Genomic DNA, 72,089 nt, shown 5'->3' on the forward strand with positions numbered 1-72,089 from the left:
ATTACATTTCATCACTTATTTATTTTATTTTACATTATTATTATTTTACATTTCATCACTTATTATTTATTTTATTTTACATTATTATTATATTATTTTACATTTCATCTCTTATTATTTATTTTATTCAAATTGAGAAACCCCATTAAAAACCCACAAGGAAAATCTCAAAGAAACCAGCAGTAAATTAGTATTCTGGGTTCTGCCACTGTCAAGAACTTTAGCAGGCTTCAAGTAAAACCCAGGACAGAAGGTCAGTGAATTATTATATTTGAATTTAGTAAATTTACATGAAACATCTCTTTATGTTTACAAATATTGTTATAGCCAATTAGAGTTCACAAAGTCTTATTTGTCTCATTATTTTTTTTTTTTTTTAATTAATTTGTGAATATTGTAAGGCGTGGGGTTTAACTGTTCATGGGTTGATTTCAATAAAGACGATGGACTTGAAATATTAACGGCTAATAACTTTTATTGAGCAGAGTGTTAGAACTGGGCAAAAACAACACCTCACTTCGTGCCCGAACACTCACTCTTGCCCCTCCTCTTCACATTACATCATCCTCCTCGAGGACTCTACATCAAAATAAAAGTCCTTGATAGAAAATAATGTAAAACAAAAAAACAGATAGAATACAATGAACGTTACACAAGCAACCTCACATTAGTTACCCCATGTGAAAAGAAACGTCCACGTTTTCAACATACAGAAAATAACAATGTCATGAATAAACCACACAAAGCAATGTGCAGATTGTTGGTGCAACACAACCACGATTTTCAATTAACAATATGGTCTGTATTCCACATAAGACATTTAAGGACCACAAAAATAAAATAAAAATAATAAAAATAAAGCAAAGGTATTCTTTTTTATTTTTTCACTTCACAACATAGTCTTTGAACCTTGCAGGCATTCTGACAGGCCTGCGACCTAATGGTCTAGAGTCTAGAACAGCATGTGGAGCCATAGAGGTAAGACGGTCCACTTTTGAGCTTGCAGTGTCACCAGACTGTGGGACATTAAACTGTCCAGTGTTTTGAGTTAAGTTCAGTGGGGGCTGTCCCAAAAGCAAAGACCTTGCCAAACTCTGATTGGGGACTCCTCCAGTAAAAACGACAGAAGGCAAGTTCTCTTGGGCAGCAAGTGTATCAGAATTAGAAGTACTAGAGGGTACTTCCTTTTCTACAGGCTGTGCAATGGGAGACGATGCATCTGATACTGTTCGCCCCAGCTGACATGTGGGAGCCAGGTAGGGTTTAAGACGGTTATGATGTACCACTTGTGGTGTCTTTTCAGGAAAACCTTTTGGCTGAATAGCATACAGTACAGAGTAACCACTGGCAGGCTGAACAGTTCGTGTTACAATGTAGGGTCCTTTCCAGCATGGGGCCAGTTTACATCGGGAATGAGCAGGATCATTCAGCCAAACCAAGTCTCCCACACTGTATGTGTATTTGGCCTTTTTATCATATTGTGCTTTTTGTTGTACATGAGCATGTTCCTGATTCTCCTTACGGAACTGGAATGCAAAATTTAATTTCCTGTAGACAGATGTAGCATACTCTGCTGGGGTGCCTGCAGAGGCACTGGAAGATTCAGCAGGACTAGGAAAGAGTAAATGAACAGGCAGTCTGGCTTCACGTCCATGAATAAGGAAGAAAGGGGTGTATCCAGTACTGCTGTGCACACTGGTATTGTAAGAGAACTGGATTGACCTCAACATGGTATCCCATGGTTCTGTTTGCTGATACAGGCTTTTACTCAACTGATCTTTCTGGGTGCGATTAAATCTTTCGATTAAACCATCTCCCTCAGGATGATAAGGAGAAGTCCTAGTTTTGGTGACACCCAACTTGGAACACAACTCCTTGATTAAATCTGCCTCAAACTGACGGCCTTGATCTGTATGAAGGCATTCAGGAACACCATGCTCTGTAACATACTGCTCAAAAATACAGTGTGCGACCGTTACAGCCCTTTGGTCCTTCATAGGGTACAAATTCACATACTTGGTGAAATAGTCTTGAAGAACGAGGACATATTTATGGCCTGATGGTGTCACAGGAAGCTCTGTAATGTCAGCTGCCACCTTCTCGAAAGGACGATTGGCATGAATAGTCTGTAAAGGAGCTACCCGATGTGGAACTGGCATAGATCTAGACTGGCAGGAAACACACTGTTGGCAGTAGTTCTCTATGTCTCTCGCCATGTATGGCCAATAGAAATGCTCCCTGGCCCTTGCAAGTGTCTTTTTTATGACCAAGGTGACCTACGGTGGAATGTCCATGTAAAAACTGTAACACCTGGGGGACAGCTTTGCTGGGAATGACTACATGAAGAGTGGGTGATTCTTTTGGTTTGTTACAGGCAAAACGGTAGATTTTCTCATCCTGCAAATGCAGTCAATCAAACTGTCGCCAATATAGTTTGAGCTCTGCCGAACCTTTCTTTAGAACCCACGATGGAGGTCTCCTTCCCTCCTTTAACCACTCAAGCACTGTCCTCAGTGTGACATCATCTTTTTGACACTGTGCAATATCAACTGACAAAGACTGGGAAAGGTCTATGACAGCATGAGCAGTAAGAGGGGCTGTGATTAAAGAAGGTTCTGGCTTGCCTGTCATTGAGAGATCAGAAGTAGGCTGAGGAATGGCATTGCTTTGACTTGGGCGTCTAGACAGTGAGTCTGCATTTGTGTGCTTTATGCCAGTCCTGTGCTTAATGACCCAATTGTACACATCAAGCTCTAATGCCCAACGGGCCCTGCGTCCTGTTGGATCTCGATCGATAGACATTTTCTTTAAACCTAACAAGGGACGATGATCTGTAACAATCACAAAGGGGCACCCTTGCAAGTAGTGTGAGAAATGTCTAACGGACCAAACAATAGCCCACCATTCTCTGTCAAAGGTGGACCAGTTGCGCTCTGTCGCACTTAGCACATGACTGGCATAGGCTACTACCTTTTCAACACCCTGCTGTTGTTGTGCAAGAACGGAGCCAATAGCGTGGTGAGATGCATCCGTATATAGAATAAAAGACTTGCTGAAATCAGGGTAAGTGAGGATAGGAGGGGAAGATAGAGCATTCTGAAAATACTGAAAAGTGTCTTCACATTCTTCACTCCAAATGAATTTGGCATGTTTCCTTGTCAGACTGTGTAAGGGAGCTGCTTTTTCTGCAAAATCTTTGATAAAACGGCGATAGTATGAACAGAGGCCTATGAAAGCCCTAACCTCAGTAGGTGTAGTTGGACGAGGCCAGTTCAGCACTTTCTCAGTCACCTTGGGGTCTGGCTGAATGCCATCCTTTGAAACCACATGTCCTAGAAAGAGTACAGATCGCTTGAAAAACTGACATTTTTGAGGATGGAGTTTGAGACCAGCTTGCCGTAATCTACCAAACACTTCAGAGAGATCGTGGATGTGGTCTTGAAAGGTCTTACTGAAGACTATTATGTCATCAAGATATACCAAAGTCTTAGACCAATGGAGGCCACGAAGAACAAGCTCCATCAATCGCTGAAATGTCGGAGGGGCATTAGTAAGGCCCATTGGCATGACCTTAAAATGATACAGGGAATCACCCATAGTAAAGGCCGTTTTTTCCTTACTAGCATCATCCATTTGAATCTGCCAATAGCCACTTGACAAATCTAGCGTACTAAAGAGGGTGGCTCCAGATAGGGCATCCAAACTGTCATCCACACGTGGGAGTGGGTGTGCATCTTTGATTGTAATCGAGTTTAAACGTCTGTAATCTATACAAAATCTGTAAGATCCATCCTTCTTACGAACAAGTATCACTGGGGAGGCCCATGGACTATGGCTAGGCTCAATTAAGTCAGCATCAAGAAGTTTCTGTACTTGTTTGTGGATTTCCTCTCGTAGGACAGGACATGTACGATATGCCCTCTGACGTGCAGGGGACGTAGAGGATGTGTGTATACTATGCTTAATCAAATCAGTTCGACCTAGATCAGTAGAGGAAGTACTGAAGACATCACAGTTCTCTTGTAGGAGGGAGTGAACTACTTTCACCTCATTGGGAGTAAGAGTGTCTGTACCCATGTGAACATCAGGTATTTTGCACGAAGGGCTTGGCAGGCTAACCTGAGCTACAAGAGTGTCCACAGGCTTATAGAAATCAGAAGGCATGTTACGCACAGAGTAGAACTGACCTAAATGGGCCTGTTTGGGCAGCTCAATGTCTTGGTGTGTAGGATTAAGTAGATGAACAACAGTGAGCCCGTTTTCAACATTAGAGAAGCTACGAGCAACAGCTAAATCTTTGTCAAATGACACATTTGGTTCTAGGATACCTTGAAAACCATGGAGCTGACTACCTGTTTCAGATACACATGCTACTGAGGCAGGAACAACAATCTCTGTCAAGGGTGGGACTGAGACCTGTGAAAGCAAGAACACATTACAACAAAAAGGCAATGCTTGGGAGGAACTGAGAAGAGAAATTTTTTCATTCTTGAACATGAAAGCACCAGAGGCTGTGTCAATTGAGGCACCATGTGTTTTGAAAAAGTCCCACCCAAGAAGGGCGTCCTGTCTAGAGTCTCTTACAACATACATGTCCATACTGAAAATGTGTGACCCAAGGCGTAATGTGACAGTTAATGAACCTAAAATGTCTAATTGATGTCCTGTCAGTGTGTGTGCCACCTGGAAACTTTTCAGTAAGGGCCGATGTTTCAGTGCAGGCATGCGTTGACGCAAAGCCTCACTAATGAGTGACAAACCAGCACCCGTGTCAAGGAAAACACTGACTTCTTGGTCCTCGATGAGTCCTTTTATGTATGGGGTCCAAACTGTGGAATCCTCAGGTGTGACTGTGTTGTCGCTATGGGCCACTGACATTTGAACTGAAGATTGGCCCCCATCTCCAGCTACTATTCGTTTCCCGAACGGTGATGTTCAGTGAAATGTACATGCCGTGAATGGGGTCGTTGTGGACTTGGAGAGCGATGTCTGTAATACTGCTCACCTCTCCGTCGATCTCGGTTGCCCCCTGGGCTGCTGTCATCCTTCGAATGATGCCCATAGCTGGGTTGAAGTGTCACTGAGTCCTCATATGCAGCATATCTTCGCTGAGGGCTAAAGCGGGTATCTCTACTCTCATAGAATATGGGTCTGTCATACCCTTGCTGCTGATGATAACTTGACCTGGGGCTCCCTTGTGGTCTGCGGTGGCTGATACTGGAACGTACAGGAGATCGTCCTCTGAAGTATGGCTCATCAGATGCAGTGAAATGCTGATAGCGAGACGATGGCATGTAGTGATCGTCTTTAGCTCTCTCAAATGAAGGTGATCTCCTACGATGGGCGAAGTGGTGTTCAGGTGATGAGACAGCACTGCTGTGATGAGGCTTAGGCTGTGTCAGCATAGAAACTACGGACTGAAGTTTGTCTACTTTCAGATGGAGGTCATTGAGCTGTGCTGCAAGCATATTGGCAGACTCAGTTGTGAGGCTGTGTACCACGGCAGGCTGAGGTGCAGAGGATGTCGGCAGAGGAAAAGGCTCAGTGGCTGTGGAACATGCCCTCTCACACCTACCAGCTACTTTAATTGCATCTTCAATTGTAGCAACACCAAACTCGTACAGCTTAGTTTGCAATGCAGGTTCCAGTCCAGCTATAAAACGTCGCAAAATTTCCCCTTTAATGGCAGATTGTCCATAATTGTCCAGAAGGAAGTACTTTGGCCAGCTGAGGTTTGTCCATACCTGAGGTCTCGCAGCATACTTGAAAACGACGAGCCCATTGAGAAAAGCTTTCATTGCCATCCCCAGTGAAGTCTGGAGAACAGCTCTGAAGTGCACTTGTGGAGTCACTACATTGTCTTCTGCCATGTTTGAAAAAGTGTTGCCAATGCAGCGTTGTACCAGTTCAGTCCAGTCTTTTATTAATAAAGATTATTTGCCAGTTAGGCTTATAATGTGACTTTTGTAGGATGCAAATAATGTAGATGAACACATCAAAGAAGTCTATTTTATAAGTCTCAGTGCTTTCTCCTTTTGTTTTTGGGCTATGTGCAGTTACCGAAGTGCGCCACAGGAGGGCGCAACGCGCACACGGTTCAGAAAATGTGAGCGCCGTCAAATCCTGGCAAAGAGTCAACTTCGAATCGTCGAGAAGCAGGCATTTTTACTCTTTTTCACCAAAATAAAACAAAATAATCAAATAACTAAACATGAAAATAAAACTCACACGATGGTGAAAACAATAAAGCTGCTCTAAAGTTATAAATGTAGTCCGTCAGAATACAGTCCATGTAATTGAAAACGCTTCACGTTAAGCAAAAAGCGTTTCAGTGTGAAATAACCCGTACAACAACTGATCCAGCATATATAAAGAATAGACAGCGATTATCATATATTTTCGTCTTTGTCACCATACCAGTCCAACAGCAACTTCTCCAAAGATGCAGAAAACCACCACCGCTGCCACCAATAAATATGTAAGGCGTGGGGTTTAACTGTTCATGGGTTGATTTCAATAAAGACGATGGACTTGAAATATTAACGGCTAATAACTTTTATTGAGCAGATTGTTAGAACTGGGCAAGAACAACACCTCACTTCGTGCCCGAACACTCACTCTTGCCCCTCCTCTTCACATTACATCATCCTCCTCGAGGACTCTACATCAAAATAAAAGTCCTTGATAGAAAATAATGTAAAACAAAAAAACAGATAGAATACAATGAACATTACACAAGCAACCTCACAATATCTGTCACGATCACGTCTGTTCCTGTCACATCCCGGACTACATTTCCCATGATCCTCCATTGCTCATCACCTGCACTCACTTCACAATCACTCCACACTAATCACCACACCCAGCTGCCACACATTACCTGGACTATAAAAGACTCATACACACACCACCTCACCGCGAAGTCTTGTTTCCTCAGTGTACAATTCCAAGCGTTATTTCCCTGTTTACCTGTTTGTTACTGTTCCTGCCTGATTCCTGTTTTATGACCCATTGCTGCCTGCCTCGATCCTTGCCTGTACCCTGACTACGACTCTGCCTGTTCCTTATTGCTCCTGTTTGTTCCTGTTTGACCCTGCCTGTACGACCACGCTCACTGTAAATAAAAGCTTGCATATGGATCCCTGCCTGAGTCTCCATTCGTTACAGAAGACTTCGCCACACCAAGATCCAGCAGCTACCGTGAGTGTTTCCGTCACATTCAGCATCAGCATGGACCCAGCTATATGTCTCATCCACCTTCGTCAAGGTAATAGTACCCTGGAGGACCATATTCAGAAGTTTCTGGATATTGCCCATTATGCAGACTGGCCTGACTGTGCTCTTATTGACTTTTTTTGTGATGGCATCAACCAACCTCTCCAGAGTAGATTAAGACGAGAGGGACCGCGTTCATCACTCTGCGGTTTTATGGACTATGCTCTGTTGTCAGTTGGTTCTCCATTTACTGTGGGAGTCGCGGAGGAACACGACACCGCAGTGAATCACGTAATGGCCGCCGCACCAGTGGACCCTCACAAAATGGCGGCTACCATTACAACATCACATCACGCCTTCGCTGATCGCCCAGAGCAACGTCACGCCTTCGCTGATCGCCCAGAGCAACGTCACGCCTTCGCTGATCGCCCAGAGCAACGTCACGTCTTCGCTGATCGCCCAGAGCAACGCTACGTCTCCGCTGATCGCCCAGAGCAACGTCACGTCGCCGCTGATCGCCCAGAGCAACGTCACGTCGCCGCTGATCGCCCAGAGCAAAGTCACGTCGCCGCTGATCACCCAGAGTCACGTCACGTCTCTAGATCAGTCCGGGAGCGGAGAGGGTTGCGTTCCAGTGTGGCTGATCCTCCACTGACTACGGTCCGAGCAGCTGGCATCCCCAAGTCCTCGCCGGCCGCTTCGCTCTCAAACCAGTCGGCCGCTTCGCTCTCAAGCCCGGTGGCCGCTTCGCTCTCAAGTCCGCCGGCCGCTTCGCTCTCAAGCCAACCGGTTGCAACGCTCTCAAGTACTCCGGTTGCAACGCTCTCAAGTTCGCCTGTGTCTACGGACAAGATGGCGGCATCGCCTGTGTCTACGGACAAGATGGCGGCATCGCCTGTGTCTACGAACAAGATGGCCGCATCGCCTCATCCTCGGAAGAGGAGGAGGAGGAAGGCTTCTTCCGTTCTTCCCCCTCTTACGCCCAAGCTGCTTGCTCGGCCGGCGCCACCTGCGCTTCTTGCCCTGCCAGCGCCACCTGCGCTTCTTGCCCTGCCGGCGTCACCTGCGCTTCTCGCTCTGCCGGCGCCACCTGAACTCCCTGCCTTGCCAGCACCACCTGAACTCCTTGCCCTGCCAGCACCACCCGAGCTCCTGGCCCTGCCGGCGCCATCCAAGCTCCTAGCCCTGCCAACGCCGCCCAAACTCCTTGCTCTGTCAGCGCCACCCAGGCGTCTCGCCCTGCCGGCACCACCCGAACGCCTGGCCCTGCCGGAACCACCTGAACTCCTTGCCCACGAGGCCGCAACAGACCCCGTTGAAATCCCCAAGAACTTTTTGGGGGGGGGCAGTATACCTGAGGGCGGGGAGCTTATGGGTGGGCACTCTGCCTGGCCACTGCCGTCATTGGCCTTTGAACTATTATGGCCGTTTATGGACCCTAACCTGCCGTGGTTACCCAAACCACCTGACCTACCGTGGTTACCCAAACCACCTGACCTACCGTGGTTACCCAAACCACCTGACCTACCGTGGTTACCCAGACCACCTGACCTGCTGTGGCTGCCCAAGCCACCTGACCCGCCTGACCTGCCGTGGTTGCTCAAGTCACCTGACCTGCCGAGGTTACCCAAGCCACCTGATCCCCCATGGCCTTCTGACACTCCGGACTCACCATGGCTGCCCGTGGCACCTGACCCGCCATGGCTGCCCATGGCACCTGACCCGCCATGGCTGCCCGTGGCACCTGACCCGCCATGGCTGCCCGTGGCACCTGACCCGCCATGGCTGCCCGTAGCACCTGACCCGCCATGGCGGCCCGGGAACCTGCATTGGAGACTCCTTTCCTGTCCGCCACTAGAGCTCCAATGCACCCCCCCCCCCCCCCCCCCCCCCATTGGTGTCATCTACGCCGCGAGGACGCGCCTTCCGGGAGGGGGCGTTATGTCACGATCACGTCTGTTCCTGTCACATCCCGGACTACATTTCCCATGATCCTCCATTGCTCATCACCTGCACTCACTTCACAATCACTCCACACTAATCACCACACCCAGCTGCCACACATTACCTGGACTATAAAAGACTCATACACACACCACCTCACCGCGAAGTCTTGTTTCCTCAGTGTACAATTCCAAGCGTTATTTCCCTGTTTACCTGTTTGTTACTGTTCCTGCCTGATTCCTGTTTTATGACCCATTGCTGCCTGCCTCGATCCTTGCCTGTACCCTGACTACGACTCTGCCTGTTCCTTATTGCTCCTGTTTGTTCCTGTTTGACCCTGCCTGTACGACCACGCTCACTGTAAATAAAAGCTTGCATATGGATCCCTGCCTGAGTCTCCATTCGTTACAATATCATTATTCAGTGCATTTATAATGCCATAAATTATGTTTTTTAGTTATGTAACATCTGGTTATTTTTGTTCTCACTTGTTTCTCTCATCTTAAAGTCAACAAATATATATATATTATTATTTTTATTTTATTTTTTTCTGTGACAGTAAATTACCATTAGCGTACATTACTATAAACATTTACTTATATTTCCATGAACTGAGAACAATAAAGCACATTTTAAATTGGGGAGAAAAAAAAAAGAACACCACACAAAACCGTGCATGTGTATGCGCACGTGTGCGCCAATGAAAGCAGCGCATTAATTCAAATTAAACTGCCGGGAACTATAACCGTTTGCCAGATACACATCAGATACACATGCCAGCCAATCAAAATCAGTTGGATAAATTGGTATAATCGAGCAGAGAAAGGAGAGAAAAGACTTCATTTACCAGGCTTTCTGCTGCAAAAAGGGGTAAGGTAATGATAAATTAAAGCAATGTAAATTAAATTAATGCATGCAGTGTTTCATTAGTATTTAGGCCGGGCTTGCTTTGTTTAACGTTTTAATGTTATCAGTGTCCTTCGGTATTATCAATTATCTGATGACAGAATGTTAGCCCAGGAAAAGGTCATTTTATCTGTTATATTGACTAAATTGTACACAGTGATGACTGAGTGTGTATTCATTTTGATTAGAGACAGGACAAGTAGTTTTGGGGATGTGTTTTACCTTGTACAAAACGAAGGGAAAAAAAGGTCTAACGTTAATTGTTGTAAGAGTTGTATGGCTTTTGGAAATTTTACGACACCTTTATCTAAGACATGATAAAGAAAAATAAAATAAAGAGCTGAATTCACGCTGCATGTTTTAAGTTCACCATTCATTATAAATTCAAAAACTGGCGCCTAAACACACATCGCAACACCGTTTCCCGCCAATTTTCATTTCGATTTTTACAGTTTTGCAGTTAATAAATTTTCATGATTATATTACTCTTCTGTATATATATATATATACACTTTATATCATATATAAAGTAAATATGTTTTTTAACAAATAACAATGACGCTGGTGTTTTGTGTCACATTTTTTCAGGAATGTCTATTAATGTTGTATTATAGTTATGTCATTACCATCAATTATTCACTTCACATGAATATTTGCTTATACAGTCATTTGTTTGTGTTCTTTCTTTACAGTGAAAGCAGCATGGATGCAACACTGTGCTCGGTATGATTTTTTAATCAACCTTTTTGCTGTGTTACTCTTTGCATATATAATTATAGGCTAATAAGGCTAGTTGCGATGTCGGATAGAAAGTACTCTTCCCTTTGGAAAAGAGCAAAAAGATTAGAAGAAAAATGTGCAAGGGCTCAAACGAATGCATCAGAGTTTTTGCCAACAAATGTCTCTCCTCCTGGTCCTTCACTGTTTAACCAAGAAACTACAAAAGAGGAAGGTTTGGTCAAACAGAATAATGCAGATGACAGAGATGTTGATGATTTTCTGTCCCAAAGCAGCAATAGGGAGCCTAACCTACCACTTAGACATGTCAATGCACAGTGGACAAATTAATTTCATATAAAACATAATGCAGTGGAATCCTTGCTTAAAATTCTGATAGAAAATGGACACCCAGAGCTGCCAAGGACAGCAAAAACATTGCTTGCCACCAATGAAAGTGTTGAGTTTGAGATGAAGTCAGGAATGCAGTATGTCTACCTTGGCTGCAAAGACCAGTTCCTCAAGCATTTGAAAATGTATCCTTCACAGGATATTTCTGAATTAGATTTTTCCATCAATATTGATGGCTTGCCACTCTTTAAAAGTACCAAACAGACACTGTGGCCGGTATTGTGCCAATTGAATTTAACTCCTCCCTCTGTATTTCCATTGGCTTTGTGTCTTGGTTCATCAAAGCCAACTGATCTTGAGTTTCTTAATGATGTTGTCGGTGACCTTTGCAGTATTTTAGAAAATGGACTAGAGACAGAAAGTGGTTTGATCAAGATGAAGCTGCGTTGTGTTACATGTGATGCCCCAGCCAAGGCTCTTGTGAAGTCAATAAAACTCTGTTCAGGATACTACGGATGTGACAAATGCACACAAAAAGGAGTGTGGGATGGCCATCGGGTGATTTATCCTGAAATAACCAACCTGACATTGAGAACGGATAAAGCATTTCGAGATCAGTCTCAGGAGGAGCACCACCTGCCTTCAGTTGTGTCACCATTTTGCCAGCTCCCAATAAATATGATCGAACAGTTCCCTGGTGACTATATGCACCAATGTTGTCTTGGGGTTATGCGCAAATTGATCCTCGTGTGGCTGAGGGGACCTCTGGGAATCAGATTGTCCTCTGGGCATGTTCAGCAGGTCAATTTACAGCTCCTGAACCTTAAACCATGCATTCCAAATGTGTTTGCAAGAAAACCAAGAGGCTTGGAAGAAATTGACCGATGGAAGGCCACAGAGCTGAGACAATTTGCCCTCTATACAGGGAAAATTGTGCTTAAAGGCATTATTTCTGACCAGCTGTATGAGCACTTCCTGGTTTTTAGTGTGGCATTATCCATTCTTGTTTGCCCAAGACTGGCGAAACAGTACAGTCACTATGCAGAGGAGTTGTTAGCGTACTTTGTTGCACAGGGAAGACATTTGTATGGGGATGAGTTTCTCGTTTACAATGTCCACAGTCTAGTACACCTGGCATCAGATGCAAACCTTTACAGCAGTCTTGATGAGTGCAGTGCATTTTCTTTTGAAAATTACTTGCATCAGCTGAAAAGATTGGTTCGTTCTGGGCGAAACCCTCTCTCACAGATTGTGAGGCGGCTTGGGGAAAGAGACAAACTGAGAACGATACATCATAAACCAAAAAAGACAGTGGAGATCAAACAACCCAACAATGTCTTCATTCTTAGTGATCTAGAGAGCTGTGAAGTTGTTGCAGTGTCTGGTGAGACAGAGCATGGGGAGAAGATCTTGCTCTGTCGTGTCTATGATCGGCTTGAGCCATTCTTTATGCAACCCTGTGACTCAAGGTTGATTGGAGTCTACACAGCCAGAGACAGTCACACTCGGATAAAAACATTATCTGAGAGGCATTTGAGCAGGCAGGCATTTATGACCAAGGCAGACAGTGGTTTGAGAATTGTAGTTACATTGCTTCATTCATTCTAAGGAGTTCACAAACTTCCCAGCTAACAGAATTTTGTTATAAGAACGTTCTCTAAATATTCAGTGTTGGTTTTGGGAACATTAAAAACATCCAGTTTTCTTGATGTTACAGGAATATTTTTATAAGGTATAATGTTACATTCAACATAATGTTATAATTCAACATTCTAGGAAAGCTGATTTGTAACATTCCAAGAACATGAAAATGTTCAGTTTCCTTAATGTTAGTATAATGTTATTTGAAGGTTAGTATGATGTTCCTGAAACATTCTTTCAATCATTCAAACACCTGCTGTGAACAAACACTGAAAGAAAGAGAAATAAGAACACAAACTACAACTTTCTTCAGCCACAGCCTTAGATGAACTGAAGATAAAAGACATTCAAGATCTTATTAAACAACTCCACAAACAGCATTACCAGTTTCACTTATTACTAACCAGACTGACTTTATTTCTGTCACACGTCTACAGAAGTTTAGATGTTGATAGCTTATTGAAAATGTTTCATTTGAGATCACCATCATGGAGATCAGCGTTTGCTTTAGTTGAGCTCTTGACCTTTGACTTTTGTTGAGTTGCTTCTTTATCAGCAATTGCATGTTCTCAGGAAACATTTCTCTACTGATAAATTAGATCAATGTGTCTTAATAACAGACAAACAACTGCGTTAAAGTGGTTTAAACATCTGCCTTTTTTTGTAGTTTTCTTTACTTTTGGTATTGAAGTGTTACATGAAAAGGAAATAATAAACTCAAAAATGTGCTAGAAATCATTTTTAACACTGAACTGATTTATATTGGAATGTCCAATACTATTTAGAAGTTAAAAATGACACACTTAGACATCAGCACTCTTCATACAAACTTCAACAATGGTGACAAAAAAAAAATTTAGCTGTGTAATTTATTTATGCCGCAATGCATGCTGGGAACCATGAATGTGTTTTGTATGCTGGCGTGAAGCATGTCACCATTGTTGTGTTTCATATGATGAATGTTGATGTCTCTGAGTGTATAAATGACACAAAACAATGTTTTAAAGAAAACGTTAACAATGACAGTGTTGCAAATGATATTTTTCACATTAGTTGAGTTTGATACAACAACTTTTTAAGTTAGCAATTACAGAAATAAAACAGTCATTTGTCTGTTACTAAAACAAACACGTTGATCTAATTTATCAGTAGAGAAATGTTTCCTGAAAACATGCAATTGCTGATGAAGAAACAACTCTACAAAAGTCAAGGGTCAAGAGCTCAACTAAAGCAACCACCAACCTCCATGATGGTGACCTCAAACAAAACCTCTGTTAATTCTCAGTAAGATCTTCTGTAGACGTGTGACAGAAACAAAGTCAGTCTGGTTAGTAATAATTGAAGCTGGTAATGCTGTTTGTGGAGTTGTTTAATCAGATCTTCAGAGATTTAATGTCTTTTATCTTCAGTTTATCTAAGGCTATGGCTGAAGAAAGTTGTAGTTCTTATTTGTAGTTGTTTTATTTCTCTTTCTTTCAGTGTTTGTTCACAGCAGGTGTCTGAATGATTGAAAGAATGTTTCAGGAACATCATACTAACCTTTAAATAACATTATACTAACATTAAGAAAACTGAACATTTTCATGTTCTTGGAATGTTACAAATCAACTTTCCTAGAATGTTGAATTTTAGATCAACATTTGAGGAACATTATACCTTTTAAAAACGTTCCTGTAATGTTTTTTAGAGAATGTTCTTATAACTAAATTATGTTAGCTGGGTTCATACACTGTTACATAGTTATTTATTTATTTTGGGAGCAATGGTACTCTAATTAATACTGCACACAGAAGACACATTTTGCTGTGTGGCCTTTTTTTTTTTTTTTTTTTGGCAAGCCACTCAAGATATTCATTTAAGAATTTCTTATTTCTTCAAAAATACTTTCTGCCTCTGTTTCCATTTCTGGAAATACAACACTTTAAGATTCCATACATCCAAGTGGTATGTACTTCTATCTGTATATGAATTTAAATCAGGGATTTGATTGAAAGATCAGTGTGACAACATTTATTTTATTTTATTTTATTTTCAGAGCACCGTCAAAATGTTTGCTGTTGTCAAATTCCTGAATACCAACACAGTGGATGCTGTGCCAACTAACTGGCTAGAGACAACTGAAAAGGTATTTCCTAACTTATGTATGCAATATATAATCATGTAAGCTTGTACTGACTTTAAAAAAGTGATTCTCATTAGCAATGTGCTAACGAAACTCATCCAGACAATTTCAAAACATCACAAAAAGCATGTGAATTTGGATCATGAACATTTTGTATCAATCTATCTTTGAGAATCAGCTGTGCATGTGTTCAAAGCATACAGTCTGGTGTTAAATGACATACTGGTATATGAATTGACCTGTTTTCTTGGACACATTCAGTTCTTAAATAAGATTACACCACAGAGGTGATCGCACATCTTCTATGACCAACAGTTTTACAAGCGAGGAAAAGACTCTGAAGGTGTTCTGTGCTCGTCTGTGCATCCAACAACAGATCAGTTAGCATGCTTTGCTCGAACTTTTGCAATGGTGTTACAACTGGCCCTCTTACATCAGTTTTCTACTTGCTTGCAGAAAAAACCTACCAAAAACAAAGTTTTTGGGTTGTCCTTTGTCACGTTATGATGTTTTATTAACAAAGTTCGGTAGGAGCAGGTTCAGATAATTAACCTAACTAGGACAGGTGAAGAGCATTCAGTTAATCAACTCAACTAGTGATATACTTTGACAACATACTTAACGTTGCAGACACATAACATTGTCATACATAATTGTGTGTTCTGTCATTTATTTCCTCTGTTATGCATTCCTTGTTTGTGGACACATTAGTTATTTTCTGTTTTATTTCATGCTTTGTAGTTTTTTGTAGTTTGTTGATTAGGTTCCCCAGGTGTTACCATTTACAACGCCCCCTTGTTATCTTGTTTAGATAGTCTCCTAGTCTCCTAGTTCGCTAGTCTCCTCTGTGTATATATAGTACTTGTGTTTCATTTGTGTGCTGTTAGTCGTTGAAGGTGTTATGTGTTGTTTCCTTGCGTGTCGTTGTTCATAGTGTTTCTATGCGTTCCTGTGTTTAGATCTGCTGTTTTGCCTATACATTAGGTCCAGTGTAATGTGTATTATTTATCATTATTATATTGTTATTAATTTGATTGCAGCGTTATATTGTCCTCAAGTATATTTCTATTTCCGTGTACCACTTGCATTAACACTGCATCCGTAGGGGCTGCCATTGTACTTCTACAGGCTATGTGATGTCAGAGCGCAAAACTGGGAGTACATCGATCTAATATGAGTTTAGTATGAGGAAAGTCACGGGTTTGACTGCCATTCCAGTGGACTTTCACAGGTAGAACGTTAGAAAAGCATGGGTTACGAGTTGCCTGGAATGCGGCATTACCTCTGTTCATCTGAGTGTTTATCAGGATCCATCCTCCACCCCCATCTACCTTTTTCTAGTTCTATATATTTTTATCATATTCATGGTATGTCCCCTTTAACACAGATGCAGTTTAGTTCTCTGACTGTAAGATGTAATAGTCTCAAGCTTCAGGCTGGCAATTTTTGAGAGTCCTGTTCTGGGAAATTGCAAGTATGACTATACTTTTAGCAAATAACGGTGATCTGTGGTAAGTTAGCCTCTTTCGCAGCAGCATTATACTGGAATATACATACTTCAGCACCTACTGAGTGCCCAAAATGCACCATATGACAGTTTGATTTTGTCTCTGACTTGACACCTAGAAACTTGCTTTGGACTGTGGTATGGTCACATCTTTGAGCTATTGTTTACTGTACAAAGATAAACATATTGTTTTTATATTTTCTGTAGACTGTATTTTGCTACTGGCCACAGAAGAATGTTACGGCCAAAGTCAAAAGGAGAGAGATACCAGATAAAACACGTTGGGTCAAATGTAAAGTCTCTGTTTTAACATACACAGGTATTTTATTTTTCCTTACTATTTTATCTTGATAACTATGCAAACAGACACCTTCTAAAAAGATCTTTCAAATTATTACATTGTCACACAAGTTAAAGAGATAGTTTACACAAATTGTAATAATAATTTAAACAATAAATGTAATAACCCTGTAACCATGTAGGTTGCCCATTTAAATCCAGTTTTTCTTTATACTCACACACACACACACACACACAAAACTGAAAAAAAATTGATTTTTCTTTTGTATCTCATATCATCTTTTGTGTTAAACAGAAGAAAGAAATCCATAGAGGTTCGGAGTAATTGGATGCATTTTTGGTTAAACTATCCCTTTAAGTATTTCATATAAATATGAAAATGGGACACTAGTAAATACACAACTGTTGCACACATTTTAATATTGTCTGTCTCTCTGCTCTGATCTGTACCTACATTTTGTAGACACCTTACAACAAGGCCAGAGAAAAGGTCAACCAAGCAACAGTAACCTCTAATTTGGAGAGTGACCAGGAAGAACAAACAGGCAGGAAGATCGTTACTCCTGCTCGGTACCTTGACTCGGGTAAAAGAGTGTTTGATACCTCTTTGTTTTTTGTGGCTTTCCCCCATTTTCAAAATAATATAAAATGGTACATGGTACATGCTTACTCGACAGATATTTGCAAATGTTTCTCCATTAGATACAGATATAGATGAGCCCTTAGCCAAGAGAATGAAGAAAAAAACTGACACATTTGACACAATGGATCAGACTCCAAAGTTGCCACCAATGCCTGCGTGTAAGTAAATTGTATTAAAGGTGCTAAAGAGGATGTTTTGTTTTATACATTTTTGCAATATTACTTGAAACTGTCTTTACTAACTGATAAAAGACTATTTATTAGGTGCACTGAAAGTAATAATATTAATATACATCATCTGTGCACGAGGTAGGGCTTTAAAAACATCAGCCAATCAAAACATTGGCCCTCTGGCTTGTCAATCACTGCCGTGACGTTCCTTGTGCGAGACGTGCGCAGCTGCACGCTCCAGTAACTTTCCACACTCTACAGGCGCCGCATGCAATGTTTTTGTCAGGAGACAGGAATAACAACTGCAGATTATGAGTTACCTGCGGTGAGTCCGACATAATGAATCCACTAACACGACACAGCGAATGCCGGTGGTAAACACTCGTGTTCCTATACTCGTGCACGAGTTTTGGGAAGCGTTCCTTTGAAATGAGCTGTGAAGGAGGGGGGCTGTTCTTACGCATGCGCTCATTTCAAAAACTTTGGATTCTCAGTCGACAAAAAAATCCTCTCTATCACCTTTAAGTAGCCACAAAGTGTCTGATGTCTGTGTATAATCTTGGTTTCTTGTGTTCCTCAGAAATTTGCAAATAGATTTCAGTGAAGTGCACCAACCTTCCATACTTAATATGACCTTGTTTTTGTTTTTTTAGTCACTCCTTCAATGGATTTATTTTCAGGCAGACACCACCAGGAGTAAGTGTTAGTGTCCATTTTTAGCATAATATTGTTTTTACCCTGTCTGTCCAGCTGTACATGCAGGCACTGTCCCACAAATTTGGTTTGAAAATCATTAAAAGTAATGTGGACTTGTGTTGTATAGTGCAAGGCATGTAGAAAAGATGATAGCTGATCCATGTACTGATAAGGGCAGACATCTCTGTTCAGCGTGCAGTTTGCATGTTTATTTTTGCATTGTGTTGTGCACTGACTGCTAGTGTTTTATTAACAAGACTAGTCAATATTTGGATCAATGCTTACTAATTAGGATTGACAGCCATGTTAAATTTTAAGTTCCTGAAACTGTACATATTCTTAATTTCATTGCATTTTACGGTTTCCTTTTTTTTTTTTTTTTTTTTCTGGAAAAGGGTTTGTAGTTCCCTTATAACGCAAAACTCTGTTGTTGTTTTTTTTTCCTTTTTTTTGCAGGTTTGCTTACAAATTTGGATGAAACCTTAAACAGGACCATGTTACAGAGCAGTGGCAAAGGTTTGTCTGTCATCACTAGAAAACTTACTATCAAATTGTACACTCTAACTTTGCACAACTTTACATGCCTCCATCAATGCTCTTAATTCAAAGTAAGCATTCAAAGTAAGTTGGATTCTTGATATTTGCCATGTTCAGCTACCAGTGGTACTATGGTACACAAATTAATATATTTTTAAATTAAATCCACATGAATTAAGTGATTTAATCCAAGTCTTGAAGAAACGCAATGGCTTTACACCTATATGATGAACAGATTTTATTTAGGCATTCATGTACATATAACATTGATCAGCGAACAACGTTTACAGCATTTACATTAGGTCCAGATGAGGAATAAGTCTTATCTAGAGAAACCATTGGCCGTAAAAAAAAAAAAAAAAACTAGCTCTCTTCTTCTTCTCTATTAGAATTACGGTAGTGTAGATGCTGCTAAGTGTATTGCTGCCCTCAAAAAGTCGATCTAAATGGTCATATACAATATGCTTGTGCAAGTATATAACAATTAGATCAAACTTTGACCTGTGGAGGGCAGTAATACACTTAGCAGTGTCGGAATTCTAATAAAGAAGAGAGCTAGTTCAAGATGAGCATTTATGGTTAAAATGTATAAATAAAAAAATAAATAAAAAAGACAGTTCAGTCAGGACCACTTAACTCAAAAATTACAAGAGACAAGATTTTGTCAATTTTTATTGGCATATTTTGCTAAAGTTACAATTTGGCGGTATGACTCTGTTCTAAATTCCCTGTCCTTTTCATGAGCTCAATGAAAGCCAAGACTGGGAACAGCAGCAGCTTCTGGGGACAACCTCCCATTTTTTAACTGGGAGAGCAGCACAAAATTGAGAACAGAGCATTCATCAATGACAGCAGAATGACACTGATTAAGTTTAAGGAGGAGCTGGGGAGGAGGTGGGTTGCAAGCAGTGTGCAGTGGAAGCAGCCGAGCAAGCAGAGAGACGGAAGCTGCGTTTAAGTAATGCGCCTTATTTTAGAGTTGCCAATGGAGTCCATAGAAACTGGATCAGCTGATATGGGTGTGGTTGAAATTTGTGAATCAGCTGATAGCGGAGCTTGACTACGAGGCCTGCCTGAACTAATGCTGATGCTTAATATCATTTCTCTAGATGAGACTCTTATTCCTCGTTTGGTATCGTTTAAAGCTCTTTGAAGCTGCACTGAAACTGTAATTTTGACCTTGAAGTACAGAACCCTTATAACTCTGATTACATTTGTATACTTTTCTTTTGTTAATTTTTTTCTTTCTTTCTTTCTTTCTTTCTTTATTTATTTCTTGGAAGATTTGGACACACATTTGGATGTAACCCCAACTGCTACTGCTACATTGTCACATAGTAGGAGCAAAGGTATGTTTGTCACCACTTGACAACTTGCTTTTGGTGACAATGTAATTGTACACAGTCTTAACATGTTATTTTGCAATTTAGGTTCCTCCATTACCAGTACCAGTACGATTCCGAATGCAACTCCAAGTTCTCAAAGTAAGTTGGATTCCTGGTCATTGCCATGCAAGGATTTTAAAAGAAAAGTAGACAGATTTACTGCAATTAGATGCATATAAAGAGAACTATTCAACTATTCACTGTTTGACAACATACTCACGTGTCAGAACATTGTGTGAATAAAATGTTTTACTACCAAAGCTTTAAAATGCAGACAAAAATAAACTGTAATGTCACCTGAGCAATACTAAATGTGAATGGTCATGTTAGAATGTGCCTTAGCGCAATACTACGATATTCTTTTAAAAGTATCTTTTGTATTCAGACATTTTAAAGTGCCCCTATTATGGATTTTTGAAAATTACCTTTTATGTACTGTGTAACAGCACTAAGTGAATAAAAACATTTGACAAAGTTTTAAATCTGAAGGTGCACCGTATAATAAATATGGTAAAATATGGATCAGTGACTAGTTTATGTGGACCAGGTTGCTCCTCTGAATCTCAACCTGATTAATAATTGATGTTTATATTTTATAGCGATCGTTCAAAATTGGTTTGTTATATTGTGCAAGTACTCTGTCTCCTGCTAACCGGCTAACTCACGTCAGTTCTGCTTTTCAGATGTGGGTCCAATATTGTCTAAAAATGTGTCGATTAGCTGTAAACAGTAAACACCATTGTAATGTTAAAGGTGCCCTAGAATCAAAAATTTAATTTATCTTGGCATAGTTGAATAACAAGAGTTCAGTACATGGAAATGACATACAGTGAGTCTCAAACTCCATTGTTTCCTCCTTCTTATATAAATCTCATTTGTTTAAAAGACCTCATAAGAACAGGCGAATCTCAACATAACACCGACTGTTACGTAACAGTCAGGATCATTAATATGTACGCCCACAATATTTGCATATACCAGCCCATGTTCAAGGCATTACACAAGAGCAGCCAGTATTAACGTCTGGATCTGTGCACAGCTGAATCATCAGACTAGGTAAGCAAGCAAGAACAACAGCGAAAAATGGCAGATGGAGCAATAATAACTGACATGATCCGTGATATCATGATATTTTTAGTGATATTTGTAAATTGTCTTTCTAAATGTTTCATTAGCATGTTGCTAATGTACTGTTAAATGTGGTTAAAGTTACCATCGTTTCTAAAGGCTGATTTATACTTCAGCGTTGGACCTACGCCAGAGCCTCTGCGCCGTAGGCTATGCGTCTGTTTTCATTTATACTTCTGCATCATTGTCCGCGTCGACGTGCATGCAGACCACTAGGAGGCGGTGTCCGCGGTCATGTTGAGTATCAAAACAAAAGCCGAAGAAGAAGCAACTTGTCATGTACGTGATGTACGTTGTCAGAGAAGCTTACAAACAGAAACGGCAGAGAAGCGGCAAATAGGTAATGACTTTTGTTGCAGTTTGACTTCATGTGTCCTCTGAAACAGAGTGTTTTTTCATTCATAGTGAAGTTGAAAGTGCTCGCTCTTCTCCGAGTGCTCCGCGCCAGTTTTTTGACCCGAGGGAGGGGTTCTAGCAGACCAATCAGAGCATTTGCGGTCCGTGTAGAATTGACGCGTTGTTACATTTTTGAAGAGGTGCACGTCAGGCTACGTCATAGGCTACGTCATAGGCTACGTCATAGGCTACGTCATAGGCTACGTCGTAGGCTACGCATGCTACGCTTGACGCAGAAGTATAAATCACGCTTTACTGTATTCACGGAGACAAGAGTCGTCGCTATTTTCATTATTAAACACTTGCAGTCTGTATAATTCATAAACACAACTTCATTCTTTATAATAAAAATGTGTAATGTTAGCTTTAGCCACAGAGCACTATCAAACTCATTCAGAATCAAATATAAATGCCCTAAAAATGCCCTAAAATAGGCAGTTAAAAAAATTTATAAAAAAAAAATCTATGGGGTATTTTGAGCTGAAACTTCACAGACACATTCAGGGGACACCTTAGACTTATATTACATCTTGTGAAAGAACGTTCTAGGGCACCTTTAAACAATAATAAAGTCTGTGTACACATCTGGCCTAAATGTTTATCTTATGTTAGAGGTTTTCAGCTTCTTTGGCATTCTGATACAGTTCCCAAAGGTGCACCTACATAAAGTAAAACAGTGATGCTGCTATTGCGTCCTTTAAATAACTCTTACCATATAAAATGTCATACTCCAGTCATGATCAGTTTCTGGTTGATCGACTACTTCAGACGTTTCATCGTAACGTCTGGCTCGAATTGTTACGGTAAAATTGATGCTATCTTTTCTGTCCATACATTCTATATACAGTGTCTTGTGATGTGATAGCTGTCATTCAGTTATTCCTATGGGCACAATGAACTGAGGTGAAATTAAATGTATATTATGAGAAAACAAAACTGTGTTTTGACCTTGCATGCATGTAAACCTGTTATAGGAGACTCACAAAACAATATTAGGAACATTTAAGTAGCCATAATAGGGGCACTTTAATATTCCACTTTATAAAATTGTGACATCACACACCACTACCTGAACCTCATTGTAATGTCTTGTGGTTAAAAAGGACCATATGACAGTAAGATGTATTTTTATATTTCAGATGATTCTTACATACCACCGTATGTAAGGGCCATTTTCATGAAACTGGATATGATTGAACTGTCTGTCAATAACATTCAGTCAATTCTAACCAAAAAAATAAGTTCTGTTGATGTGGAATTGGAACCGCTAAGCAGGCAACTAAAGACACCTAAAGAACTTGAAGAAGCTTCAGAAAAATTGAAGGATTCATCGCACAAAGGGAAAGTGGTATGTGAAAATAGGTCATTGCTGTGTATTCCCTTCTAACTATTTTTCTAAGAATGTTTTTCAATCATTCTGTTTCTGTTATGGAAATGTTCATTTTTTTTTTCTTTATGTTAGAGGAGTGTTTTTGAACGGTTGGTATGTAGTTCATGACATTTTCTTCAAAACATTTGAACACCTACTGTTAAGAATCTAAATCAGTGAAGAATCAAGACAAAAACAATAGCAACTACATCTGACTTCCAGCCACAGCCTTAGATAAAATCATGAAGGACATGAAATCACTCAATATTTCAGCAGATAATTAAACAACTCCACAAACAATTACTAATAAGTCTGACTTTATTTCTGTCATTTATGTATACAAGTTCTCATTAAAATGAACAGGGGTTTAGATGTTTATGCTTGGTTGGAAATTTGAGGTCACCCTTCATGATGGTCAGTGTTTGCTTTTGTTGTGCTCTTGTTGGCTTTTGTTTATGTATTTTTTTAGCAATTGCAGGTGTTTTATGACAACATTTCTGCTTTGATAAAGCAGATCAACGTTTGCTTTAATAATAACTGTTTTAGTTGTATTTCTGTTGGTAAATTACTTATGGAATTTAAGCATTAATGAAGTTTTATTTAACAAAATTCGGGAGACGCACGTTCAGATAATCAGTGCAAGAGGAAGCCGTCTCTCACATCTATCCCGCAACAAGTTTCACAGCATTCCTTCACAACACCTATCACCTCACTCTTGAGTGGTTTCTATCCCAGTTAAGGAGGGGGAGTAATCTGGGTTCAGGCTCAATTCCGAGCTCAGAGCCCTCCCCCGGACAGCATGCCAAATACGCATAAATTACTATACGAATTTCTGAAAAAAAATGAATAATAAACAAACTTGGCACCATTGTCACTATTAACAGTTAACAGTCGTATGTCAATCTGTCTCAAATTCTTTTGAGAATTCATTTCGGAATGCACTAATACAGCAGTCAGAGAAAAGCTACCAAACATGAGTCAAGAGCCCTACTACAGGAAACACTGATCACCACAATGGTGAATTAATGGTGTTTGCTTCTCTTTTTAGTGATTTTACTCATCATCTCCAGGTGTCATTTCTAATGCTCACATTGTTTTACAAAGGAACTTTCTCAGTATGCCTTATGCGCATTATGCAATCTTAATTCATCTGCGGTAAAATAAAAGCATAAAAAATATCTAAATATGTACAGAAACCTTTTAAAGGGGTGGTTCAGTGTTTTTTTTTTGTCTAGGCTTGATTGTGTTTTTGGGACACAGTTTAACATGTCTTAATGCTTCGTCTTTTTGAAAATGCTGTATTTTTCATATATTTTACCTTTATTCTACACCTCTATTTCCACTGTCATATGAACGACACGTTTGACTTCCTGCTTCTATGAAGCCGCACCCTCCAAAATACACAATGCGCTCAGTTTGGTTAGCAGGCCCAGTGTATCGTGATTTGCTGAAGTGTCCGGAAACGCCACGCCCCTTACCATTCGTTGTGACGTGCTTCAGTGGAAATGTAAATAATGGCGTCTAGGGTTGGGCGATGTCCCCTAAATTGGCAGTTGACGATGTTTACAGTAAAACATTGTGATGGACGATGATATCGTCGGAGGTGGGGGGGGGGTACTTTAATTTTTCGTTATTATATAATTATTATTCATTATTTTACTTTATTACTTTATTTATCCCTTTGACGCGTACGATCACACCGGTGTGATTAGAACGTTCAGTGCAGTGCATCACGTGATCAATTGCCAAATTCAAATGTGCGTGTGCGCTTTGGCTGGCGCTAAACCAGAGATGGACGCGCGCAGCACTTTTCATATATCACAAATATGCAGTTTTTTCAACCACATAATGTTTATTTTAGGTTTCGGATGTTTAAATACATGTAAGATGTTGTGAATCCAACAGAACCTGCGGGACAAACTATGGGCGACGCCCATAACGTGTATAGCTCAACTAACGCAATCATTATAAAGTTGTTTAAACAGCAAAACACATCCACTTTCACATATTTGACAATCGGAATATCAAATATTTCATGTTATAGTCAACAAATTAGTGAATATTTTGAATAAAAAAGGAAAACTGAAATAAAAGCAGATCATCAGTCATACAGCGCTGCGGTGTGTGACATGACAAGCAATGACGCGTCACCATGGAAACCATAAAGCGATACGTTCTAAATACGTTCTAAATAAAGCCAGAATATTTTAAACTTACGTGCGAAAGGGTTATTTTATTTCCCAACTAATGACTCATCCAGGCTTTCCAATAGGTTGCACGTGAGGGGAATAAAAGGGGCGGGGCGGGGGCGTGGCATCACGATGGCGTCTCTCCATCATGATGTCGGTCAGCCATCACGATGGACGATGATATTGTCCATCAGCACAACCCTAATGGCGTCTATATTGCTGTATAAGCTCGAATCAGACCCAGATGAAGAGGGTCAAGGCAGAACCTCTGCAATCACGGCTTTTAAAGGATGTTTATGAATGGTATTTCATTTAGTATTTGTGTCAAATATTTAGATATGCTGTCACTGCTGTTTGTTAGCTTTCAATATACAGTTTTATCCTGATTAAAGCTTTACTGCCGAATACATGACTGAGTAGTAGCATTTTTGTAAATGTAACATTTAATTTACAGCATGAACAACTGTTTGTCTATGAACATAGAAGTTTGTTGGTGTTTGTTGGCGTTTGTTAAAGTATGCAATAGAATTTAGCTAACTGGCAAAAACGCTTTGGTCTTTGTTTACATTCTTGATGAAACCAAAAAATAGCAACAGAACTATACGTTTAAAAGACATGTACAAACAAAGTACTTACAGTTTGAAGCCAATAAACAGCAGCTTCTACTTTTAAAGTGGGAACTGCTTCATCTTTCAGTAAAAGCCTTTGTGCAAATCCAGCATTAAACTTGTAGATTCTGGAAACTTCTTCAGTGCCGCATCCAGTGTAGAAAATATCACAGATTATAATGGGTTCTATTATCTTTTGATGTGTCGGGCCGCTCGCGTCCGATGTACACAACTCTTCCGCATCCATATGCTGCACCACATGGCCCACTTGTTGCATGTTCCCGGGGATGTGTTTGTTCCCAGGGTTCCCTTTCGATACTTCACTCGTACTGCGTATGGGGGAAAGGTCTCCCTTTTTCCCCGCTGCTGAAGCCTTTTTCAATAACGCAGTGTAACTGCATCGTCATTGGTTCACTCATAGACAAGTTGTTGAACCAATGACGGCGCGGCATAGCTGCGCGACCTATGGCGACAAAGCGCGCGAATATTCCCGCCGAAATGGGCGGGGTTAGAGGCTATATAAGCAGGCGTTTCGCCATAGGATTTCAGTGTTTTCTCCTTCAGCGACGACCTCTACTTCTCTTTGCTGATCTCCGCCTGAAGCCGAAGAAGCTCGCCGCCTTCCTGACAGCTCTCGCCGCCGTCTGAAGAGGCTCCCGCAGCGGACTCGCCTGGACTCGCTGGTTGAGGACAGCGCCGGCGCCCTCACTGACTGCAGCTTCTGCGCCGTCGTCGAGCCGCCGCCTCCCGCTTCCCGCTCCCGGCCGCTTCCTGTGCGTCCCCTGCCGCCATCCGGCGCGCCGCCTGAGAGCTTCACCCGCGGCTTAACGCCGCTCTAAAAGAGCGATTTCAGCGGTTTTCACCGCTTCTAAGAGCTTCCGCGGCCCTCGCCGCTCTACAAAGAGCCACCCAACTGCCGTTTTCACGGCACTGGCGTCTCACGATGCCCCGTCACTCATGTGCTACGTGCAGGGCCCCCCTGCACGATAGCGACGGTCACAGCGAGTGTGTCGCCTGCCTGGGCAAGCCCCATGCGGACGGCGCGCTTGCTGGAGACTCATGCCCGCACTGCGAGTGCATGAGTCTCAGTTCCCTGCGCTCGCGGGTCGCCTTCTTCACGGAGGGCGATCTCGCCGCTCGCGCCCTCCCGTCTCCTTCCTCCCGCGAACCGGCCAGGAAGAGACAGCGGGGTAGAGCGACTCAGCGCCCGGAGTTAGGCGAGCTCACGCCGGCCCAGCCCCCGCGTGCCTCGCCTTCTCCTCCGAGGGAACTCTCTCCCATCCTGTTCTCTCGCCCTGAGCAGCGTCCCTCTGCTGAAGCAAGTGACCTCGTCTCATTCGGAGGAACAGACGACGAGCAGGATGACTCCATGTCACTTGCGGCTTCCGAAGCGGAAGGATGGGCTGGCGAGCCGGATGACCCCGCTCCCCCGCCTCCCTTGGAGCCCATTGAGCACGGCCAGGGCATGGATGCCGAGCTTTTCCGCATCCTGTCCAGAGCCGTGGAAGAGCTGGACCTCGAGTGGGCCCCTCCAGAGGAGCCATCTCGCGGCCGCCTGGACGAGTGGTTCCTGCCAGGCCGCCGCCAAGCACCTCGCCAGCGCTCAGCGCCCTTTTTTCCTGAGGTCCACGAGGAGCTCACGAAGTCGTGGCGCGCTCCGTATTCCGCCCGCCTTCACACAACACACCGCTCCGCCCTCACCGCCGTCGACGGCGCCGAAGAGAAGGGATACGAGCACCTGCCACCCCTAGATGAAGCGGTGGCTGCTCACCTCTGCCCTCCCGCGGCTGTGGGATGGAAGACCAAGAGGGCCCTTCCTTCCAAGCCCTGTCGGACCACCTCTACTTTGGCTGGATGGGCTTACACCTCGGCGGGCCAGGCTGCCTCCGCGCTCCATACAATGGCCATATTTCAGGTCTTCCAGGCCAAACTCCTCCGCTCGCTGGACGAGTCTGGAATTGACGCGCCGGCTTTCAAGGACCTTCGCAGCGCCACCGACCTTGCCCTGCGAGCCACGAAGGCTACGACCCAGGCCATCGGGCGTTCCATGGCCAGCCTGGTAGTGTTGGAGCGCCACCTGTGGCTCAACCTAACGGAGATCAAGGACCTGGATAAGACGGCCTTCTTAGACGCCCCGGTCTCTCCCTCTGGTCTCTTCGGGCCTGCAGTGGACGGCTTCACCGAGCGCTTTACTGCTGCGCAGAAATCGTCTCAGGCTATGAGGCATTTCTTGCCGAAGCGCTCCAGCTCTGCTTCTGCGTCCAGCCGCCCCAGGACTGCGCCGGCTCAGCAGAACAAGCCAGCTCCACTCGCAACACAGGCAGCGCCACCCAAGGAGCATCGCCAGCGCTCGCGCCCTGCGAAGCGCCCTCCCTTCCCGAGACGCCAGGGACCCCGGCCCAAGATTGTGCTGGACCCGGTGCCTCCGAAGTCGTCCTGATTCGTCAGGAAGGAAGAGGATGGGGGATCGTCCCGTTGCGACCGGACAGCCCCCAAAGCTCCCACGAGTAATTTCCCCTCCGCCTCGTTTAATTCCGGGCGTGGGAAACATGCTCCAAGTGATAGCTGGGCCCACACCTGTTGCGCCCACTCCAAACGCCGTTTTCACGGCGAACAATATTTCACCTCATCTAAAAAAGAGCAAATTTCCTCTTCCACCCCTCTCGGTGTACGACCCCCTCAACGGCGGTCTGTCACCCGATATCATTCAACCCCTTGCCACTCGGGCCGAGGCCTGGCAGGCCATCCCCGATGTGTCAGAATGGGTTATGGGGATCGTAACCCAGGGCTACTCGCTCCAGTTTGCACGACGGCCCCCTCGCTTCGGCGGGGTGCTTCAAACCGCGGTCAATCCGGACGACGCTCATGTCCTCCGACCCGAAGTTATGACGTTGCTAAGAAAGGGAGCTGTGGAAATAGTTTCCCCGACAGAGAGCGAGTCAGGCTTTTACAGCCGCTACTTTCTGGTCCCCAAGAAGGATGGTGGTCTCAGACCCATTCTAGACCTCAGACTTTTGAATCACTCCCTCATGAGACGGAAGTTCAAAATGCTGACGCTGAAACAGATCCTCGCGCACATTTGCCCCGAGGACTGGTTCTGCTCGCTGGACCTGAAGGATGCGTATTTTCACATCCAGATAGCCCCCCGTCACAGACGATTCTTGAGATTCGCATACGAGGGAGTGGCGTACCAATATACGGTCCTGCCCTTCGGGCTGTCTCTGGCTCCTCGCACTTTCACCAAGTGCATGGACGCGGCGCTTTCCCCTCTGAGGCAAATGGGAATCCGGGTCCTGAATTATCTCGACGACTGGCTCATTCTAGCCCGTTCGCGAGCCGAGCTGGAACACCACAGATCCGTGCTCCTCAGCCATTTACAATGTCTGGGTCTCAGGGTCAACTTAGCCAAGAGCTCGCTGTGCCCCACCCAGCGAATCTCGTTTCTAGGGGCAGTTTTCGACTCAGTCCGCATGACGGCAGTAGTCTCACCGGAGCGTGCTCTAACGATTCAGCAGCTCACGGCCTCGATCAAGAACAAAGCCTGTCTCCCTCTGAAGTTTTTCCAGAGGCTACTAGGGCTGATGGCTTCCGCCTCCCCGGTGCTGCAGCTCGGCCTTCTTCAGATGCGGCCTCTTCAGTACTGGTTGAAGTTCCGGGTTCCTCCCAGCGCCTGGCGGCACGGCCGCTTATGTCTCAAAGTCAATCAGGCCTGTCTTCTAGCCCTGAAACCTTGGATGGACCCTATGTGGTTCAAGCGCGGAGTACCCTTACAGGCGGTCTCACGAAGGACGGTGCTCTCAACGGTCGCTTCCAACTCGGGTTGGGGCGCTGTGTGCGAGGGCAGACCGGCCTTCGGCTCGTGGAGTCACGAGGAAAGCCGTCTACACATCAACTGTCTAGAGATGCTAGCAGTGATGAAGGCCCTTCAGTCTTTTCAGGCTCACTTGACAGGACGTCATGTTCTAGTCCGATCGGACAGTATGACAGTGGTGTCGTATTTAAACCACCAGGGCGGTCTCTCGTCCAGCCGCTTATGCGCTCTGGCGAAACGTCTTCTGGAATGGGCTCTTCCGAGGCTTCAGTCGCTCAGAGCGACTCATGTTCCTGGCAGGAACAATCTGGGCGCAGACATGTTGTCACGGAGCAACATCCCCTCCGACGAGTGGATGCTCCACCCCCAAGTGGTCCTCAAGATTTGGGAGTTCTTCGGGAGGGCAGAGATAGACCTCTTCGCCTCAGAAGACAACTCTCATTGCCCAACATTTTTCTCGAAGGAAGTCGATGCTCTGGCCCATACATGGCCCAGCACGCTCCTTTACGCCTTCCCTCCGATCGCACTGATCCCTCAGGTCATCAGGCGCATCAGAGAAGACCAACACAGAGTCCTTCTGGTGGCCCCGCTCTGGAGGAACCAAGTTTGGTCCTCGGAGCTGTTCAAGCTCTCCCTGAGAGCCCCGTGGCCGATTCCCCTGAGACGGGACCTCCTCTCTCAGGCAAACAGAACGATCTGGCACCCACAGCCGGAGCTTTGGGCTCTGCACCTCTGGTCCCTCGATGGGAGCCGACCAGCCTCCCCGGGGACGTCCTAAATACCATTTCTCAGGCTAGAGCCCCGTCCACGAGACGCCTCTATGACCAGAAATGGTCGGTCTTTGTTGATTGGTGTTCCTCACGCAACATAGACCTTTCCTATGTTGCGTGTCTTTCCTCCATACTGTCTTTCCTCCAAGAACGCTTGGAAATGGGGCGCACCCCTTCTACTCTTAAGGTTTACGTAGCAGCCATTGCGGCGTTCCATGCTCCCATTGCTGGCCAATCAGTGGGACGTAACGGCCTTATAATCCGTTTCCTGAGGGGTGCTAGGCGATTGAATCCTCCTCGCCCCCTCACCGTTCCCACTTGGGACCTCTCGTTGGTCCTCAGGGCCTTAAAGGGAGCCCCCTTTGAGCCAATGGGTTCAGCCGATCTCAGGCCCCTAACGCTAAAAACCGCTCTGCTGTTAGCACTGGCATCGGTTAAGCGCGTTGGCGATTTGCAGGCCCTCTCTGTGAGCCCTGCATGCCTTGAATTTGGGCCTGGAGACTCGAAGGTCGTTCTGAAACCTAGGCATGGCTACGTTCCTAAGGTGCTCTCAACCCCGTTTAGAGCTCAGGTCATCTCGCTTTCTGCTCTTCCTCCCTCGGCGGATGAACGAGAGCTAGAGCTACTCTGCCCAGTCAGGGCATTGAGGACCTATGTGGAGCGATCGCAGCCTTTCAGGCAGTCGGATCAGCTCTTTGTTTGTTTTGGTGGCCGCACCAAAGGGTCTCCGGTCTCAAAACAGCGCCTTTCCCGTTGGATAGTGGACGCTATTAACCTGTGCTACTCCTCACTGGGTGCAGACTGCCCCATAGGAGTCAGGGCCCACTCCACTAGAGGAATGGCTTCCTCGTGGGCTTGGTCCAACGGAGTTTCCATTCAAGACATCTGTGAGGCGGCCGGCTGGTCTTCGCCGTCCACTTTTGTCAGATTCTATCATCTCGATGTCCCGACCTTGCAAGCTCGGGTTCTTTCAGTGTGATTAAGCGGCCTCTGGTGAGTTCCGCCTCACACAACCCCAGGAATTATTTCCTTAAGTGTAACTAGGGTTCGATTAAGGCTTTGCCTTCTCGCTTGTCTTTTGGACCCACTCCCATGTGTCCAATATCAGGCTGTATCGTTCCCAGCCGTGGCACGGCGTGGTTGAATTCGTTCCCCATACGCAGTACGAGTGAAGTATCGAAAGGGAACGTACTCGGTTACTAACGTAACCTCGGTTCCCTGAGATACGGAACGAGTACTGCGTCACTTGCCGTGCCACGAGGCTGCGGCTTCAGGGTCGTCGCTTCAGTCGATTACACTGAAATCCTATGGCGAAACGCCTGCTTATATAGCCCCTAACCCCGCCCATTTCGGCGGGAATATTCGCGCGCTTTGTCGCCATAGGTCGCGCAGCTATGCCGCGCCGTCATTGGTTCAACAACTTGTCTATGAGTGAACCAATGACGATGCAGTTACACTGCGTTATTGAAAAAGGCTTCAGCAGCGGGGAAAAAGGGAGACCTTTCCCCCATACGCAGTACTCGTTCCGTATCTCAGGGAACCGAGGTTACGTTAGTAACCGAGTACGTTTGTGATTTCACCAACCTGGGAAGAAGCTCGTTGTAGTCCAAACCGGTCATTTTTGTAGGCATTAAACTGCCATAACTTTAAAAGACAATATCTCCGTTTGCATTGAACTTTCAGCGCTGTAACTTTGCAGATACTGTTTATGCTCAAGCAGCAACATTACACACTAACTAAAGTTACAAAAGTGAAATTGCAATGAACAACCCCTTTAATAGGTTATAATGTTTGTGATGTTATGTTTTATTTATTGTGCATTGCTTTTGTCACCTCAAATGTGCTCAAACTACAACAGGACAACTGTGGTACAAGTATATCTCAATTCTTGTAAATCGTGTCCTCCTGAGTTCATTCTTTCAAGGTAGCCAAAAAGAAAAAGTCTCTAAAAGAATGTTCTTTGCATTCTTGGAATTGAGAAACTACCTTTTGTTGTGTAGTGTCTAAACCATTATTTAAGCCAAAAAGTGCTAAAACATTTCAACGATATTTGAAGAATTATGTAAAAATACTGTTTTCTGACAACATTATGAGAACAAGTGACATTCAAAGGTTTGTGTAGATTTAACATTGGTGTACCTAAATACATCTGTGGTTATTTGACAGATGCCAGATCTTCTTATTGTGATCTTTGGGTAAATCGGTTTCTTCAAACAAATTTTCACTTTTTATTAAAATTAAACATATTAAGTTGTCAGATATTACTATGTGCATTTGGGATTTTATTGGAAAGGACAGATATACTGTATTGACACTCAAAACCATGATCAGAGTCGGTATCAAGTAATGTTATATCAAGAAATACTGATAGATATTCTGATGCATCCGAGCTTTATAATGGCATTGATGGGTATCAATGAGTATGAGCTGAAGAAAGTGTCTCTATCCACATCCATCCATCATAAACATATTCCACACGGCTCCAGGGGGTTAATAAAGGCCTTCTGAAGCTTCCGATAGACCGCCTTCTGTATTAAATTTATGAAGAAAGTGTAAAACTGCCATCCCGCCAGTTAAGCTTTTTTTCCATAAGTTATTAGGGAAGGCGTAGGATGTAGTACAAGGTTTTTGAACTGTATGAGTTTTACACTTTCTTCACATGTTGAATACAGAAGGCGGTCTGGTGGAAGCTAGATATTTTACTTCATAACTTGTTTAAATATGGATATATTTTTACACAAATGCTTTACTTCAGTAGGCCTTAACCCTTCTGAGCCTTGTTAAGTACAAACCTGATTCCAAAAAAGCTGGGACACTGTACAAATTGTGAATAAAAAAGGAAAGCAATAATTTACAAATCTCATAAACTTATATTTTTTTCACAATAGAAAATAGATAACATATCAAATGTTGAAAGCGAGACATTTTGAAATGTCATGCCAAATATTGGCTCATTTTGGATTTCATGAGAGCTACACATTCCAAAAAAGTTGGGACAGGTAGCAATAAGAGGCCGGAAAAGTTAAATGTACATATAAGGAACAGCTGGAGGACCAATTTGCAACTTATTAGGTCAATTGGCAACATGATTGGGTTTAAAAAGAGCCTCTCAGAGTGGCAGTGTCTCTCAGAAGTCAAGATGGGCAGAGGATCACCAATTCCCCCAATGCTGCGGCAAAAAATAGTGGAGCGATATCAGAAAGGAGTTTCTCAAAGAAAAATTGCAAAGAGTTTGAAGTTATCATCATCTACAGTGAATAATATAATCCAAAGATTCAGAAAATCTGGAACAATCTCTGTGCGTAAGGGTCAAGGCCAGAAAACCATACTGGATGCCCGTGATCTTCGGGCCCTTAGACGGCACTGCATCACATACAGGAATGCTACTGTAATGGAAATCACAACATGGGCTCAGGAATACTTCCAAAATTTAAATTTAAAATCAACTTATTTTTCCCTTAAAATTATAAATTTTTGATATGTCAACATTTGATATGTCATCTATGTTGTATTCTGAATAAAATATTGGCATTTGAAACTCCCACATCATTGCATTCTGTTTTTATTCACAATTTGTACAGTGTCCCAACTTTTTTGGAATCGGGTTTGTATGTTTATGATGGATGGATGCAGTTTCTTCACCTCAGACTTGTTTGGTATGCATTATTGCCATTATAGAGCTCAAATGTGTCAGGATATTTATAAAAATTTCTGTGATTGTGATCGTCAGAGACAAGAAAGTCATATACCCCTAGGATGGCTTGAGGGTGAGTAAAGCTTGGGCTAGTTTTCATTTGAAAGTGAACTAATCCTTTAATGAAAGGAACAGTGAGAGGAAGTAAGGAAATTACAGATAATAAAAACCTTATCCTATGAGAACTACTTTTATGATTTTTTTTTTTTCTTTTTCTCTTTACAGGTTCAATATTTGTCTCTGCTGGGGGGGAAAACTCCTGGTGACTCTGTGAGACGAATGATGAGGAAGCTGGGAACTAATGCCCTTTGGGCCAACTATAGTTTAAAGGGTCGAAAGGGGAAAAGGAATTTCCAGGACCTCGATTTATATACCTCCATAATCCGTAAGTTTTTTTGTTTTTGTTTTTTTGTTTTTTTTTAACCATTTCAGATATAACTGGAGAAGGCTTAGTATGTTTGTGTGTCCTCCATTTCTAGTAATGTTAATCTAAGAAAAGCAACGTGTATTGTGTATTGGCTACGTGTATCTTACAAAACGCATGCTATTTTTATTCAGACATTAAGACAAAACAATAGCTGAATTTATTAAAATAACCCCATTCATAAGTATGTGAACCATTGATTCTCAATACTGTGTGTGGTTACCTGATGATCCACGACTGTTTTTATGTTTTGTGATGGTTGTTCATGAGTCTCTTGTTTGTTCTGAGCAGTTAAACTGCCCAATATTCTTCAGAAAGATCCTTCAGGTCCTGCAGATTCTTCAGTTTTCAAGCATCTTCTGCATATTTGAACCATAGACTGTAAAAAAATATGGACGTAGTGTCCGTGACGTCACCCATAGAGTTTTGAACAGTAGTTTTGACGCGCAAATGAGGCCGCGGCCATCTTAGCTGCAAGTGACCGCACGTCACTCACGGATAACTGAAAATGGGCAAAGAGGCGGGACGAAGTTGGAGCCCATGCGACTTGTTGCTGAAACCACGCCCGCCCTAGCTATCTATCTTAGATACTATCTAAAATATTAATAAAGATAGCAATATCATTAGAAAGTACTAAAGGATTACTGTCAATCTACGGTGGTTTTTTTACGATAACGTTATAGATGCTCCAACACCAGTAAGCTAATTAATTTGTGTGGGGTGTGCAAATAACACAAATCAAATGGGATTTCATACCTTTATAATGAAATAGAGATCGCGAGATGAATCCAATCCGTGGCACTTGGGTAAAATATATATATATGTACCAGATGTATGTCTCTCAAATGTTCTCTCAATGAGCACGTATCCAAAGTATAATTTTTCAAAATAGTGCAGCAGTTTTAGTTATATCCAAGTAGTGCTGTCGGAGTTGTATATCCTCCTGGTATTGTCATTGTAGTATATCTCAGGAACAAAACTTTTAGCCAATGCCACGACGATCCAACAACGTGTGTTCCGCATGCGAGCACATGTACACAGACTGACATCTGTCTCAAGTATGCAGCAAGCCATATATTGTATAAAATAATACAGAAAAAAAGCACAAATACGACTGAGATGCCAAATTCAGCGGCTGAAATGAGCTGCTGAGGTAACATGACGGCTCACAGACAGCAGCGGCATACCTGTCACTCAAGTGACCACGCCCTTAATTATGCAGAACTTTAAGGCTTAATATAATTTAAACGGATGAGCTATAAAAAAATTCACCCCCCTCAGAGTTGTCATGAAGGGCAAATTCGCAGTATAGACCAAAACCACAATATGAACCAGACTGTAAACATGTTTTTTTCTGCTGTAAACTTGGCTAATTTAACATGATGGTCAATGAGATTCTGCTCACTTCTGCAGCCTGTCCCTAGCGGCCAGTCGATGAATTGCAGTTTAATTCACTTCCGTATTGGCTTCACGAGAAACAGGGGGAGGTTGCCGCTTGATTTGAACCCTTTCCAGCAGTGGCTGAATGATTTTGAGATCCGTCTTTTCACACTGAGGACAACTGAGGGACTCAAACTCAACTATTAAAAAAGGTTCAAACATTCACTGATGCTCCAGAAGGAAACACGATGCATTAAGAGCCGAGGGGTGAAAACAAATTGTGAGGATGTCACAATTTTTCTTATTTTATTGAAATATAATTGTTTTTCGTTTAGTACTGCCCTTCGGAACCAACAGAAGATACTTGGATGTTTCACGGAAGAAAAAATAAGTACAATTTACCTTGATATTTGAATTCAAAAAGTTTTCACCCCCCGACTCTTAATGCATCGTGTTTCCTTCTGGAGCATCAGTGAATGTTTGAACCTTTTTTAATAGTTGAGTTTGTGTCCCTCAGTCGTCCTCAGTGTGAAAAGACGGATCACAAAATCATTCAGTCATATGTAAACATCTTTTATGCAAAATATCTTTCTCAGGACAGTACTAAACAAAAAATAACATGCATTTTGTCTGGTGTCTCTTTGTTAATATTTTTCACATTTTTCACAGATTTTGCAAGTGGTTCACTTTTTCTTACATCTGTACATATTTAAATTGTTGTTTTACAAATTAGTGTTTCAGTACATTTTAATGTGTCCTTTCAACACGTATTATTTTATTCTTTTGTATTTTACTTTGAATATGTTTTTTATTTAATTTCCACAAATTTGTTGCATATTATTAGTCATTAGGAAATATAATGGTTGGTGTAGAAATATTCAAACTTCAAGGCTACAAATATTTTGTCTTATTGCTTAGGCTTGAATAGTGTTCATTATTGTCCCCCCCCCCCCTCTTTTCCTTTCTATATATTTAGAGGCCTGCCACAAGATCCATCCCACAACTCTGCAGAAGACGATTGAAAACTGTATAGCTGATACCCTGAGATATGCTCCTCACAGAGGGACTCAGGTCAGTGTCAATATTTTGTTCAAAAGACAAGGATGTACTCACTTTTCTGCAAATGGCGTTTTTTCCCCACATCAGTCTAGGTAATTTGTGCCAATTGTCCAGATCCAGAAGAGATTTTGGGCTGCCAATTGTTTTTTCTTTTTCTTTTTAAAATAAATATCAATACTGAAATAATTAAAGCAGTTTCAGTACTCTCAGTATTGATAAGTAGTAACAGCTGTGCTTTCTTCTCCTTGACAGAGATTTGACAGTGTGTACATTTTCATTAAATAAGTTAATACTGTTTACGCTAGTGCTTTCCATACATTAGTTAATTTGTGATGGACCGCTGCAGTATCAACATTGACTGCCGCAAATAGATTTTCCTATTTAGATTATGGGAGTATCCAGAACTTATTCCTAAATGACAACAATTAGCCCTTCTATTAAGCCTTTGACAAAATCATATCGCTACATTCAAATCTGTGTTGGTGCTGTGTTGGTTGAAAGTCTGTTCAGCCTTATAGTATCATTATTTATGTCATGCAATAGTTTAAATTATCACAGAAGTAGTAAATATTTATATAATTTTATTTCAGACAGGACCACTTTGGCAAGTTACTTTGATTTTATTGAAACACAAGCTATCTTTGGCGGTATAGTTCCTTATCGGGATTCTGGGGGATTGTCCGAAATTAATTGAACATACAAGAGCTTTAGCATTAACTCCCCATGCAACCATCAGCTGGGAAATACATAGACAAATAAGACACTTAGTAATGTCTTTAAAAGCGAACAGTGGTAACGTGTAGATGTAGCTTGGTTTTAGGATGAGTGTCTCTCAGCAGTGAGGTCCATGCCAGCTAAGATGACAAACAGTTTGCGAGCAGTTTGAGCATACTTACCGAGCAGTATGTCATGTATATGTCCCTGGTCTAATAGGACAATAGTAGTGATTGGACCATGCCATCTGATTGCAGCACTATGCCTACATGGCCTGACTGAACTTACACTGTGCTCGATCAAATATAAAGCAGATGTCTTTGGTAGAGATTAAAGGTGCCCTAGAACGTTCTTTCTATGGCTGCACGATATATCGCATGAGATTGTCACGCGCATTTCGTCAGTAAAGCCGGTTCCCTGATTACCACTAAATCTCCATCACCTGCTTTCAAACGTGGGGGCTTTTTATTGACAGAGCCGTAGTTCACTGAAAAGCCACGCAATATCGCGTTCATTATCGAAGGCGATTCATCTGCGATATGAACGCGATATTGCGTGGCTTTTCAGTGATCTACGGTTCTGTCTATTAAATGCCGCTCCATTTGAAAGCAGGTGATGGCGATTTAGCGGTAATCAGGGAATCGGCTTTACTGACGAAATGCGCGTGACAATCTCATGCGATATATCGTGCAGCCCTAGTTCTTTCACAAGATGTAATATAAGTCCTAGGTGTCCCCTGAATGTGTCTGTGAAGTTTCAGCTCAAAATACCCCAAAGATTTTTTTAAATACATTTTTTTAACTGCCTATTTTGGGGCATCATTAACTATGCACAGATTCAGAGTGCGCGGCCCCTTTAAATCTTGCGCTCCCGGCTGGCATATGCAAATATTGGGTGTAGGTGTATGTGTGCTCAAGCATCCTTTTGTGCACAGTATTTGACAGTATGTCAGGGTCAAAGGTTGCGTTAACCGAAAATTATCCATCATTGACGGAATTTTTTTAACATTGACGGAAAAATCTGAAGGCCGTCTGTCACGTTGACAGATTACACTGAGGGTGATCTATTGTAAATTGTAACTGTAATTCCCACCCTGTCCAGTTGATGGCGAGTGCGCTCCAATGTAGCAGCAGAGCACTGGATCCAGAACAAAAATGAAACTGGCACGAATCTTTTGCTATGCGTTTGATAACGCACAGGCGAGTACCCAGAAGCTACAACGATATATGACGCCATATTAAAGAGCGCCAAAACGGTATTTATTGCTTGAATTTCTTAATGAAATGGACAGAATTTTAAATCTGAGACTTTGTTCCATATCAAAAGCAACACAAAGCTTTCAGCCTATTGCGATTTATTGGGTGGGAGGCGCACTATGCACTGTTTATTTGTCAACTGAAAAAGGCATATAGCCTGGGATTTACAAATCGATATTGGTCTTATGAATGTGACCAAAACAGCAAGGAGACATTTTAATTGTTTATTAATAAAGTAATGTTTTCTGAATCAGTGTCGGCGGCAAAGATGAAGTTGACATTGACTCTCCTCATCTCCTCATGGATGCGCCTAGAGAGAGAGAGCACATTTAATTCGGTTTATTCTACATAAACAGAGTAGCCTATTTATTTTCGTTTTGAATTATTTCGTTTTTGTTAAAGTAGATATTTCATGCTTTCTATAGAGATATTTCTCATGTCTCTGAGGTAAGCAGCCTATACGCTGAGTTTCGGTTCATTTATGTAAGACGCGTTCCAGTTCATGCGCCAGTGATCGCGCCGGCGCCTCCATGTCATGATTATATTTTCTACTATTTGCTTCTTATTTATTACATCCAGGCAATTGGTTGATGAAACACTGATTAAAATTAAGATACAATTTTTACAAAACGAAATTCACTTTAAAGAAAGGCTTTCTACAAAATAAAACTTTATGAAGTGGTCAAAATCATGTCTGACACACTCCATGTCTCCCGACATACCGCGCATCTTATGATGCATCTTACTCATGCTCTTCACTTTTCATAATCAAATAGATGAATGAATTTAAAACATAACATAGGACTATTTAAACATAAATATGAAACCACGTTCTCTTTAATAGCTACCAACACGTACAGATAAATTTCATGTGTGAATTACCCGTCATTTTAATTTCATATTTTAATGATAATAAAACATTTAATTGCTTTTATTTTTGTTCAAATGTGAGCAAAAATAAAAGCAATTAAATGTGTTATAATTAAAAGATGAAAATTAAAATGATGGGTAATGATAGATTATGACAGATTTTTTACGACCCTGTCCGTCAAAATGATGGACAAAGTTACAGTTTAACGCAACCTCTGGTCAGGGTATAACTCTTGGGGCCTTATTTTAACGATCTAAGCACATAGTCTCACTTTTTCAGACCAGCACACCCATGGGAGCACAAATTGATACAAAATGCATTTGCTATTTAAACAATGTGGTGCTGGACGTGCATCAGGCTGAAACTAGCAAAAAATGCGCCAGATGTATGATAAGGTTCCTTGCTGTTTTAAATATACTTAGTACTTAATATACTTAGTATTTATATGTAAGTATTTAGTGCATACATAGTACAATAGCAATATATTTGTCTTTTACTTTATATATATATTTTTTTTATTGTATTGTTATATATTCCCACTATTGTTTTAGAAAACTGTGGTTCAGTTACTAAGAAAGAACACTGACTATGGTCAGAAGTAAATGCCACTGTAGAATATTAAATATACACAATAAAAACAAGTATTCCCTTTGAGCAAACAGAAATTATTCTGATTTTAAATTATATTATTATCTATTCAGGTGGACAATGAAGAACTGTGTCAAGGCAATGAAGACACACCAGAGGAGAGTGCCTTATCTCAAGACAAGGAAGCTGCACCAGAGGAGAGTGACATGTTAGAACCTGCTGGCTCTGATTAAACACTCATTCCAAAAAAAAGAAAGAAAATAAAAATGTTAAAAAGTTCTTTAGAATGTTAATTATAGTAGTTCATAATTTTTCATAGTTCTTTCTTATGCAGTTTTTTGTTGCAGGTTTTTTCTTATTTATTTATTTTTTTTACAAATGTTTAAAGTTTTGCAATTTTTTTTTAAAACAAAAAAAGCCCAAAATTGATTTTTTTTTTTTTTCACTTATTAAAATGTACCCTTTTTATGTTTTATGTGCACATGTGAAGTGATTAAAACATTACGTTCTGCTGAAGCTGTTATCAAAGCATTGTTCATATAAACATTGTCATTTTATTAAAGCTTTTAGGATAGTATGTGTAGTAAGTTGTATGGGGAGCATAATGTTCCAGCAATGTTATAGGTAGAAAAACTTTGAAATTATCTTAAAGATTGTATATTTTGGAGGAATGTTCTGGGAACAAAAATGAAACGCACTGCATAAAACTTCAGAGAGTTAAAAGATAATGTTTTAGCAATGCTATTAAATACTTTTAAAATGTATTATAGAATGTTATCCTATCTTTCAGAAGAACATACTGGGAAGTTAAAACAAGAATGTTAGAGAGTAATGCTGTAACAGTGTTATGTTTAAACATTTACAGCAGAGCACAAAATATTTTTAGAATGTTTTTAAATGATCTTAAATTTTGGAAGTACAAACATAAAACTAGCCACCAAAAATGTTATAAGAATGTTAGTGGAATAATGGTCCAACATGTTTAAAATGTTATCCCATTATTTAAGAGAACATTATGGGGACAAAAATAAAACTACCTGCCAGAAATATTAAAATAACATTAAGTGAATAATGCTCTTACAATTTTATCACTAAACATTTTTAGAATGTTTTCAGAGAATGATATCATACTTTTTAGGAGAACATTCTGGGAACTAAAATAAAACTAACCCCTGAAAACATAAGAATGTTCTAATGTTAACGCTAAACATTGTTAGAACGTTTTTTGGGAAATTTTTCCCTACCTTTTAACCTTTTTTTAGGATGTTTTTTAGAGAATGTTATCCTAACATTTAGAAGAAAACTAAAAACATTGCAACAACGTTGGGGAATAATGTTGTAACAATGTTATCGCTAAACATTTTTAGAATGTTTTTAATAGAATGTTATCCTAACATTTAGAAGAACATTCTGGGAACTAAAATAAAACTACCCGCTAAAAACATTGCAACAACGTTGGGGAATAATGTTGTAACAATGTTATCGCTAAACATTTTTAGAATGTTTTTAATAGAATGTTATCCTAACATTTAGAAGAACATTCTGGGAACTAAAATAAAACTACCCGCTAAAAACATTATTAGAACAATAAATTGTAATGTTCTCAGAACATTTTTAGAACAAAAAATTTCTAGCTGGGTAATCTTCAGTTCATATATTACCTAAATGCCGTTTTTACATTTACAAATGTACAAATGCAAAAAGGCGTTTGGTAACTATGGGTGATCTGGATGTTCAACAGAAAATTGAACAATATAAGAATGACTGGTCCCACTTTATATTAGGCATCTTTAACTACAATGTACTTGCATCAAAAAAATAAAATAAATTAAAAATTGTTTGGTACAATGTACTTTTGTGGTTTGTTGAACAATTGAAACAAAATATAAACAAAATATAAACATTTTATAAACAAAATATCGCCTTGAACGTACTTTCCGCTTCCACATTCTTCATAACACTTACGCTGAATGTCCTACACCTTCCCTATTCAAGTTACGGAAGAAAACTAAACTGGCGCCGCGTTCATTCCGTAAGTAGAATAGGGAAGGTGTGGAACATTCAGCGTAAGCGTTATGAAGAATGTGGAAGCGGAAAGTATTATATATAATACAATATTTTGTATTATTTGAATACATATTAACTAATGATCCATTAAAGGGGACATCGGATGCAAAATTCACTTATACATGGTCTTTAAACTAAATGTGTCTTGGCAGTGTGTCTACACAACCACCCTGTAATGATAAAAATCATAAGCACTTTGTCAGATCAAGCTGTTCACAGATTCTTGGCAAACTGAAATCTTTTTGCACAGGCCCCTCCCATGACTGTCAACGGACACAGAGCCATTAAATATGTTTTTCAACGGCTCTGTACGGACACTGCCGTTTTAGCATACAGTGAGTGAGTGAGCTGTGAACAGTCCGCCATTATTTTGACACCAGAGCAGCTGTAGACAAGAATGTCTCCTAAGCGACTGAGGTGTTTTGTTATTGGATGTAAGAATGAACATAGCAGTCGTCATTTACTCCCAACATCTGAGCCGCTGAAGACGCAGTGGATTACTTTGTGTTTGTTTTGGAATGCGTGCCACGATCTACCTAAATGTGTTTATGTCTGCGCAAATCACTTTACACCAGACTGCTTTCTGAATGAGGGACATTACAAAGCAGGTTTTGCTAAAAAAGTTGTTCCTGAAGGATGGATCAGTACCAACTGTTCGTGATCCAGCTTCACCTCCAGAAGAAGTGAGTATACATTTTTATTATTATTATTATTATTATTATTATTATTATTATTATTATCATTTATTTTTTCATTGCATTTATTTATTTGACAAGCCTTTTTAAAAATTGTACAAAATAACAAGTATCCCATACACTTCACAAAAACTGTCGAGGATAAAACACAATAAAGCCATTGGCTTATTTCCATTGTGGCCCTCGATGTTAATATAAAGAATAGAGGCTATATACAGAAGTGACAGAGCAACAGTATCTCCCAATCAACTTACAATTAAAAAATAAATAAATAAATAAAAATTTAAACAAATACATTCACTTTTGACAATAGACACACCACAAAGCAAGCTAGCTTACATCACCAAACAACCATCTTTTTACCAAACTTTAAAATCTCCCAAAATCTTTTACTCCCTTTAAAGGGATAGTTCACCCAAAAATGAAAATTTGATGTTTATCTGCTTACCCCCAGCGCATCCAAGATGTAGGTGACTTTGTTTCTTCAGTAGAACACAAATGATGATTTTTAACTCCAACCGTTGTGGTCTGTCAGTCAAATAATGGGAGTGAATGGGAACTTGGATCAATAAGAGTCAAAAAACCTTGCATAGACAAATCCAAATTAAACCCTGCGGCTTGTGACGACACATTGATGTCCTATGTTTGCCAGGCACACATTTAACGACTAGCTAAAACATTCTAAGACTGTGTTCAACATACAGCGATTGTTTCCTGCGACTGAAGCAGATTTAAATACTTACACATGGAATTTGAACACCGACTGTAATTGCAGACTGAACGCAACTGGCCCTGACTGGACGCGTCTGAGCGTGATCAGTCATAAGTATCAATTTACATTCATAATTGGCCTTACAATCGTTAAGTGTGTGCGCGGCTTAAGACAGAAACAGGCCTATAATTAGCCATATTTAACTTAAAACCTTTTTTATATAATGGTATAACTCTAGCACTTATCTATTAATCTTTACTAATCATTATTAATCTTTGCAAATCACCTTTCCTAATAATGTGCTAGTTAGCAAGTTCCACAATGAATGGGGCTAAAGTTAACATTATGTCGTCATGTTGGTTAATGACTAATAAGTAATTTACAAATGTATTTTTTATTTTTTATTTTATTTTGAAAAGTTACCTGTCAAATGTTTACAGCCCGCAACATGTGATTCTTGTGTTGACACAACTCTTGGAAGATAGGGGTGGGGTGAAGAGTAGCTCATTATCATTTAAAGGGACGTGCACTGAAATGGGTCATGGTGAACAGAGCTGTTTTTGACAAGGTAAAAAGGGTGTTGTTTTACATAACCATTGAGAAATTTTAACCAAAGTTATAGACTTTTCATGAAGGCCCTAACATACTAATTCATACTAACTTGTGGAAACTTGTGGAAAATGGGCATCCGATGTCCCCTTTAAGCACTGTATAATGTTTGTTATTAATAATTTATTAATGAAGATTTTAATCATTGTAAACCATCTGTCAAAATTATTTGTAGATTTTTAAAAAGTGCGTTATCATATGAATTGAAAGTTTAATGACATTTGTAAACATTTCAATTAACATTAATTAATGATCTGTTAATCATTATGTAATGTTTAATAAGTTCATTAGTACTAAGTACTTGGCTAAACATTAACAAGCACATTATCTCATATTTCTAACTATGTGAATATGTATTAACTAATGATCTGTTAAGCATTATATAATGTTTATTAATGATTTGTTAATTAAAGGGTGATTCATTGAAATTTATCCATAAGACAGAAGTTTTAAATGTTTTGAAAGATATGTTTTACAATTACATGTGTTCCTGCTCTTTATGTAATAATTAAATCTCAGTTATGTTGCCAGACCTCATATGATAACATTGTAGTAGACCTATGCTGTACAGCATACTTTGTATAATAAAATTCCAGTAAATTTGCTCTTTTCATTTTCAGGCAAAATGTCAGATTAAATATATCTTCAGTCTTTGAATCCATTATTATCATGTAACTCCATTACATACAATGAGATTTAAAAACAAACAAACAAAAAAAGATCTCAAATTGAGAGATTATAATGTGTTTGTCTTGGTGTTGATTTTCTGTGAGCTATGGGACCTGTACATTCATAATTCTGTCTTTATTGTCCCTTGCGCTGATCAATACAACCACAGAGATGTCCTCTATGATCCTATCCCTGGCATGTTCAAGCATAAACAGGAGGCAGAGAACAGCATCCATTTTCACACATCACTAATGTGCTGGAAAATTACTGTAAATAGCCTGAGGGCTCTTAAGTCTTAAGTCTCAGTCTTGTGCCACTAATGGCTGGTAATAACTCACTTCTACTTCAGTCACAGTGATCCTTGCATCTTTGCATAATTTTACACAACTTTATCTCTCTTTTTTTTTCTTCTTACTGTACTGAATGTTAATATATCATTTACAAATATGCGTTTTGCAAAGAATATGTTTTCCTCAGTCTTCAGTCTTAAAGCTAGAACATACACACACAAAAAAAACAACTTTAATTTATTTTTATGCCAGTTCTACAAATGATGTCCCAAAAGTTTTTTTTTTTTTTTTTTTTTTTTTTTTTTTTTTTTTTGTGTGTGTGTGTGTCGGGTTTAGCTCACATCTGGAACAAATTTGTCCTCAAAATCAGTTATGAAGGTACCCACACATACACACACAATACATAGTGTATGTATTGACCATTTCAAAGGCTATTCGTTGGTTTAAAGAAGTGACGTCTTTGTTCCTTGGATGTTTCCAGTTATTTGTCAAGTGAAAAAAAAAAAGAAAAAAAAATGGTGGGAGATGCTTGATGCACAGTCGGATTGCAGCAATTTATTTAATCCTGCTTAAAAATATAAAAATTAAAAATATATGTGACGAGCAGGGCGGGCGAGAGCCGTGAGGGAACGGCGCGAGGCCGGTGGCGCGAGTGATAATGAGCATCACGGCCTCGAGTCTCTCACGGAGGAGCGCCGGAGGCATAAAAGGAGGAGCGACGACCGTGAAGGACGAGAGAGGACCAGGCCTGGACTTTATTTTATGTTTTATTATGTTTTTATTATTAAGGCATTACTTTCGTTGTGTTCTTTGTTTATTTTATATTAAAGTTTGGTTCAACGTTCGCCGGTTCCCGCCTCCTTCTTCCCATATTTACGAACTGCGTTACAATATAGCTGCAAGCAACGACACTGGGCCCAAGCCCCGGCGCCACCGCCATCCCGGTGGCTTTAGGGCAACTGTGACATATTCCTTTTACATTCACCCAGTTTAAATGCATATTGCCCATCATGCAAAGTCATTTGAATACGCCATATTTACTGCAGTCAGTTGGTACCTCTATGACTGTGAACCACAACAGCCACATCCTTGAGATCATTTAAATTTAGATGAATATCATATCATAGGTCACTTTCAAATGAGTGCAAAGTTATATTTTGAAGCTCAAAATTTTGTATTTCCAGTATTTATCTGAAGGTCTTTTTATATTTTTATTAACCTAATTATAAACCTACCCAGTTATCCTAATTATAAAACTATATTGTCAGTGCCCTACAAATGAACTGGTTCTATACCTTTTTGTTAATCAAATGTGTATAGAAAAAGTCAAGGCCTAAGGGATTCCTTATCCTTTAATGCAGGCAAAAGCACACAGCAATTAAAGGGTTATACTCTAACCAGCAAGAGTAAAACTGACTCTCTCACACACACATACTGGGTTTTGTTTAATGGTACATGACCATACTCAACACACAAACCTGACAATACCAAGACTTAGGTGATTAAAGAATACTGGATCTTGAACACAATACACAAATTATAATAACACAGACATTGAGGTTTTTTTCTTTTTCTTTCTTTCTTCAGCTTTAACCATGTAATACAAGTATGATTTTGAATATATCATTAAATAGGCAGCGTGATGAACTCATTGAGCAATCAATGAATGCTACAATGTATAATGAAACTTTATAAGGGAATGTTTACCCCCCAAAAATGACAATTCTGTCTTCATTTCTTTAGCCTCATGTAATTTTAAACATGTTTAACAATATTAGGCCAGCCTCAGCCTTGACACCATTGACATTCATTGCACCTTTTTTTTCTGTACAGTGAATGTGAAGGGTGTCTGAGGCTGGCTAACATCCTGCTAAACATCTCCATTTGTGTTCCACTGAGAATAGAAAGTCAAACCGGTTTAAAACAACATGAGAATGAAGAAATTAAGACAGAATTGTCTTTTTTTTTTTTTTTTTTTTGACAAAATTTGAACAGATAAAGTTCTAGATTTCTATAGAGAAATCTTGGTATGTACTGTTACCACACAATAAGTTTTACACTACAGAATGAAAATAACAAAACCAACAAAGTAAAAATCTACAGTCTCAAATGAGACACATGATGTAACATCACTTATTTTTGGTCTTCCTTTTCAAACTAATTCCTCGATTTTTTTTCTTTTTTTTTTTTCTTTTCTTTGAGAAATCTCTGATGTTTTGTGCACTGCACCTTGCCAAAACAGGCTCATCAGCGGTCTTACACTGCTGGCATTCAGTCATTGTGGACAGTTTTCCTTTGGTTATATGTGCCTTAAAATGTTTCATTACAGCTGTAACTTCAGCATTTGTCCAGCACACTTTTTTGTCTTTCTCCGTGGGTTTTCAATTTGTGCCTCACTCTCAATCTCTGTACAGAAGAATACATAATTCAGTAAGCTCTAACTATATGAGAGCTCATGTACTTACAATGATGGTCATATTCTAATTTAAACATCGGGTACCTTGAGAAACTTCAGTGTTTTTTCAATGGGCATCTTATTAACATCTGCAAGAAGTCAGTTTCATACTGATCAGGAAACTCAGAGGTAACTCAAACCTTAATGGCATGAATCTAGAAATTAAAACTGGTTATACACCAGGGGCCATATTCACAAAACTTTTTATCTTACAACTAAGAGTTCTCATAAATGGCAGTTAAAGTACTTAGTTAACTAAGAGTTCTCATAAATGGCAGTTAAAGTACTTAGTTAAGAGTTTTCTCTTAAAACCTATGCACAAAGCTGCTGAGACAAACTTTTACTAAGGAATAGAGAGAAGTCTTAAGCTAGCGTAGCGAGCTGGCTTAATATCCATTTTTGGTTCAGTTGCTTAGTTTATTATTTGCTACTAGTAAGGATTAATTTAGATTCTGTGCTTTTTTTCTACTTTCACTATAATTTGTATTTTAATTGTACACATTGCTATTTAGAATAACAGCCGCATTTGCTGCGTTTGTTGGTGTTATTGCTCTTTTTTCGCACTTAAAGGGTTAGTTCACCCAAAAATGAAAATTATGTCATTAATGACTCACCCTCATGTCGTTCCACACCCGTAAGACCTCCGTTCATCTTCGGAACACAGTTTAAGATATTTTAGATTTAGTCCGACAGCTTTCTGTCCCTCCATTGAAAGTGTAGGTACGGTGCACTGTCCATGTCCAGAAAGGTAATAAAAACATCATCAAAGTAGTCCATGTGACATCAGTGGGTTAGTTAGAAGTTTTTGAAGCATCTAAAATACATTTTGGTCCAAAAATAACAAAAAATACGACTTTATTCAGCATTGTCTTCTCTTCCTGGTCTGTGTATATCCACAGTGACGCTGCTTCTTCTTCTACGGCGGTTGGCATCCAGCTTATTGGTGAATTACCGCCCCCTTCTGCTCCGGACTGTGACGCGATTAGGACATCCGCGACATGCACACCTACGCACCATTTTTAAAAATATAGCAATACCAAAATACAAACAATGTAGAATAGCTTGAATACAGTGTGCGTCTCCTTCAGACTGTAAATGAAGCTCGGGCGCACTACATAACACGTCATCAGCGTCACTGTCCGGAGCAGAAGGGGGCGGTAATTCACCAATAAGCTGGATGCCAACCGTGTTAAACTGTGTTCCGAAGATGAACGGAGGTCTTACTGGTTTGGAACGACATGAGGGTGAGTCATTAATGACATAATTTTCATTTTTGGGTGAACTAACCCTTTAAGTGCCGTGTTGTTCCCGCATTAGCTTTGATTTGAGCCATTCACAGGTTATAGGCATTTGCTGTGCTAATTGTAAAGGTGGGCACAGCTGTTTTTACTCATGCGTTGAAAAGCAGTATATTTATTTAGTGTGTGCGTGCTGCCGCAGAAGCGTCAGCGGAAGCGTTCAGCCCTCGTGTGAAGACCAACTTGGGTAAAGACCTGCGACTCTACCTGTGCGACTCCACCGAGTAAGTACACCAGTAAGGCACTTCAGTATCTTTCTTTCCCACTTCTTTTTCTTCATACTCAACATGTGCTTTCAGTATATTCCTGTTGTCTCTCGCCAACACTCCACTATCACACGTAGAAGGCAGTGCAATACTGCTAACTTGCATCCTATCTACTCCTCTTCTCTCTCCGTTTCTGTGGGCCTATGGAATTGTCAGTCAGCAGTTAACAAAGCTGAATCCATTCCAGCCCTTGCTACTAAATCTACTCTCAATATCTTGGGCTTGAAAGACGTGGATTTGTCTAGAGGATTCAGCAACCCCCGCTGCTCTCTCTAACAACTTCTCTTCTGGCACTGGTCTTCTCATTTCTAACAATTGTAAATACTCCACTCACTCTTCTCTATGCAATAACAATTCATTTGAGTTTCATGCTATTACAATCTTAACTCCTGTCATAATTCAATAAAACCTTTGCACATTTCCGATCATTTCTTCATTTCTTTTAATCTACAACTCACTACTTGTGCACCACCAATTCCTTCTCTAGACAGTATCTGTCCTCTCTCATCCAGGCCATCACGTGCTACTCCTTCTAACCCCTGGTTATCTGATGTTCTTTGTGAACACCGGACCAAACTCAGGGCTGCAGAGAGAAAATGGCGTAAATAAAAAGACCTATCTGACCTGGGTAAAATTCAGTCTCTGCTCTCATCCTTTTCTGATGATGTTCATGCTGCTAAATCTTCATATTTCCACAACAAGATCAACAGTGCTTCAAATACATGCTCACTTTTCAAAACATTCAACTCTCTCCTCTGTCCACCACCACCCACCACCTCTTTAACTGGTGATGATTTTGCTTATCACTGACAAAACAACAACCATCAGCAGCCAGTTCTTAGCTCCACACACACAGGATCTCGGACCATCCACACCTACAAATATTCTCTCTTCCTTCTCTCCCCTCACTGAGGCAGAAATATCCAAAATTCTCCTCTCCAGTCATCCTACTACCTGCCCTCTCAATCCCATCTCTTCTACACTTTTACCAGCACTCACACATTATCAACACATCTCTCCATGCTGGTATTTTTTTTTCCTACTGCATTCAAGCTGGCTCGATTAACCCCACTGCTTAAAAAACCCACATTAACCCTCTGGGGTCTGAGGCTGATTTGGGGTCCTGGAGCAGTTTTTACATTTGTGGATTTTTTTTAGTTGCTTATAATCATATTAGTGACAAAAGTCTCATTACACTGTATTCAGCACAAACTAGACTACTAATAATATGTGAGCAACAATTATGTACATGTTTGTATTTTTGAATTACGTATATAAATGCATGTTTTTTGAAAAAAAAAAAAAAATCACTGAAATAGGGCCTCAAAACACATACTAAATATTTTTTTCACAAGACTTTTGGGAACTGTATATTTTAGTCTGGAGTTTTTGCTTCAAATTTATTTTAAAATCATCCTGCCTACTCAGACACATAAAACAATATATTGATTTAAAATATACGACACTTTTTGTTTGGAAAGGCCGTGTTCAAGGATGCATGAATCTTCATGAATAATGCTGTAATTCACACCTGAGGAGATTAAGACCATGCCCCTAATGAGCCACATAATAAGCCATTCAGTCAGGAATGTGACTGAGTGAACTGAGAAAGAATGCAATGACAAAAGAATTATATAATTTTTTGTTTGTAGTTTATTTAAAATATAGTTATAAATGAGTCAAAGACACATTTTGAGTACACATTTATACCTGGAAATAATTCCTGCTTCCAGTCAGTGAACTCATTATCATATGCATGCAGTCCAATGTGGGCCAATATCTGTCCCTCTGCCACCCCGTTCCTCAGTCTCGACTGGAGATATGGAGAGAACTCTGGGTTTGGGCTAAATTCCAATCTCAGAGCCCTCGATCACCATGGACAGCATGCCAAATATGCTTATATATATTTTTTTTTTGCTCTGTGCGATCATTTGTAATTGTGAACTCGTGAAAACTGCCACAGGTAATTGGACATTTATTTATTTATCAAAGATTTATTTTTCACGTATTTATTGCATTTATGAAGAAAATGTTCGACACCCAAGGCTCTATTGCTATTGCCTCAGTAGTGTGCAATGTCTTTGGGTGGATTGCTGAGGCAGATTGGCAGCAACGGCCATTAGGCTTTTTTGTGATTTGGTCTTAGGAGTAGTCAAGAGAACTCCTAAGTCACTAACGTTTCACAGATTTAGGAGCTTGTTTTGGCACTAAAATGTTTTGTGAAATAAATATAAAATTTAGAAGTCCTAAAATTAGGACTGATACACCCATTATTTTTAAGAGTTTCGCCTAAATAAGCAAGTTAGTTGTGTGAAGAATCATCAGATCAGTTTTACTTCTCGCAACTTTTGCTATAACAAATGTGCTTCAGAAACACACAGTTCCAGCAGCCAGAGAAACATTAAAGTTAAGAAGCCAAGGGTCATGGGCCCAACTAAAGTAAGTGCTTACCTCCATAACGGTGACTTCAAACTTATTTTAAATAAAAAAGCGTTAAGGCTTCCTGGAGGCTAAGTGAGGGCTGCCCATGCAGGGCCAGTGCTAAGAGACCAACTTTTTGCCAATGAGCAAATTCTCAGGGGCCCTGCCCTGGAAGCCCTAAGTGGGCCCATAAAGGGCCAGTACAGGCTCATTTGCAGGGAATGTATAAGGTATATAATACTTGTAATCCAAATTGCATCCAGAGGCTGCTCTAAATAAGAGAAAGTCAGTATAAACTAAGACTATATATGTTTAAAAAAATAAGGACAAGAACTTATACAAAAAATAGATGTAGATCTGTCAAAGAAGTAAACCTATGGCATAATTGTGATAATTAATACTGTATATTTCAATTTGTAAATTCAAGAAAATGTTTAAAAACAAGGTGATAAATATATAACTTAATATGAACAGTTTTTGTATAATATATTTAAACTATTGATGACTATTAATATCGGAAATGTGTGTATTTTTGTAATTATGTATGTACATTTTGGAAAATGTCTTGCATTTTGTATAAAGGGTAGGCATAAGCAAAGACTTCAGCCTACACCTTTTTTTGTTATTATGTATATTTTTATTTATAATGAAAAATTGTCTGCAAGGACCGAAATAATTTTTTGTTGAATTGGAAAAAAAAAAAAAAAAAAAAAAAAAAAGAGAAAATTAAAGCCAGATGCTTTCAGTTTACAACAGCATCCTTGTCCAGCTGAACTAAACTCTTTTTATTTCTATAAAAAAGCAAAATGGCGGTGTAATGTAATTGGTTTACAGCTGAATACCAGGTAATACCAGTGACACAGACTACCGCAGCAAGCATAAAGCCAACAGGACAGCCTTACAAAAATATTAAACTTGAAAATTAAATGGAGGAACACAATATAAGAAACATCCTTAGAGAAAAAAACAAGACAAACAATTACAACAATAAATAAATTCTTCCTAGCGCAAAAAAAGTACACTGTTAAAGTAGTTACACACAAGCTTTTCTTTTCTTTTCTTTTCTTTTCTTTTCTTTTCTTTTCTTTTCTTTTCTTTTCTTTTCTTTTCTTTCTTTTTTCTTTTCTGTCAAGTCCAAGTTTTGGTCAATAAAGAGTGTGCACACTCAGTGCAGACTTACCAAGTAACCACAATAAGTCGTGGGCTCCCGGGTATGCTGTGTGTCACTTGAAGGTCAGCTGCTGTGGTGCACCTCTATAAAGGGGAGGGGGGAAAAAACACTCTCTCCAAAACTTCTAAATGATGCCTATCATACCAGGATCAGTGATATGGCTTTCAAAAACAGGATGCCAGTGGAAGGCCTGTCCATATAAAATATTTACAAGAATATACAAAAAACAAAAATAGTGATTTTCAGCTATATACCTACATCTGCAAATAGCAGAAGTCCATCCAGACCCTCTTGGAAATGGGCCAGGATGAGTTTAATCACAAGGGGTCCAACTACTTCTTCGCTCGACAAGAGTTTTGACAACATCATTTGTGGGTTTGCTCTTAAAGTCGACAAGGACTTTACCATACTCATGCATGGTTGAGCCTTTTGTGTATGGTGATACTGGCAAGCTCCTCAATGTGCAAATATGTGCTTTTTCACAAACGGGTATGGCCATTTGCTTTTGAGGTCTTTGATAGGAGGTGCTTTTGTGTCATTGATGTGCTTTCTTTGCAAATAGTAAGTTTCATTCATCAAGGCACAAACATCACCCCTGTCAGCTCACTTTTCTCATATTGCTGATACAAATTCTCTAAAGTTTGTCTTTTTTCCTCAAGTACATCATCAGAATTTGCAAGCGGAGGCTGTTGGTTCTCTGCATTGCATTGTCTCAGGTGTGTCAGTTACTCTCCTGATCCTTCGCCTGTGTGATAAAACATTATCTCTATTGATGTGTTCAACACAGGTTTTTATCTGATTCAAGAGGGAGTAGTACCCAATTTATTTTTTTTCTTGAGCATCATCAAAATCAAAAAAGCTCTTTGGATACTGTTTGACAATTTTGAGAGCAACAGCAAGGCACTGTGCTTTGCTTGGATTCTTTTTTATGTTTCATTACCAATGATGTGAATCATTTTGTGTCTATCAGCAGGGAGTGGTCTCTTTCCATTCACTATTGCACTGCTTAATTCGCTTGGCATTTGGTTCCAAGGAACCTGAAATGACTCAGGCCAAATAACAGCTGCGGTTGGAGAAAGGCTTGGTGGGCTAATGGTGTCTAAGGTGACTGGAGGAAGGCGGAGGTATTGTTGGAGGGACATCAGCAGATTGATTTTGTTTTCCAGCTAATTAAAAAAAAAAATAAAATACACCAACATGTCAGTGTTATGTAACTATGCTAATATTCTGATCCGTTATCAGAAAAATAACTATTTACAGTGTAACACAAAAAATATATACTTTTATATATATATATATATATATATATATATTATACAGAATGTCAAAATAACCTCTCTTAAAGCTGTCTAGCAGTTTGCAAATCTGGATGGGCGGGAGTAAATCAGACAGGTCCACTCCAGGAGTTCCCTCCACATACTTAAGGTCATCTGTGCTCTCCACACCCCAGCTAAAAAGTCTCTGCAGCAACTGTTCTTTCTTCTCTTCAAGAAGACCAGGCAGCACTTTGGAAATGATCGTTTGTACTTCCTCCACACAGCTGTAGACATCATTCTAGAGAAGGAAAAGAATGGTGAAGAGCAAGCACTGACAGGCCACACAACTTGTACATGAGCAAGGGATAGTAGTCCAATAGGTTTTCCTGGCTGACACAACACAGCCTTTTGGTAGGTTTCTCAGAAAGACAAATTAAGGCCCTGATCAATGAGAGCTGAAGAGTTATATCTTTCTGTGATGAAATTGATATTATCTCCTTGAATCAGAATGGCTTTGATTTTTCCAAATACAATTCCATCATCACTTTGATCAAGCACAAGAAACATATTTTTCTTGTATTTAGTCCCTTTCACTTTTACCTCATGTGAAATTAGTGTGTTTGATTGACAGTTAAGGTGTGAAACAGCTTCTCTGATATCATCATTGTAATCGGATGGGCAAAAATCAGTTCCTTTTTCAACTACAACATTGGGAGGGAACAGACTACTGGCAATTAAGTATGCTTGAAAAAGCTGATGCTTTTCTGCAAGAGTATAGCAAATGTTTTTGAAATTTTGCAACTTTGTGTCCAGAGACGAATGAGTGGCCCAAACTGGACTGTTAGTTCTGGATAGTGACTAACATAGTGGTATTTTGGCCTCAGAGGATGGTCAGGAAATAGTTTCTTTCGAAAATACATGTAGTCCTCAATCATTACCTTCAAGTAGGCAATATGTCCAGCAGAGATAGCAGGTGCACAAATGAACTCCAACTGTCGGAGCTGCAAAACTAGTTGCCACACATTATCAATTGGGTCCCGTATCTTATCTCCTATTAACACTTGTAGCAATCTGAGGAAACACCAGTTCTGAACCACATGCCCTCCAAGTTTATCACTCCCAAGATTTATCTCACTTGGCTTATCATGTGCATCATTGCCTAGGTATCTGAATTGATTTACTCTTCTATTCAGTTCTGCATACGTAAACCGTTTCTCAACTTTGACCAGATGTTTAATGCATAGAGCCAAATCATAGGACACAATGCCTTCAAAAAGATCATGCCCAATGCATGGAGGCAAGCCAGGCTGGCAGACATGGTAATGTGAAAGCTCATTAAACAGTGAGTCAAACTTGACCCCTTTTTTCTGGTGCAAATCATCTGTTTGGACATTACCTTTATACGACTGCACAGTCCTGCTTGGTCCCTCAGACCAACATTTGTGGCAGACCCACTGTCTATCAATTTCACAGAATCTGCAAAAGAAGGAACTGTTGCTGAAATTTTCAACAAAACCCCCAATAGCATGTGAGCCTAGATTATCTCCAGCAATGGCACACACAATTGCTTTCCTAATCTCACCACTGGGCAGTTGGATGCCACTCACCTTGAGGTCTTTGAGATCCTTTATCAACTGTCCCATCACCAAATCTTGTCCAAAGAACATGAAATCTTGCTCTCTGCAAAGGAGAACAAGTTGCATATGGTCAGTGGTGAATCGATTATGTGGCAAAATGTCTCCTAATGTGAAATAGACTGCAAGCATTTTGTTTTTTTCTGACTGTTTCAAATGAATCCTGATAGAATATCAAGCCCAAGGACACGGGATCTGACTTAAACAAAGCATTTTTTTGCAATTACTTTTCCATCCCAAATGTCCTTAAGAACATCTTTGTTGTGAACTTGCAAATGAGTGTAGCTGTGCTGCTCCTGCATGGACTCGCTCTTGAAAAGACCAGCAATAGTTTTTTTTATTATTATTTTTATTGCAGTCTTTTTTAATACATGGGGAAATATGCTTTTGTTTCATGTAATTACAGGGTAAGTATGACATTGCGGGCCGTAAATTAAAGTGGTGCTTGTTACACTCTTGTTTCGTGCAGTTTCAGCGTAAAAAAAAAGAAAAAGCAAACAATCTGATATCACTGACTCTGAAACCTTTATTTGGAAAACAATTAAAAACAGGTCTGCAACACTTATTATTCATTTATTTATTTATTTTTTTTAAATCAACGTTTCAAATTCTAAACTCTTGACAGAAAGTAACACGTTTTGTCCATTTTTCGGTTGTTGTTGTTGTTTCTTGCTTGGCTTCCTCCTCCTCTTGTTTCTCAACTGATGAATCTTAGGCTGCGTTTACACTGGCACAAAAAATCCGATCTTTTGCTCACATCTGACACAGATCGGAATTAGTTGCACACGTGTAAACACAAAAATCCACATGAGATCCGATTTTTTCGCATCCGATCTGAGCCACTTCCAAATGTGGTTTTAAATCCGATACATATCCGATCTCTGGACATGCGACCTACGTCTAAACACGCATATCCGATTCCCATTGGAATTCCAAGCCATCACACGTTTGCTCATTAAAAGGTAGCTTTAATTCTGTATTATGAAGCAGACGTGCTTGTATGCACTCGCACTAAAAAATTGCAGCTTTATTATTGAGGTGGGAACATTATATGTCTAACGTTAGGCCTATATATTTTTCTAAAAAGAAAAGCACACACACATACATTCAGCGGCTGAATTTCAATTTTCAACCTTTGCCCGGTTAATTTAAAAGGGACCGCCGTGTTGTTGTTTTTCTTATAAGCCAAAAGCTTCACTGTAGCTACTCTCTCGCCGCGCGCACACTCGAATTCATTAAAAAAAAAAAAAAGGAATTCTAAAACTGATAACTGTAGATAAAATATCAAACGCAAATTACCTTTATTTTCCGGTCTATGTCCTTTCAGTCAGAATTCGCGCTGCAATACATCCATGACACTGACAGCTGTTAACTTATCCATTTTGATAGTTAGCTTAATCATGGCCACACGACATGAAATATAAATAATTTTAATAGCACGGCCATTCAAAAGCCGAGGATGTACTATGTGCATGTAAAACTATCAATGACAATCATTTTGGGACAAGAAGTAAGGTAAACACAGATATCGGATACCAGTCGCGTCTAAAGTCAATGTAAACACACTGGCCAAAAAATTGGATATGGTCAAAAGATCGGATCTGTGCATTAAGACTTGCAGTGTAAATGCAGCCTTAAAGGATTAGTTCACTTTTAAATAAACTTTTGCTGATAATTTACTCACCCCCATGTCATCCAAGATGTCCATGTCTTTCTTTCATTCGAAAAGAAATTAAGGATTTTGATGAAAACATTCCAGGATTTTTCTCCATATAATTGTCAGGAAATGAACACGGAGAGAGGATCCAAGTGCAAGTAAAACAATATTTATTGACAGAATACGCTGTACAATAACTTCACTCCAAATCGGCAGTCGTTGCAGTGACTGAGGCGTGCTGAAGCAATGGTGTGCGGAGGCAGATGAACAGGGTGGCACAGGGCTGCAGCGGGTATCAGAAACCAAGGATAATCCAACCCTGACGCGGGCACAAGACGACGGTTCATATAATCCACCCAGGCGCGGGCACAATACGATAGTCCAGAAATCCAGGAAACGGGAAGTGAAACACGGAACACACGACACCGGGACAGCCTGCAACGAATTGACAAAGACACCATGTAGACACGCACATTAAATAGCAAACACTGAACAAGACACGGCTGGCAGCACATCACAATCAGACAGGTGGGTGACGCCCACACAATCACTCACTCACAGGCAATACACACCACAACCACACGAGGGCGAGTAAGTGAACCCATGAACCGTGACAGTACCCCCTCTCCTACGAGCGCCTCCTGGCGCTCCCAGGAGAGCCTACCTGTCGATTGTAATCATCAATAAGAGAGTGGTCCAGGATGTCCCTGGCAGGAACCCAACTCCTCTCCTCCGGACCGTAACCTTCCCAGTCCACCAAGTACTGGAATCCGCGTCCCCTCCGCCTAGCGTCCAAGATACGACGGACCGAATAAGTAGGTTCCCCATCTACGAGTCGCGGCGGGGGAGGAACCGGAACCGACGGATTAATGTTAGAATGAAAAACAGGTTTAATTTTAGACACGTGAAAAACGGGATGAATTCTGCGGTATGCTGGTGGCAATTTGAGGCGGACAGTCACCGGGCTAAGAATTTTGGTGACCGTAAACGGGCCAATAAATTTGGGTGCTAACTTGTTACTCACGGAGCGGAGCGGAATGTTCTTGGATGAAAGCCACACTTTTTGAATAACAACGTATACGGGAGGCTTCAGCCGGTGGCGGTCGGCCTGGGCCTTGGTGCGCGCTCCCACCTGAAGAAGAGTCTCTCGGGCTCTTCTCCACGTGTGACGACACCTCTGGACGAAGGCGTGAGCGGAGGGGACCGCGACTTCGGATTCCAGACTGGGAAAGGCAGGTGGCTGGTAACCTAGACTACACTGAAAAGGCGTCAGGCCCGTAGCCGACACTGGTAACGAGTTGTGCACGTACTCCACCCAAGGAAGCTGCTGACTCCAGGAGGAAGGATTCTGAGCAACCCGACATCGCAACATTCTCTCCAAATCCTGGTTGGCTCTCTCAGCTTGCCCGTTCGTCTGGGGATGGAACCCAGATGACAAACTAACAGTCGTCCCCAGTAAACGACAAAACTCCTTCCAGAATTTGGAGGTAAATTGGGATCCCCTGTCAGAAACCACGTCTACCGGGAGGCCATGGATGCGGAAGACGTGATTAATGACAGTAACCGCTGTCTCCTTGGCAGTGGGTAATTTGGGCAAGGGGATGAAATGTGCCGCCTTCGAGAACCGGTCCACTACGGTCAAAATCACTGTATTGCCCTGTGAAGGAGGGAGGCCTGTGACAAAATCTAGCGCTATGTGGGACCAGGGTCTCGAAGGGACAGACAGCGGTTGAAGGAGTCCATCAGGGGAACAATTGGAAGTCTTACCACGAGCGCAGACAGAGCAAGCCAAAACAAAATTGTGAACGTCGCGAGCCATGCAGGGCCACCAGAATCGTTGTTTAACCACAAAATTGGTACGACTAACCCCTGGATGACAAGCCAGATTGGAATCGTGGCCCCATCGGATAACGTCTGAACGTAACCCCTCTGGCACAAATAACCGACTCGGTGGGCACCCGGGCGGAGGCGTTACCCCTTCTAAGGCCGTGCGGACCTTCGACTCGACCTCCCATGTGAGTGAAGAGACAATGAGTCTCTCAGGTAGAATACACTCGGGAGTGGACGGGCGCTCGGAACGATCAAAAACACGAGATAAAGCATCGGGCTTGATGTTTTTGGACCCGGGATGGTAAGATAAAGAAAACTCAAAACGACCGAAAAACAGAGCCCACCGAGCCTGCCTAGAGTTAAGTCGTTTAGCGGATCTGATATATTCAAGGTTCTTATGATCAGTCCAGACGATGAAAGGTACCCCCGAACCCTCCAACCAGTGGCGCCACTCTTCCAAAGCTAATTTGACTGCCAGCAGCTCCCTGTTACCAATGTCGTAATTGCGTTCGGCAGCGGTTAAACGATGTGAAAAAAACGCGCAAGGATGCATCTTATCATCCGCTGCAGAGCGCTGGGATAGAACTGCACCTACCCCCACCTCTGACGCATCAAGCTCCACCACAAACTGACGTGAAGGATCAGGGGCGACAAGAATGGGAGCCGAAACGAAGCAGCTCTTGAGGTTGGAGAATGCAGCCTCAGCTGCATCCGACCACCTGAACGCAGTTGTGGGTGAGGTCAAGGCAGTCAGAGGAGCGGCTAGTTGGCTGAAATTGCGAATAAAACGCCGGTAAAAATTGACGAATCCCAAAAACCTCTGCAGGGCCTTGCGGGAATCTGGAATTGGCCAATCCACCACAGCCTTAACCTTGTCAGGATCCATGCGCACCCCTCGGACGACACAATGTACCCCAAAAATGGAACTGACTGTGCATGAAAAACGCACTTCTCCGCCTTGACAAAAAGCCCATTCTCTAACAGCCTCTGGAGCACTCGTCTGACGTGTTGCACATGTTCCTGGAGAGAAGAGGAAAATATCAGTATGTCGTCCAGGTAGACATATATGAGCTGATTGACCATGTCTCTCAACACGTCATTGACGAGTGCTTGGAAGACGGCGGGCGAGTTGGAAAGGCCGAAGGGCATAACCAAGTATTCAAAGTGCCCTCTAGGGGTGTTAAAAGCCATCTTCCACTCATCCCCCTCCCTAATGTGAACCAAATGATAAGCGTTGCGCAGGTCCAATTTCGTGAATAGAGATGCGCCCTGCAGCCGTTCAAAGGCAGAAGACATCAACGGCAAAGGATAAGTATTCTTTACCGTGATGTTGTTCAGTCCTCTGTAATCAATGCACGGCCGCAGGGACCCATCCTTCTTACCCACGAAAAAAAACCTGCCCCCGTGGGAGACGAGGAAGGGCGGATGATCCCAGCTGCCAGAGAATCAGAAATATATTTCTCCATGACCTCCCTTTCTGGATTAGAAAGTGAATATAACTTGCCTTTAGGCAGAGAAGACCCTGGAACTAAGTCTATGGCACAGTCATAGGGACGATGCGGAGGGAGAGAAGCAGCCCGGGACTTACTGAACACTTCCTTCAGGTCGTGGTACTCCTGGGTGTAGCAACTGTGGACGAACCAGACAAATGAATCATTCAGATGATTCTTTCAAAACATAATTCTAATTCAGAATTGGGGTTCCGGCTCCGGCCCGTCTGCAGATAAAGCCAGGCTGATTACTTTTACGACACATGCTTCCTGATAGCAGAAGCGACATACCAAAGGGTCACCCAAGAAGACAGAGAGACAATCCAGACCCTTTTGTTTCTTTACTTCACAGGAAAGCCAAAGAGACTGTTGAACAAATAAATCTGCTTCAAAATTGTTCCAACAATTTTAACGGACTTATCAAACATCTTTTAACTACATACATTTTGCATTATGTGTCCACAAGTACTACCTGTAAACAGTTAGGCTTTAGAACACTCACAATTCATGTAAATGTGTTAACTCTTGACTGAATGACTGAAAGTATGCCTTATTTGGACTTGATCTATTTCTTTTCATCTTTCTTAAATCATGGCTTGAATGAAATCTGTTTAAAATGTATTGTATTCCATTTAATAGAAATTATGTTAAAATGGCACTCTCTGCTGAAGCAGAAACAGGATGTAACACTTATGTTTTATTGGGGTCAGAGGAAGGCCCTCTTGAAACAGGACAATGTCTGATTGGCCAGGACTCCTCAGAGGTGTGACAAACAACTAAGTTTAAATGATCATATTGCAAGATAGTAAACGGAGAAGTTGGGGGGAGAGGTTGGTCACTAAACGGGGGAGAAGTTGGTTAGTAAACGAACAGGGAGTTGGTTCTGTTCTGGGAAAAGAAGCCAAGACAAGTACCAAGAACAATGGAGTAACAAGAAAGAACAGACAAGCAGCTCATTCAAGCCATTCAACCTTCACTCACTTTTCTTTTCTTTTACTTAATTCTCCTTTACCGCTGAAAGTCTCGTGTCCTAAGTTTCGCCGCAAAGTTCAACCAACGACTTTTGCCGCTTCAACTCCAGCGACAAAGAGACTTCCTTCATTGTTCCACACGGACCTGATCTGGACCAATCATCGACTTGGGAAACCCCTCTCTGCACGACGAGGGAAATTCACCTTTAAGCCAACGCAAGCAAGTACCTCCAGATGAAAACTGAACTGGTGCATTTAAATGAATGATTCATGGTTCGTTCTGGTCTTTGAAATGCATTGATAGGAATTCGGTTAATCAGATCACCTCTCTCTCTCTCTCTCTCTCTCTCTCTCTCTTTCAAAACTCTTTCTCTCTCATTTCCTTCTTACTGCAACGCGTATGAATGTATGTGCGTGTGTGTGTGTGTATGTGCGTGCCTTTGTGTTAGATTAGTTTGTGTTAGAATAAATAAAATCTCTTGTAGATTTTAAAAAGAAAGTGTCTTGTATTATGTGCTTTATGATTTAATGTCTTAAACTGTCGATTTCAAGTTACCGTGCTCTAATCAGTGTTTTCACGATTGTTGGATATTTATATCCGTTACAAGAGCTTATTACGGCTCGAGCAAATGAACGCTGGACGAATCAGTTGCTCGGTCGTAATCTAAACAACTCTTTATTCATTTGAGCTAATTTTACTTCCTAGGGTGTTTTCCCTACAGTAATGGTGGAGGATAATTCGGGCAGTTTAATCTAAATTTGGAGCACATATCAAGTCATTTTTCTTTTTATCAACGCAAATTATTAAACCCCTTAGTGTTCGTGTGACGTATGCAGCGCGCACGGCGCGGCCCGTTTGAACGAGTGCCTGAATGAGTGAGAGCTGTAACCCCAGTCTGCTGTTTTGTCTCTAAACTCCAGTCTGCAGTAAATTTCAGATCTATGATATCACAATAAGGTAAGAATTAAGCGTGTTCCTTAAATTCTAGAATGCCTTGTTTATAGCTATCCTGATGTCTGCGTGTTCCAGCGTCATTCAAATAGCTATAATAACGTTATTGTGTATCAGAGAGCTGAATTGAAACTAAACTGCAATAGTTAAAATACCTATGTGTAGGACGAATACTCTCCTCACAGAACGGCAAGATTGAGCGTGTTCCTCGATCTGTTTCTAAAACTATATAGTTATAGCTAAAGTGTCAGTGCGTGTTCCACTGTACTCAATCTGCTATATTCCCCCTCTGTTAAACAGTAAAGCTATACGCTTGCTTGTTTTATATTCATAGCTAAACTGATTATAGTGCGTGTTCCACTGTACTCAAGCTGCTATATTCTCCCTCTGTTAAACAGTAACGCTATACGCTTGCTTGTTTTATATTCATAGCTAAACTGATTATAGTGCGTGTTCCACTGTACTCAAGCTGCTATATTCTCCCTTTTTGCTAAACGCTATACGCTTGCTTGTTTGAGCTCGTACAACACTACGGGTGTACGAGCGCAATTTAATGGAAGTGATTTGAAACTGACCAAGTGAAGCTTTTGAACCTGTTATATTTTGCGTGCACATAGAGACCCGCCGAGGTCGCGATTTTTCATCTATTACAGCAGAAGCTATCGCTTTAAGTTTAAGCCCCACGTCGTAAAACAGCTACGAGTGGTGTCTCTTATTTATAGAGTTGAAATGCGGCGACATTTCACGTAATGCTTGATTGTACGTGCATGTGTCTTTCATTTGTACAGTTACATGTATTTGATGTAATTCACATGTTCGCCACTATCATTTTGTTTGGTCGCCATAGTTACAGTCGTGGCACGGAAGTCTTAACCAACGCTTCCGGAAGAACGTCATTGTAAACAAACCGCACGGTGTTGCTAAGCTAACCTCTGTAGTTTTTTTACACCGAAGTTCGTATGCTAAAGCCTTTAGCCTCAAAGCTAATCTAGTTAACATCATTGTGTGAACACAGTGTCTGTTTTAGCAACTATAAAGTGATTTAACCACTTAAAACACTTCAACTTTATGTACACTTGTTGGTCTTTCCTTCATACTTTCCCTTTTAACTTTCTCACTTATTACTTTACCTATATTTTACTTGAAAAGGAAAATATTGATTTACAGTTACTAATTGCTTTACCTGCATTTGACTTGAAAAAGAAATACTGGTTTACAATTTTTAATTGTCAAATTTGAATTTAATAAAACCAATTAAATCGAAATTGAAATCCTACGTTTTCCTAGAAAGTAATTCTAAATGATCTCTACATTTCCAAATTTCCATTATTTCTAATTTCATAATTTTCATAAATCTAGAATTCTATTTTAGATCGAATTACTTTAGGTATGAATAAGCCTTGAACTTTAGAAGTTTAAGCAAACTTATTCCACCAAAGTTTTTCCTAATTTTGACTCACATTTGCTCATTGTTTTATTGCGTTATCTTTCTTTTCTTTCTTGGTTATTCACTTAGCCACTCTATTTTATTTATTCATTCACCGCTGTTTAATTCCCTTTTCCTTATTTCATCCTGTTATTTTCATTGACGTAATTTTCTTACCTTTTTCCTTTCCTCTTTGTATTCTAGCTTAGGAACGACACACCTGAGCCTTTTTTGGAGACATTGATAACTTATTACGAGTTTCAAACCAATCAGAGACAACCCTCTCTTACTAAAATTTTATTCTCATGTGTTAGTTGTTCATCAACTACCAATTCTAAACTCGTAATTAGACAAAGGCTTCAGAGCCATTTGTGGATCTGGTCTCCTTTCTTCTCCTTTCCTTTTCCTCACATCTTTCCTGTGCTCTCCTGCTTTCTTCCATCCTATTCTTCACTTTTGTAGGGATCAAGCTTGGACGAACCATCAATCAATTCTAAAGAAAGAGAAACACAATCTTTCCAAAGAAACAATTCATTAGGTATTTGATTTTAATCAAACCCTTTTGGGTTCTCCATACTCCCTGCATTTGTAAACGCAATTTAAATTTTGACATTTCCTCCAAGAACATTTAACAGAGACAAGTGTTGAGCAACCGTTGCCTTCACAGCATCCCTGGTAAGCAGTTCAACTGAAGGTGTGTGGTGTCAATCCTGTCAAACTAAGAAAAGAGGTATCAGCATTATTATTGTATTATTGTCCTTGCGAACATAAACAATAATATATATTTTCTTTTCTTTTATTTTAGAAACAGCTTTTCATTAATAGAAAATATTTATTGGAAATAAATATTTCTCTAAATTGAAAAAAAAACTTACAATTTGTTTTAACATTTCCTCTCTTTTCCCTTACTCAGTTGAGTGACAAAGTCCTCACATCACGAGTTGAAAACAGTTTTTCATTGATAGAAAATATTTATAGGAAATATTTTGTCTATTGAAATTTGTTTTAACTTTTTCTCTTTCTCTTTCCCTTACTCAGTTGAGTGACAAAGCCTTCTCCTCACTAGCCTTCCTGTATACACACTGAGACCAACACGTAGCCACACTTCACTATTGGTGTACATTCACTGAACGACACTTAGCTGTTCCACCACATATAGGCTTGCACCCCACACAGATCTGTGTCAGTCTCTTCTCCCCAGCGTGCCAACATGTCGCAGACGGAAAACCCCACTGCCCAAGATGTGGACGCCTGGCTCAGCGGCATTACAAACTGCCTCATGCCAAAGACAATTGAACTGTTATTATTTTTAATAATAATCATAATTCTGAGAAGATTCCCGACACATGATTCAAGCCAGAACCAAGACCACACTGAACTAGGCAAGATAACCAATTCTCTAAGCATTGCCTTCACAGCCCAGCTGAAACTAAGCGACAAGCACATCACCCACCTACAGGAGGAGCTGACACGTGCCCAGAGCCGCATAGACAAGCTGGAAGTGAAAGTCCAAGACGACTTCAAGCGTCAGACCAATGAGTTCCTGAGAGAGCTGATGCACATCCAACGCTGCACAGACCAGCACAAGGTGAAAGCTCAAGACAAACTTGCAGAGCAAGAAACAAAGGAACAAGTTGACAAGCTCCAAGAAGCCCTTGCAGTTGCGGAACGTGACAAGCAGGAATTAAAGACTGTCCAATGTCACCTGGTAAACAAACTAGAAAATGCCAATTCTGACATTAAAGATAAGAACTTTAAAATCAATGCTCTGGAAGACCATTTGAAATGGTACAGCACTGAAATGGACCATCTAAACCAACAATTAGACGATGCCAACGGCAAGCTCTACATGGTCAGAAATGAACTTAAACATGTTCACACCCAGAAACCAGAGTCAAGAAGGGAGGGGCCTCCCTCAGCATCACCACTGCTGAGCACAACAGAGTCCCCCATCCAAGAACCGCCATGCAACGGAAGAAATGAATGGCCAAAACCCACAACATCACCGGCCTTCACTACAGGATTCTTCCCTGTCAACCAAAGAGAGCTCATCCATGCAGACCCCAAAGTTGCGCACGAGATGACCCTTAAAGACCTTGACAAGCTGGCTAAGAACATCACACAGTTCAACCCGAACTCCATGGAGAACCACAACATCCAGACTTATCTCAGAGATATTGACTTCTACCTAGAGGTGAGACCCAATGTGACTGACGGAGACAGGTTGTATCTCCTCAGGTCCACATCCAGCCCCGAGGTACGAAGCTTCTTAGATCGACAACCTGTTCACGTTAAGCACAACTACCAGCTATTACGTGAGTCACTGATCAAAGAATTTACAGGCCCAGAGTCTGAACATGGACTGCTAGTCGCCTTGGAAACCAAACAAGGTCGACAAGAGACTCCCCAAGCTTACTACAACCGTTTCCGACAAGCCTACTTAGGTGCACATCACGAACCTGAACTTGAAGAGGATGTGAACTTCAAAACCCTCTTCCTGAGAAACCTGCACCCTGGACTAAGTCACCATCTTGGCGTCATGGCCTGCCCAAGCACAATGTCAATCCAACAGCTACGTGACTTGACACACAAGGCCTACATCAAACAGAAGATGAACTCAAAGAAAGGTTTGAAAACAGTCACAATTTCAAACTCCGGCAGCCAAGACCCAAGCCGTGCACTGCAAGACGGCCAGTGGCATGACAATGCCACAGCCTGTCATAAAGGACACGGAGAACGTGACCCCCATGCCACTGACAGCTTCCACACCGACAACTGGAAAATGTCATGGGACCAGCCACACTTCTCAAGAAACCCACCAGAAAGAAACATCTGGGATCCAAACTGGACAGCTAAAGTCCACCAACCAACACATTCAAATGCATCCACTGTGGGTAAACGACGGCGGAACCCACCTCTGCATCACTCAGTTAAACACAGCACTGAGAACAAGAACGCCCAAGAACAAGACAGTTCCACCTCAGAAGACATGGAACAACTGATGAGGCAAATTACAGCGTTCTTTGCAAACAACATAAACAGCGACGATCACAAGGATGAGTCACCCTTGTTATGACTAGAGACGGAACGGAAGGTCAGTGATCATCTGATCCACCTTCCAAATGGAGATGACTGCCACCTGTTCTACAACAGCACAGAACGAAGCGGTCTCTTGCAGCCAAACACCGCTGAAAACTCAGTAGTACCAGAGAACACAGTTCTGGTTACTCATCACCCACCAATAAACCCAACGAGTTCCCATCTCAAGAACCATGCTTGTGCAACAGTAACAACAGTAAGCACAGTAAGCACAGGTCAGACAGTCTGTCACAACCAGAAGGCATTACAAAAGGAAGGCAACGTAGGAGACAAAGTTTTGCACCACAGCTCAACACAGCCATGTCAAACTTCCTCCCACCTTCTGCCAAAGAACTTCCTGCCTCACTGGACTGACTCCCATCAAATTAGGGATGATCCCTCGTCCCAAGCCCAAGATGCAAAGAGCCAATCTTCATCTAAGCCCTTCAAGAAAAGGGGGGAGCAAGACAGACTGAACCAGATCTGACCATACATACACTGCACTACATTACATTTTACACTACACTACATTAACATACTCACCAACATGCTCTTCCTACAGACAGATATTAGTTTCAGAACCTAGCTCAACATCGACTTAGCTACATTCACCATAAGAACCATACAACCATCTGCACAACAAGTAGAACACCTTTCATTAAGCTGATACATGACACCTTAGATGCACGCAGTAGTGTTAGCCATACCAGGAAACACTTAACTGTTTTATTTTGTTTTGTTTTCCTCTTCCTCTCTTTCCCTTCTTCTTTATAAGGTAAAATACCTGACTGCCCCATAAGGGTCAAGGTCATGACATTAGGATTGACGCACCACGCCTAAGGTCTGAAAGCCATTTGAAAATTCAAATGTGAGCCCGAGAGAGCTCCATGATGGGTCACATCATTTTTACCACAAATGATGTCACCAGAACAACCTAGAACAATTTAGAAGAGAAGGAAACAAACAATTTAAATCACACAATTTGATCCAAGCATTAACATACTGAGACAATGTAGAATAACACTCCTAAAATTCAAACTTAATCCATTAGTACTCAGATAATCGAATTCCCTGCACCAGTATAGTGGTCAATCATGGAGGTGTTGTTTTGTTGTTGCTTTGTGTGTGTCTGCTTCTGTCCATTTTTCCACAGTGTCCGCCGATGTCTTCATCTCAACACATCGCCGAACAAAGGGGGGATATGTAGCAACTGTGGACGAACCAGACAAATGAATCATTCAGATGATTCTTTCAAAACATAATTCTAATTCAGAATTGGGGTTCCGGCTCCGGCCCGTCTGCAGATAAAGCCAGGCTGATTACTTTTACGACACATGCTTCCTGATAGCAGAAGCGACATACCAAAGGGTCACCCAAGAAGACAGAGAGACAATCCAGACCCTTTTGTTTCTTTACTTCACAGGAAAGCCAAAGAGACTGTTGAACAAATAAATCTGCTTCAAAATTGTTCCAACAATTTTAACGGACTTATCAAACATCTTTTAACTACATACATTTTGCATTATGTGTCCACAAGTACTACCTGTAAACAGTTAGGCTTTAGAACACTCACAATTCATGTAAATGTGTTAACTCTTGACTGAATGACTGAAAGTATGCCTTATTTGGACTTGATCTATTTCTTTTCATCTTTCTTAAATCATGGCTTGAATGAAATCTGTTTAAAATGTATTGTATTCCATTTAATAGAAATTATGTTAAAATGGCACTCTCTGCTGAAGCAGAAACAGGATGTAACACTTATGTTTTATTGGGGTCAGAGGAAGGCCCTCTTGAAACAGGACAATGTCTGATTGGCCAGGACTCCTCAGAGGTGTGACAAACAACTAAGTTTAAATGATCATATTGCAAGATAGTAAACGGAGAAGTTGGGGGAGAGGTTGGTCACTAAACGGGGGAGAAGTTGGTTAGTAAACGAACAGGGAGTTGGTTCTGTTCTGGGAAAAGAAGCCAAGACAAGTACCAAGAACAATGGAGTAACAAGAAAGAACAGACAAGCAGCTCATTCAAGCCATTCAACCTTCACTCACTTTTCTTTTCTTTTACTTAATTCTCCTTTACCGCTGAAAGTCTCGTGTCCTAAGTTTCGCCGCAAAGTTCAACCAACGACTTTTGCCGCTTCAACTCCAGCGACAAAGAGACTTCCTTCATTGTTCCACACGGACCTGATCTGGACCAATCATCGACTTGGGAAACCCCTCTCTGCACGACGAGGGAAATTCACCTTTAAGCCAACGCAAGCAAGTACCTCCAGATGAAAACTGAACTGGTGCATTTAAATGAATGATTCATGGTTCGTTCTGGTCTTTGAAATGCATTGATAGGAATTCGGTTAATCAGATCACCTCTCTCTCTCTCTCTCTCTCTCTCTCTCTTTCAAAACTCTTTCTCTCTCATTTCCTTCTTACTGCAACGCGTATGAATGTATGTGCGTGTGTGTGTGTGTATGTGCGTGCCTTTGTGTTAGATTAGTTTGTGTTAGAATAAATAAAATCTCTTGTAGATTTTAAAAAGAAAGTGTCTTGTATTATGTGCTTTATGATTTAATGTCTTAAACTGTCGATTTCAAGTTACCGTGCTCTAATCAGTGTTTTCACGATTGTTGGATATTTATATCCGTTACAAGAGCTTATTACGGCTCGAGCAAATGAACGCTGGACGAATCAGTTGCTCGGTCGTAATCTAAACAACTCTTTATTCATTTGAGCTAATTTTACTTCCTAGGGTGTTTTCCCTACACAGACAACCGACTCACAACAGAGATACAGAAGAACAAGCAGACAACAAACAAGACGCATGACAGTGCTGACTCCACTCCGCCACAGATCCCTGGCCCCACTCGATCCTGGGCTTGTGTTCCATCAGCCATGGGTGCCCCAGGACGATGGGATGATGAACAGATCTGGAGAGGTAAAATGCAGTTCAGTATGATTACCGGAAATGATGACGGTTATGGACTCCGTGGCGTGTGTGATGGTGGGTAATTTCTGTCCGTTGAGAGCGAAAACAGATATGGCACGATCCAGAGGACGAATAGGAATGTGCAAACGTGTTGCCAGATCCCAGTCCATAAGGCTTCCCTCAGTGCCCGAGTCGACCAGAGCCTGGCAGATGTGATGTCCCGATACCCACTGCAGTCTCACCGGGAGGAGCGTCGCAGACGAGGATTTATCCAAGGCTAGATCACCCGACAGTATCCTCGGTCCTACTGCTGGACTTCTGTCCTTTACTGGGCAGTCCTTAAGAAAATGTCCAGCTCCACCACAGTATAAACAAAGTCCTTTTTCCCTCCGGTGTGTCCTCTCCTCCCGGGAGAGCCGAGCTCTCCCCACCTGCATGGGCTCTCCGCTGATCCCCACGGCAACCAGTTCCTCGAGACGCGCTACAGGCTTCCTGTGTTCAGCGCGTTCGTGCAAACGGCCATCCACTCGCAGCGCGAGCTCAATCAGTCCGTTAAGAGTGGTGGGTAGATCCAGTGAATAAATTTCTTGTTGAACACGGTCGGCCAGCCCATGCAGGAACACATCCCACTGCGCCTCCTCGTTCCATTTACACTCCGCTGCCAGGGTGCGGAACTCAATGGCGTAGTCGGAAACAGGTCGAACTCCCTGCCGCAGGTCCGCGAGCTTGCGAGCAGCCTCCCGTCCCGCCACCGAACGGTCGAACACTCGCCTCATCTCCTGCGACAGGGACTGGAACGAGGAGCAGCATGGATGGTTGTTTTCCCACACCGCCGTTCCCCATAACGCCGCTCGTCCAGTCAATAACGTCACAACCAACGCTACTTTAGACTCCTCAGAAGAGAACGTGTTAAGTTGCAGAGAGAAATAAATAGAGCATTTAGACAAAAAAGCTCTACAAGCATCAGGTTCTCCACCATACCTCTCAGGTGCAGGAATACGAGGTTCTTGTTGCGTGCTGGCGGATGAGTGGGGAACGGACGGTGGGGCTGGCGCAGTGGGAGATGAAAGATGTAATACCTGGGTCGAGAGCTCAGCCACCTGCGCCACCAACGCTTGCATGGCACGAGCAGTGGCCATCACCTGCTCGTCCTGCTGATCCATCCGTTGAGCGCTCTCACTCCAAAACTCCTGAAGATTCGACGAACTTGCTGGATCCATTCTTGGTCAGTTCGTTCTGTCAGGAAATGAACACGGAGAGAGGTTCCAAGTGCAAGTAAAACAATATTTATTGACAGAATACGCTGTACAATAACTTCACTCCAAATGGGCAGTCGTTGCAGTGACTGAGGCGTGCTGAAGCAATGGCGTGCGGAGGCAGATGAACAGGGTGGCGCAGGGCTGCAGCGGGTATCAGAAACCAAGGATAATCCAAACCTGACGCGGGCACAAGACGACGGTTCATATAATCCACCCAGGCACAATACGATAGTCCAGAAATCCAGGAAACGGGAAGTGAAACACGGAACACACGACACCGGGACAGCCTGCAACGAACTGACAAAGACACCATGTAGACACGCACATTAAATAGCAAACACTGAACAAGACACGGCTGGCAGCACATCACAATCAGACAGGTGGGTGACGCCCACACAATCACTCACTCACAGGCAATACACACCACAACCACACGAGGGCGAGTAAGTGAATCCATGAATCGTGACAATAATGGACTTCAATGGGCACCAAATGGTTCAAGGTCCAAATGACAGTTTCAGTGCAGCTTCAAAGGGCTTTAAACAATACCAGACGATGAATAAGGGTCTT

At 41.3% G+C, this 72,089-nt stretch overlaps 1 protein-coding gene across 3 annotated transcripts; it reads left to right on the forward strand.

The window, feature by feature from the left end:
* The first annotated feature begins 14,632 nt into the window (after nt 1-14,632).
* Nucleotides 14,633-40,952, forward strand: LOC125243274. Of its 3 annotated transcripts, XM_048152824.1 has the most exons (12): nt 14,633-14,899; nt 16,611-16,722; nt 17,167-17,287; nt 17,406-17,504; nt 18,170-18,212; nt 18,669-18,728; nt 20,033-20,098; nt 20,180-20,233; nt 22,798-23,006; nt 34,325-34,484; nt 36,880-36,974; nt 40,505-40,952. In XM_048152824.1, the coding sequence occupies exons 6-12, from the start codon at nt 18,707-18,709 to the stop codon at nt 40,622-40,624; spliced, it is 726 nt and encodes a 241-aa protein (XP_048008781.1). In that variant the 5' UTR covers nt 14,633-14,899; nt 16,611-16,722; nt 17,167-17,287; nt 17,406-17,504; nt 18,170-18,212; nt 18,669-18,706; the 3' UTR covers nt 40,625-40,952. The 3 variants fall into 3 exon arrangements, with proteins under 3 accessions (XP_048008781.1, XP_048008867.1, XP_048008949.1); XM_048152910.1 differs by lacking the exons at nt 14,633-14,899; nt 16,611-16,722; nt 17,167-17,287; nt 17,406-17,504 and having other exon boundaries at nt 18,063-18,212; XM_048152992.1 differs by lacking the exons at nt 14,633-14,899; nt 16,611-16,722; nt 17,167-17,287; nt 17,406-17,504; nt 18,170-18,212 and having other exon boundaries at nt 18,626-18,728.
* Nucleotides 40,953-72,089: the final 31,137 nt, after the last annotated feature.

The sequence above is a fragment of the Megalobrama amblycephala genome, linkage group LG1 (assembly GCF_018812025.1).
Source record: "Megalobrama amblycephala isolate DHTTF-2021 linkage group LG1, ASM1881202v1, whole genome shotgun sequence".
Lineage (NCBI taxonomy): Eukaryota > Metazoa > Chordata > Actinopteri > Cypriniformes > Xenocyprididae > Megalobrama > Megalobrama amblycephala.

Bases quoted from the DNA above. Each gene is read 5' to 3' on its own strand.
- LOC125243274 (XM_048152824.1), top strand. From the start codon at position 18,707: ATGTTACAGAGCAGTGGCAAAG. The intron at 20,099-20,179 runs GTATGTTTGTCA...TTTGCAATTTAG, and splicing joins GTCACATAGTAGGAGCAAAG to GTTCCTCCATTACCAGTACC. The intron at 20,234-22,797 runs GTAAGTTGGATT...TTTATATTTCAG, and splicing joins TGCAACTCCAAGTTCTCAAA to ATGATTCTTACATACCACCG.